The sequence below is a fragment of the Psammomys obesus genome, unplaced genomic scaffold, assembly GCF_907164565.1.
Source record: "Psammomys obesus unplaced genomic scaffold, mPsaObe1.curated_primary_1811, whole genome shotgun sequence".
In the NCBI taxonomy this organism is placed as follows: Eukaryota; Metazoa; Chordata; class Mammalia; order Rodentia; family Muridae; genus Psammomys; species Psammomys obesus.
The window spans coordinates 5328828-5398343 of record NW_026596234.1 but is presented as its reverse complement, the minus strand read 5'-3'; the positions used below and the strand labels follow the sequence as shown (position 1 = coordinate 5398343).

The window sequence follows — 69516 nt, the reverse complement described above, 5'->3', positions numbered from 1 at the left end:
CCGAAATATCTCTCCCTTCTTAAAGTTGCTTTTGGTAATGATGTTTTATCACAGCAACAGAAAGGGAACTAACACAGAGATTCATTCTATTGTACCACACACAACACATTTTTACTGGGTGGCTTCTAACCACCACGTCCTGCTCCACTGTCTAGGTCTCAAGAGGCTTTGAGACCTCCAGGCAACACCTATCCTGGAGTTCAGATTTGGATCCATATTTTCAGAATGAGTGGGTGGATGAACAGATGGATGAGAATGAGAACTTTGTACATATGCCCACCCCCTTGAGGCCACGTCTCACCATGTAGCTGAGGCTGGCCTGGAACTCACTATGTAGCCCAGGCTTCCCCTTGTGTGTGTGAGAGAGAGAGGGAGCGAGAACATGTGTATGCATGTGTGAGTGTTCATGTATGTGTAAGTGTGCATTCATGTATGCTGAAGCCTGAGAACAGTTCCTTGGGCCACAGTACCTTGCCTTTGAGATCCGATCCCTCTTAAGCCTGGAGGCCACTTACTAGGCTAGCCTCACTGGGCAGTGAGCCTCTGGGGTTCACCTGTGTCCCTTCTTTCGTGGGATAACAAATGTACACCACCATGTTTATTTCTGCTTGAGTCCCGGGAATGGGGCCTCGTGTTTGAAAGGCAAGCGCTTTGCCAACTGGGCTATCTACCTAGCCCTGCACAATGCTGGGAATCTACCCTACACTTCTGAGGTAGAAACCAGGAAGTATGTTCTTTTGTTGAGGTAAGAAAAAGGGTCCTTAGAGATGACGACAAAATACTTAAAAATATATATATATTAACACTGGAATAATCTACCTCCATCTAAGACTGCAAAGCCCCAGTTGGGTGGGTTTCAGGGTCATCTGAAACTTTCGAAAACTTTGGAAACTGAGGGAAGCCAGGCATGGTGGTGCATGCTTATAATCCCAGCACTCTAAGTAGCAGAAGCAGGCAGAGTGCTGTGAGTTTGAGGCCAGCCTGGTTTACAAAACCAGTCCAGGACAGCCAAGGCTACACAGAAAAGCCCTGTCTCACGAAACAAACAAGCAAACAAAACAAAAAAAAAAAAAAAAAAAGAAAAGAAAAGAAGCTGAAGGAGCTCTTGAAAATAAAGTGGGTGACAGGTGACGAGGGAGGGACAGATTACACAGGAGCAATCAAATAAAGTAAATGCAGTAAAATGTCATAGCACGCCTCCGTAATGGGATTGGATAAGGGTGTTTGCAGCACACGTCTCCTTATATCTTGGAAACTTCTCATGATCAAAAGAAAAAATTCTGGGGTTGCTTGTGTAACCAATCTCAAGGTGTGGTCACTCCCCAACACATGCCACAACTATCTGTTCACTAGCTAAAACTCTAAAGTGCATAGGAAATAGAGACCACAATCCTGCTTTTGACTGGCAGGTTTTGCCTGCAGCTCCTATCTCCATCTCCAGGTGACTTCTCATCAGACACACCAGCTCTGATGTCACTTCCTTCTCAAAGTCTTTCCTGACTTCCTAGAGGAACTCTTTGGAGGGACCACACTTTGGATTGCCGTGATGCAACTCTGCCATGTTGCTCTGTGTAACTGATCATCACCTGCCCACCAAGTGAGACAGGAACCTCCAGAGCAGACCTGTCCTTGCTGTCCCCAGCACCAAGCCCCATGCTCTCCATAAATGTTCATTAAGAGCCAAAGCATGAAAAGCAGGGTTGCAGGCCTTGATTTTTTTAAACCTACTTTATTTGGGGTTCCTAAATGCCTCTATCTCCCTTCAAACCCCTGACCCCAGGCAGAAGAAAAAGAAGGTTGATAGGGCCAGAGGATGTAGACCTCTTTGGACTTAGTTCCTTGGGACCATTCCAGCAGTCCAGGCAAACAGCAACTAGCAACCAGCAGCAGACGAAAGCATCAGGAGCAGCATCCTCAAAGCGTTCTCCAGAGCATTTTTCTCTAGGAGCATCTTGAAGCGTCCTCTCTTTGTCTCTTTCTGTCTCTGTCTCTTTATCTCTCTGTTTCTCTCTGGGCTCCTGTTTATACCCTCCCAGAGTCTGCACAATGATGTTTCCCAGCTGGCAGAAACCACGCCCCCATCACATGAGGCGCTTTCCAGCTGACGAAGATCACATGCCCTCTCACAAGGCTGTAATCAGCTATTATCAACTAAAAGCATTCCCACATCCCACACTTGGAATTAAAACAAAAACACTTTTACAAAGCATAACTGAGCTTTTAAAGAAACCAAAACTTCTACTGCACAGTGTTGGAGGGGAAACAGGAAATGTGCCTAGAAGACTCAGAGACCAGGTGTCTTGGTTAGAATTTCTATTGCTACGATAAAACTTCTATGACCAAAAAGCAAGTTTGTGAGCATACTGGCTGATTTTGTGTGTTAACTTGACACAAGTTAGAGTCATCAGAGAGAAAGGAGCTTCAGTTGAGGAAATGCCTCCATAATATCCAGCTAGTCCAAGCCAGTAAGCAGCACCCCTCCATGGCCTATGCTTCAGCTCCTGCCTCCAGGTTCTAGCTCTGTTTCAGTTCCTGTCCTGACTTCTTCCAATAATGGACTATGATCTGGAAGTATAAGATGAATAAAACCATTCCTCCCAACTTGCTCTTTAGTCATCGTGTTTCCTCGCAACAATAAAACCCAAAGTAAGGCAGGGAGAAAAGGGTTTATTTGGCTTACACTTCCGTATTGCTGTTCATTATTGAAGGAAGTCAGGGCAGGAACTAAAACAGAACAGGATCCTGGAGGCAGGAGCTGATGCAGAGGCCATGTAGGAGTGTTTATTGTCTTGCTCCTCAAAGCTTGCTCAGCCTGCTTTATTATAGAACTCAAAACTACTAACACAGGGATGGCACCACCCACCATGGGCTGGATGCTCCTCCGCTGATCACTAATTGAGAAAGTGCCTTACAGCTGGATCTCATGGAGGCATGTTCACATCTGAAGCTTCTTCCTCCGTGATGAGTCTAGCCTGTCAAGTTGAACCAAAACCAGCCAGAACACCAGGGTCAAGGTGTCTCTCTGTGGCTGGGAGAAATAGAGGACAGGGCTGGGCAGCATTGCAGGGAACCAGCCTCAGACACTGCAGGGATCAGGGCGGTAAGGACCATGACGTAAGAAAGGATGCTTATGGAGGCGTCTTCAGATTGGCCTGGAAGCTCGGCCATCTAGGTGTGACTGGAAACACGGTATAGCTATGGTTTGATATATCCCTGGGAGGCACCTGTATTAAAGCTGTGTAGATGAGTTATTTTTCTTGTTGCTATAAACAAATACTTGAGAAAAGCAACTGGAGGAAGAGTTTGGTTTGGCTCGCAGTTTGAGCATGCAGCCTATTGTGGTAGAGAAACCATGGCAACAGGAGCATGAAGCAGCTGGTCATTTGGCAACCACAGTCAGGAAGCAGAGAGATATGAACGCTGGTACTTAGCTCACTGTCTCCTTTTTATGCAGTGCAGGGCCCCGGTGACGGAGATGACACGTGCATTCAGGATGGGTCTTACCCCCTCACTTAGCTAATCTAGACAATCCTTTAGAAGCGTGCCCAGAGGCTTTTTTCTAGGACAGTCAAGATCCTACCAAATCCACGGTCTATATTGACTAACAGCACACTTGCCAGCTGACGAGCTGTTTGTTGGGAAGCGTTCGGGGCAGGAGGACTCTTAGCTGAGTAATGAATTCATTATTGACAGATTTGTGATTTGAGAGCTCCACTGGGTAGTGGTGGAAGCGGGAAGGGGAGGCCCAGTTGGAGGCAGTCTCACCCTCTGAGCCTCTGCCCTGCCGAAGTGACTGAATCAGACACAGACACCTGCACTGTCCTGAGGTGGGGGTGGGGAGTGGAGAGTTGGATTAGGGATATCCGCATAACACACTGTCCTGGGGTTTCTCATCTTCTGGAGACTCTTCCTCCCAGTGGAGTTGCTGAGTGCTGGGCATAAGTATGTCCAACGGCCCTCTTTCTTGTGGAGTGGCCCCTGAGAGAGGAAAGGCTGGTTGAATGTCTGGAGACAGGCCTACCTGCAGCTGCTACCTGGGACTTAGGTTACATGCACCGATATTTGCTTTTCCTGTTGAGCTGTTTCACTGGATTGTCTGCCATTTATAACTTTCTGGGAACCAAAGGCAAAACATATGATAGTCACTGTCAGACTTAGCGAGAGGTACATTCTGAGAAACGCATCCTCAGGTGACTTCCTTGTGTGGGTATCAAACGAGGTACTGAACACACCTGGCACAGCCTCTTGATCACCGTCCTGTCACAGAGGAACACGCCTGCATGATGCTATATGACTCGGCTCGCCCATGACCCCCCCCCACGCTCTACTCTTGGTATTGAAATACAGTTGTCCAAGCATCCTTCCTGATAGCCCAGGGTCCCAGGGAAGGCCTTAGCAAGCTGTGGAGGCCACCTCAGCCCACTTCCTGACATATATCCAGCTCTTGCCCCTGGATCCTTCTCTCTATTCATCTTTTTTTTTTTTTTCTCTGTGTTGAATATTGTCTCCTGGCTTTCTGAAAGGGAGAATCCTGGACTAGCTAGCTCAGGCTTAGAGTGTGGAATTCAGAGTCAGGCCTCCCAGCCCATGCAGACCCTAAGCACTGACATCACAGCTATGTGTCCTTTTCATCACATAGGGATATTGATTCCTACTAACTATTGCACACACATACTCTGTCCATGAAAACTTAGTCCTTGTGTTAAACAGAGCCTTCTCACTCCGAGACTTAGCCCACGTCCACTGCCCACACTCTCATGGTGACTTGGAGGACTAATGGCGTCACCAGCCCAGGCCGTCCCCTCTGGGAAGTTGCCTGCAATCTCTTAAATGATGACATGGCTCCTCCAGGAGGCCCACCCCAGCGCCTGCTCGGCCCACCTCTGGGACTGTAACAGCACTATCTGGGAGGTTCAAAGGCAGGCCCAGTAATGATTCCCCTGTGTCCAGAAGTTTTCAGCTTGCTGTGAAGAGACGGGGGAAGAGGGGGAGCTGCCGAAAACAGCCTGGCCTACAAGGTACAGTTCATTTTGGCTTTGGGACTAAGCAGCATGTGGGACTGTATTGGTTGGCTTCTGGATCCCTGGACTCCTTGCTTTTAAAACAAAAACAAGGAACTAGGATGATAGGATGCTTGCCTAGCATGCAAGAGGTCCCAGGTTCAAGTCCCAGCACTGGGGGCAAGAAAGTCTTAAAAGAGAAATGATGCCTACTCCTATGCAGGAACTTCACTGGGGCAAGGCATTTATTTTATTTTATTTTATTTTATTTTATTTTATTTTATTTTATTTTATTTTATTTTATTTTATTTTATTTTAGTTACTTATTTTTTTTTTTAGTTTTTGAAACAGGGTTTCTCTGTGTAGCACTGGCTGGCTTGGACTCTCTTTGTAGACGAGACTGCCTTCAAACTCACAGAGATCTGCCTGCCTCTGCCTCTCAAGAGTGCTGGGATTAAAGGCGTGTGCAACCACCACCCAGCCATGGGTTTTTAAGGCTTCTTAAACCTTGAAACTTTCTACTTGACACCCCGTTTTACCCACAATTTTTTTTTACATCGCCTCAGGTATATAAAATATGTACACTAATCAAATGTTTGTGATAAATAAATTTACTTGGGGACTTCAGAGATGGCTCAGGACCTGTGTTCAGTCCCTAGCATCTCTGTCAGGTGGTTAACAACCTCCTGTCAACCAAGCTCCAAAGATCCAACGCCTCTGGCCTTCTTGAACACACATGTAATTAAAAATAACAAATACAATTTTAAAAAATTTACTTCATATTTTTAACAAATTCTTGCTATACAATTTTACTATTCATTAAAGACAAAAGCAATTTGCATATTGATGACATTATTTATTTTTACCTGAGGAATTAAATTTTTACCTGAGCTGAATATTTAATAGTGAAGGATACAGAGCATCTTCAAGATTTCTCAAAGCTGACTAAAATTTTTATTTCTAATAAAAATAAATACACACGTAGTATAAAGTAACAGAGGCTTTTCCAGGCCACTTAGAAATTGTTGGAAATTCCATGGGGATCCCAAGTCAAAACTCATGTCTTGTTTCTTTTTAAAATTAAACTCCTTCAGAGGACTTGAGTTCAATTCCCAGAAACCATACAGTGAGTCCCAATTATCTGTAATGGGATCTGATTCTGTCTTCTGATGTGCATAAAGACAGCACTCATGTACAAAATACATAAATGAATAAGTCTTTATAAGAAATTAAACTCAAGTTGGCAATGTAAAGAGCAATTTCATTTTTTTTAACTTTATTGTTTTAAAAAATTGCAAAGAGGCGCTGGAGAGATGGCTCAGCAGTTAAGGGTACCTGTTGCTGATGCAGAGGACCTCAGTTTGATTTCCAGGACCCACATGGCAGCTCACAGCCATCTGTAACCCCAGTTCCAGTGGATCTGCTGCCACCATCTGACCTCTAAGAACACAAGACAACCACATGCACATGGCACACACACAGGCAAAACACTCACACACATAAAACAAATAAATCTAAAATCATTTTTAAACTTTTAAATAAAAAAAAAACACACATGAAAGTTAACCAACCACATCTCCTAATTCATTTGTTGTTGTTGTTGTGCATTCAAAATCTTTAACTGGTACCAAATTTCTCACACTGTTTAGTTACAGGAATTCCCTAGATGAGGCCATGATCCAGAATCTAAGACGCTTGGGACTAAAGGCCATTACTAAGGCCCACACTGCACTCAGTTATGAATGAAAAGAGCATGTGCACCCCAGCCCATCACTGGCTTGATACTGCACTGGGATCTGAGTTGCTAGAACTTTCCTATTTATTAGGCTCTCTCTAAACATCTTACTATTTGTATAAAATTTTCCATTTTATACAATGCTATTTCCATAGCACAAGACACTGAGGTGCCAATCCAGCCCACCTGCTTGGGATGCCGAGCTATGACATGGAGTCAGTTTAGCATCACCAGCAGCTGGCATTTGTGCTTCACAGCTTGGCTGCCCATGAGGTGCACTCCTCTCTCACATTAAACTACAATCTGGGACAGCAGGTGCCAGGAGAGCAGGTATAGCTCAAATCCTGGATGTCCCTGGCCCCAAGTGCTTGGTAAGCTCCTGGAGTCTCCTAATCTGCCTGTTGGGAATCCTGGTAACTCCTGCATGGTTAGACTGCAGCCCGCTACAGAGCCCGTGTTCCCCTGGAGTGCTTCATTGCTCTGCTGCATTCACTCTCTGAGTCTGAGCCACATCCCCAATAGCTGGATGCTCTCACCTGCCTTACTTTACAGTCATGGAAACTGACACAGAGGAGTCTGGGGAATTTGAAGGGGGCGGGGGGCAATGACTGGCTCTGGCGGTGGGGAGGCAGGGCTCTTCCTAGACCCACTCCTGCCGGGTTCAACCGTCACAAAGGAAGAAGACAAAGCAAGATGTCTGCCCCAGCTGCCTTAAGCCACTATCACTTGACCATTGTTGGTGTCCTCCACAGCACACAACCATCACACCATGCCCAGCCATTAACATTCAGTAGACAGACTGTACAGTTTCTACCAACCACTGTCTGTGCTCCCACAGCACACAGGGTGCTCTTGCTTCTAGGTGATGGCCATGAAGCAGCACAAAAGAATCACAGCTCTGTCTTCCCAACACTCCCCCTGCAGTGGCTGAGACCCATGCCTGATACAAGCCATGCCACATGTGGGTGGAAGAAAACTAACATGGACCGAGATGGGCTTCCTGGTCACACTCAGGAAGCTGAGGAAGGAAGATTGCAAAATTTAAGCTAGCCTGAGCTGCATGGCAAGACCCTAACTATGGATACATGGCTAGCTAGGTAAATAGGTGAGAGATAGATGATAGGTAGGTAGGTAGATAGAGTAGATGAAATAGAAAATTGTGAACTGGTGATACAGATGATAGAAGACAGATTATTAGATAGATTATAGTAGATGTTACATAGATGATAGATATTAAAAGTAGACCATCAATAAATGAGACATAGATAGATAGATAGATAAATAGATAGATAGATGATACATAGAAATTATGATCAATAGATGACTGATACACATAGCTAGGCAGAGAGGTGACAGAAATAGATGATCAATAAAAGATAAATGATAGGCAGATGCTAGATAAGCAGGTTGACTGATGATAGACAGATGACAAATAGATGATAGACTGATGGTAGGTAGATGATAGAAACCGATAATCAATAGATGACAGGTAGGTGGGTAGATAAATAGACAGACAGGCAGATGATAGACAGAGCAACCAAAGGGAAGGGAGAGATATAGGTCAGGAGCTGAAAGGGTATGCATTCTAAGGTATGCATATATTCTTTTCTTGAGTTAGAGGGGCAATGAAGAAAGCCTCAAACATAACACATTTGTGACCTTGTCATACTTTGTTGCTGCTATACTGCAGTGAAGGTAAGAATTTGGAACCAGCACTGGAAAGAGATGGCTGCTTTGGGGACCCCAGGTTGGGAGGAGACTCCTTTCAAGGCAGCCCAGGCTATGGACAGGGACCCAGCAAACACTGGCCACATGCCTCTCATAGCAGCCTGGGGAGAAACCACATTTGGATTTTGTGTAACATTGAGCCAGAGTCAAAAAGATCAGCATGGCCTCAGACGTGGCACCACTTGCCTGCGACCAGAGTGTGAGAACCTGTACCCTGGGATGGACTTTCCATGGGTCAGGATGCAGGTGCTGATGGGACCCTTGTCTGGACACCGAGCAGGAGCTCAACTGGACAGGCACCATGCACACTGATTGCACATGATTCAGGAGGGTGTAGAGTTGCAGATTCATAGATAAGAAAAGGAAGAAAATGAATCTGGGTGGAGTCATCTTTCGCCCTGAGTCACAAGACTCAGGAGCCCTCAGGAGGTTGTGACTGCAGGCTGCTAGACCATACTGCCAGTCTTGACTGCTGCCTCCAGAAGCCTCCAGGGAGCCTGGTGGTGACTTCATTAGCATCTAGCTCTTTGCTCCAGAGGGAGTCCACTGTGCGTTGGCCAAGTTGAAGCTAGCCAGGGACATCTGGTACGAGCTGGAGGAGAAACCGAAAAGCAAACAGAGCTAGAGGTTCATCTAAGCAGGTGATGTGATAAGGCCAGAGAAGACCACCAGGGTCCTCCTCAGAGTTGGGTCCCACCCCCTTCAATGGCTGATCAGATGAAAAGACTCCTAAAGAGGATGGGGGCCCATCTCAGAACTGAGGTTTCATGAGCCAGCTGCCACTGAGCATGGCTCCGAAGTAGAAAGGACAGGTCAGCAGCATAAGAAGTTCAAGGAGTTGATGTAAACTCTTCCCATGACAATGATCTTGCATGCCTCTCACATACCCCTCTCCATTTACCATGCTCCAAAACCCAAGACACCTCAGTCACCAAAGCTAAGCCTGATTCTCTCTTGCCTCCAGCAGCTGGGTACGTGGCTTTTTTGGCTTGCTTCAAAAGCAATCCTTCCCAACCAGAAGGAACATCCTAATTCTATTAGTGAGGCCACTGAGCCAGGGCGTGGCTCTTCCTGCCTCCCTGGCAGCCTCACTGCTCTGAACACAACATCAAGGACCTGTAAATGCCCAAAAGCCACTCCACCCTGGGGTGGGGTCTGCAGTTTCAACAGAAAATCTTGTTCCCAGGTAAAAGTTGCTGGTGGGGCGTGTGTGTGTGTGTGTGTGTGTGTGTGTGTGTGTCCCTAGAGGATGACAGAAAAGCATTAAAGTTCTGGAGATGAAGTTCTAGAGATAGGTTGGGGTCTTGGCTCCCCTCCTTTCTTTTCTACAGACTTTTGTAAATGCTCCTTAAATTCTCTGAGCCTCAGATTCCCAGCAGATGAAATGATGGTAATGATAGACTGATCTCAGGTGCCCTTTCAAGGTTAACATGGGGCAAGTGTCCTGGGAGGGACTCCAGGTGAGCACAATTTGGGAGCAGCAGTCACCATGCTGTAGAGCATCTGTGTCCCTGGCTAGCATCCATCAATGTCCATAAGCACAATAGGGAGAGAGACCTGCAGAAGACTGCAAACACTATGACCTTGAAGTCTCGTAACAAACCCACAACACAGGAGTCTCCTCATTGCTTCTGTCAGGATGCAGGTAGCAGCAGGGTGCTCATAGGTCACCAGGAACAGGTACACTGAAGGATGAGCGCATGCCATCTTCTGCCGGAAGGGACCTTGGTGTGGACTGTCCAGCTAAGGCTAGACTGTGCAGTCCTCAGGCTTTTCCTGCACCGTCGTGTAACCTAGCTATCCTCTTTGTCACGGAGAGATGTTGTTCCTGCAGTTGGGTTGCACAGATGCCTCTCTAGGCCTTCAGTGCCTCCTTGAGTCTTATGAGATATATACCTGCCCTTGGTCACGTGGAATCTTGATTGTCAGCTTCCGGAAAGGTCTGAGGAGGAGACTTTCCCCCATGGTGGGTGGCACCTGGTCAGGGCTCATGGAACCCCAGCCATCCTTGAGGATTATGCGCAGCTAATACTTGATTGCATAGAGGGAAGAAAGATGTTTTCGTTTGCGGTGCAGCCTGTGGTAGGTAAGGCAGTCATCCTCTTTTAAACAACCCTTATGAAACTCAGTGAGTCACAGGAAGATAAGACATAAAAGTAGAATGGGGTCTAGCTGGGAGAAGGAAGGAAGGGAGGTATCGGGAGTTGGGAGTAGTTTGTTGGTGGGGATGGGGTATGGCTATGCTCTAAATACATTATGCATGTGTATGAAAATGTCATAATTGAACACATGTAACATATGCTAATGAAAACATTCTAAGAGGTCAAGCATGGCAGCTCACCTCTTTAACTCCAGCACTCCCCAGGCACGGGAGTTGAGAGCAATCTGGTTTATTGAGTTCCAGCCAGCCAAGGCTATATACTGTCTCAAACAAAAATAAAAACAAAAAGTCATTAACAGAAAGAGGAGAAGGGAGGGAGAAGGACCACTTAAGAAATCACCCATTGGAGCTGGAGAAATGGCTCAGTGGTTAAGAGCACATACTGTTCTTATAGAGGACATGAGTTTGATCCCCAGAACCCACACCAGGTAGCTCACAATTGCCTGGAACTCCGGATTCAAGAAACCAACACCCCTAAGTGGACAACATACACAGGCACTTATACATACATGTAAATAAATAATAAACATTTAAAAATGAAGTTTAAAAAGGCATGATGCTCAATTAACTTAATCATGTCCTTTAAAAAGTAAAAATCAAAATCAGTGTTTGCCAGGCAGGGTGGACTCCAACTTAGGAAAAAGAAAAGAAAAAGAATCCCCAGGTCGTAGCCCCATTGTTTTCCTCTTGATGTTTGTGGTTTTGTTCGTTGGTTTGGTTGAATTTTTTTTCTTGTAATTTGCTTTACATAGTTCTTTAGTACATCTAGCATTAGGTTTTGAGTCTGATCCATGATAGGAATGTAAGTTTTGTTTGTTTTGACTTTTTAGACAAAGTCTTATTTATCCCAGGCTGACCTGGAACTCCTGGTCCTCTTGCCTTACGAGTGCTAGGATTGCATCTGGCATGTTGGCACACACCTTTAACCACAACACTTGAGAGGGAGAGACAAGAGGATCCCTGTGAGTTTAAGGCCAGCCTGGTCTACAAATTGAGTCTAGGACAGCCAGGGCTCTGTAACAGAGCCTCAAAAAACCAAAAAAAGAGGAGGGGAAGGGTGCTAGAATCTGTACATAATATAAAATATAATTTAAATTTTATGTTTATTTTTTTTATGTGTGCATGGGTACAGACATACCACCATGCATGTGTACAAGTCGCAGGGCAACTTCCAGAAGTCAGTTCTCTCCTTCTGCCAAATGGATGCCAGGGATCAAACTCAGGTGGTCAGATTTGGCAGCAAACTCCTTCACCTACTGAACCATCTTAACAGCCCTCAGTGTGGTTATCTTTATCAAAATACTTATTCCCACACTTCGTTTTGGATGGCCCTTTTGCTCTCATCTTCAAGATCACCCGGAGGCAAATTTCCTCTTTTCATCTGTCCACGTCTCTGTGATGGTGTCTCATTACCCTCTTGGTAACTAGTGTGTGGCGAATGCCCTCTTGCCATCTAGACAGAAGGCTTCCCAACATGTTCTCCCATGCCAGCTAGGATGTCCTTAGTAAGTTGTCTTGCCAAAGACTTGTAGAACTGATCTGCCAGCTTCCGTCTGGAATACAATCTCTACTTGCTGTGGTAACACACACCTGTAATCCCACAATTTGGGAGGCTGGCACTTGATTTTCAGTTTGAGCTAGCCTGGTCTTCAAAGCAAGTTTCAGATTAGCCTGGAACACACAGTAAGACTCTGCTTCAAGACAAAATAAAGCCAAGCCCCAAAAGCAAAATCCAAAACTATTTACTGTTAAGCAATCAGATGCCAGTTACTTACCTTGGGCATGCCCTCATGTTGGTAACACTGGCTCATGTGCCTTGTGTGACACCCATTTCCACCTCTTTTGGTGTCCTCGAACGTCCATGAGGCCTTGGGAGTCTCTGTGTGAAGTTCTGGTTAGTATTTTCTTAGATGTCCCCCCAGAGCACACTGGAGTGGAAAGATCTTGGAGGTCCTGTGACCTGACAGTTTGCTCCCAGGAAAGGGAAGGAACATCAGTCATATGTGGAAGGTTCCACGTGTTGCCACACAGCAGAGCCAATGCATCAGGAGCTGCGGGTCTGAGAGGCAGGGAGGGCCAGGGAGGGCAGAAGAAGAAGGGGGACTCACAAGAGAGGTTGCCCCCAAGAACGGGCAATATGGGTCAAGCCAGGGCCAAGACTGAGCATTCCAGGAGAGCATTAAATGAGCCTCATGTGGACTCTGTTTACATTTTTTCCTATGTCCACTCCCATCAATTTGATCAATAAATCTGTCCTTTTGGGTCAAAAGTGACCTTCAGATGCCATCATGATCCTGGATTTTATGAAAGTGACAGTCAGTTTGAGTGCCTGGAATTTGGGGTTCCTATATATTCCCAATACTCTGCCCACAGCCTGAGGTTTAGAATGAGGTTGTAAAAAGTACCCCTGTATCAATTTGACAAGATCTAGGATCATCTGGGAGGCACACCTCTGGCCATACCTGTGGCAAATTATCTTTAAAGCCTACTTAGTTATTTAAAGTTATTTAGTTATTTTTTTATTACATATGCATGAGTGTATAAAGGAAGTTTTGGTGTTTTTAAAAACTTGGTATGTTATGTAAACATGTTTTTGTTATAATCCTACATGTAAGATTTTAGTTTGGCCACAGCTGATAATTGCCTCATGCAGGGCATGGTCTTTGCCAGTTGGAGTTAGTTGAATTCTGAGGATTTTGAGGGGTATAAATATGATAGCCCCGTGGGAGAAGGAAGGTACAGCGGCCTGGAGGAGGCAGACTGAGGACGGCTTGCTGCGTTACCTGGACTTCAGGATAGCCTAATAACTGAGATTGGTATTGCCCCAAAAATAATCGTATGGACCCTACCCAGTTGGAAGGGAGGTATGGGCTTTAAGGAAGCCCCCAAATGAGAACTGTTTGAAAAACCAGTGCCTACATGAGTGATGTGACTACACGGATGTCTGTGCACCACTTGGGTACCTGGTGCCCACAGGGGCCAGAAGAGGGCATTGAATCCCCTGGAACTAAAGTTATAGATAGTTGTCAGCTGCCACATGGGTGCTGGGAATCAAACCCACTCCTCTGGAAGAGCACACATCTCCAACTCCAGTGGACAATTATTTTGATTAAGTTACTTGACGGGGGAAGGTCCATTTTAATTGGGTAGGACTATTCTCTGGCCAGGGGATCCTAGACTGTAGAATAAAACAAGTTAATCAAGCTGAGGCTCCCCACACACATTTGTCCCTGTTTCCTGATTGTGGATACCATGGGACCAGCTTCTTCATGCTCCTGCTGCCTTAACTTCCTCTCCATGACTGACTATCTTGGACTGCCAGGTAAAATAAGCCCTTTCTCCCTTAAACTGCTCTTGTGGAGGTATTTTATTGTAGCAGCAGGGAGAGAAACTAAGACGTCTTCCTAATGGAGTCTGGAGTCTGGGGAAATGCTCAGAGAACCGGGGATGAAAAGGACTCAGCCCATGAAAAGCAGAGACAGTTAGCCTTTGCCAGAGAGGCTGGCCACAGCTTGCTTGGAGCAGAATGTGTTTTGCTGGGAGGCTGCCTTTGAAGTGCAGGTGCTGTAAACAGCTGCAGCAGGCTCGCAGCGCTGCTTGGCCACCCCTCTCAGGGCCAGGCAGGATGCCTGCAGGGCAGAGGCAGAGCAGAGCCGCAGCTGCTGGCAGAGCACTCCCTCCCCCTCACCTCTGTCATCTAGGTGGCAACCCCTGCCAGGCACCTGAACCTTGAGTCTCTCCCACAGGAACAGCGGGTTTAGGTGTTCATCTGCTGGCTGTCAGCTCCCTGTGGAGTCTGTAGCCAGCTGTGACACAGATCTGTCTCCAATGGACAAAAAAGGGAACTGAGCAAGAGAGGTATTTCCATGATGCTGCCTTGCCCTCCTTCTTCAAGGCCCTTCTGCTGCTAGCTGGCTCCTCTCTGGGGGCAATAGATGGAAGCTTGCCTGCCTGTGGGGATCTCCTCTGGAAGGAAAACTAAAACTAAAACAAAACAACAAAAACACCACCCAGACCAAAGGGCTAATTCTGCCAGGAAGAACCCTATAAAAACGATGATCCACCCTGAGCCAGACCCATGAACGCAACTCAGTTCCTAAAGATTTGACATGAAACCTGGCTTCAAAGTCTCCCTCCTGGTTTGAAAACCTACTGGCAGCCCCTCCTTGCGTGCACCACCCAGCCTTTCTGAGCCCCAGTCTCTCCATCCAGAAAACAATGAGTTTTCCTGTTAGGGATGTTGACTCATTTTAAGTGTACCCATCTTCTGGTCAACTTAACTGAGGGTTCACATGTGTATGCCCAGTCCCTGCCTCTCCGTGGATTGTGAGCTTCCTGAGGACAGAGCCCTGGCTTCCACATCCCCCAGTAACCAGGATGCTTAGCCTAGGAGAGGAACAGGAAGCACTGTGATAATAATGAAGACACAGGTCTTGCACACAGACACATACACACACACACAGAGAGAGAGAGGCAACTGTCAGTGTAGACAACAACAAACTGTTATTTCCACTCAGCAACTAGTTTGTATTAAAAAAAAAAAAAAAACAAGTATCCAGTGGGGCCTATGGTCAGGTGGCTCTTCTGGGATCAATCCCAGCATTCCATTCATGCACCTTAATTCAAGCCACCTTGCTCCAGTGTTTCAGTTCAGCCCAGACTCTAGTCTTTATCAAGGTCCTGAGAGTCAAGGGTCCTTCCCAGGACTTAGGAAATCCTGCCTTCTGCTCTAGAAGCCTCAGAGAGAATAGAGAAGTCTGCGAGAAGAAGCGATATTCACTTAAAGCTTAGGGAAAAGAAATCCCATTTTCAAATAAACCTTTTTTATATTAAAAAATTAATTTCTTTTTAAAAAATATTTGTGTGTGTGTATGTGTGTGTGTACCGCATGCGTGCAGGAACCCACAAAGGCTAGGGGCATGAGGTCCCATGGCACTGGAGTTACAGGCAGTTTTGAGTCGCCCAATGTGGGTTCTAAGAACTGAAGCTAGGCTCTCCGCAAGTCCATTAAGGCTCTTAGCCCTGAGCTTTTTCTCCAGCCCCAAAAACTTCCTAAACAAAAGCAAGTCCCAAACATTATTAGAAAAGCCTTTAATCCCAGCACTCAGGAGGCGGAGGCAGGTGGAAGAACGTGGTACGGAAGTGGGAAGCAAAGCTTCCATGAAACCAGATGAGTGCTTCCACTCACCATGACCGTCCTAGCAAAAAGCTGTAAACATTATTTCCCCCAAATTACCTCACAAAAGGGGTTTGCAAATATTATTTCCACCGAATTATCAGGCCAGGGAAACCTCGACCCCACTGGTCCTCCACACTGGCTAGATCTGCATCTGAGAGCTCCAGGCCCTCCCTGGACAGTGCTGGGCGCCTCAGAGGCCTGTGCGCCTGCGCACTCTGCCTAGAGGTCCGTGGTGTGGCGCGCATGCGCATGGCCAGAACACCGGAAGGTTCGCCGAGCCGGGAGGCTTGAGAACGGCTTGCGGGTGTCGGCCATCATGGCGTTTGCGCCTATGGGGCCTGAGACTTCGTTCTTCGACGCCCTGGATCGTCACAGGGCTTCCCTGTTGGCCATGGTGAAGAGTGGCACAGGGGAGACCCCTGCCGAGGCCACCCAAGTGGCCTCTAGGTACAGCAGCTCCTCAGGGCCATGGGAAGCCCCGGACGGTTCCTCATGGCGCCGAGGTGGCCGCTGTGAGGAGGATGTTGGAGGCCACGACAGAGGCCCGAAATCGGCCCTCCCTAGGACTCCCTGCCCTTAATCCGTATTCTGAACTCAAAAATCCTGGCGACCACTTCCCAAAACCCACCAGGTGTTTTCTAGAACGTTCCAGGCACATCCCTCTAGCCTAGTTCCTCAGTTTCTCAGCATCCTGTATAGACAGGGAGTTTGAGACATGATTTAGCTTTGTTTCATCTTTAAAATTTTGTTGTTTTTGGTTTTCGAAACAGGGTTTCTCTGTGTAGCCTAGGCTGTCCAGGACTCGCTTTATAGACCAGGGCTGGTCTATAAACTCGAACTCGGAAAAAAAAAAAAAAAAAAGTTTTTATGAAAACCGGTCATGGTGGCACATGCCTTGAATCCCAGCACTCAGGAGGCAGAGATTTCTGTGAATTTTGAGGTCAGCCTGGTTTTTAAAGTTGTTCCAGGACAGCCAGGACTGTTAGACAGAGAAACCCAGTGTTAAAAATTAATATATATATATTATATAAAATAATATATTATATATAATATATATTATATTTATAATATGTTATGTATTATAATATTAATACATATTAATATATTATCTTGATATATATTAATATACATTATATATTAATATATATTATAAAAATAATATATATATGTTTGGGGATTTGGGGTGAGGGATGAGAAGAGAGAGAGTGAAAAGGGTTTGCACTCTGAACTGCCGCTGGTTTCTCAGAAATAACAAGGACATTAACGCATTTTAAGTGATTTATAATAAGACACTTTTCTGTAAGGAGCAGATGAACATATTTTAAGTGGCTTATTTAAAAATCAACTACAGACACTCTCCTACCACCAATGATTATAGAACAGGCATTTCTGTGATGCACAGCTGTCCTTCCTTTTCTTTCTCATTTATTACTAATTTGCATCTTAAACACATTACTTTTATTTTAAACCCACACCAGCTACCCAAAACCCCGAAGGCATTTTTTTTTTTTTCCGAGACAGGGTTTTTCTGTGTAGCCTTAGCTGTCCTCAACTCACTTTGTCAACCAGGCTGGCCTCAAACTCGTGGAGAACCACCTGCCTCTGCCTCCCCGAGTGCTGGGAATGCGCCACCACTGTACCCAGCTGGGCAAACAAATTTTACAAGAGGATTTAGTTTGTGGGAGAATTTAGAAGAGAGAAAGGAGATGGCGAGAATTCTGTGAGGACAACAAAAAAGTGGTTTAACTTGATTATATGTTTCCAGTATTTTTCCCAAACTGTTCAAGCGTTGAAAAAAAAAATTAGTCATTAGTCTTTACTGTATTAGGAAATACTAAATGTTTAAAAATCTATTTTTCCCCCAGTGGAAACATCAAAAATTGTGTGGGTGTTAAAACTCAGCATTTTGCCCATCTCCCATGTTTAACTTGGTTTCCCTCCTTAGACAGTATGCTAATGTTACTTAAAATGACATTTTTTTTGAAGCTGATGGTTTGTGATATTAACAGCCAGCTGACAGAAAACTGGGTTTAGTCTTGATATTTTGTGGTAATGTGGCATGATTTTAAGTGGCCAAGTCAACCATTTAGTACAAAACTCACTATTTCTTTCCTGGTAGGGATTAAATTTTTTCCTTTTGAATCACTAAAATTTAAAAATGTTTAATTTTTAAGGCATAAGATCAGTTAGGGCAATATGTTACAAGAAGATGTGTGTGTGTGTGTGTGTGTGTGTGTGTGTGTGTGTGTGTGTGTGTCTATGTTAAGGTTTATACAGTGCATTCTTGAGAAGGAAGTTCAAAGCTAGTCTTACATCATCCTCAGTTAAAACATTTAACAGTAGTATTTTAAGCCAAGTCTGTATTCAAGTTCAGCGACATCGAAGTAAGTTAATGTGAGCAAATAAAAAATGCATTTGTAAGTTATATTACCTTGTCATTAATGGAAAAGGGTTGATTTGAAAGACAAATTTCCAGGTAAATTTAATGTCTTTGTAAGTACCCACTGTGGGCCGTTGTTTGAGAGCATGCTGAGGTCAGAATGTAGTAGGAGAGATGGTTACTGACATGTGTTTCCAAGGCTTAAAAAACACAAACAGAGGGGAGTTGTTGTGGCCAACACCGAGACAAAAGCAGGATTGTGGGTTTGAGGCCATCCTGAACTTCATGGTGAGTTCCAGGCTAGCCTCAGCTACCTTGTGAGACCTTGTCTCCAAAAACAAGAGGAAACAAAAACAAAAATCTAATGAAATAAAGAAGTTGTGCCTGGTGGTGGTGGCGCATGCAATTTAATCCCAGCACTAGGGAAGCAGGGACAGGCAGATCTCTGAGTTCAAGACCAGCCTGGTCTACAGAGTGAGTTCTAGGATGGCCAGTGCTACGCAGAGAAACCCTGTTATTGTAGGTGGTGGTGGTGGTGGGAGCTGTCTTTGTTTTGATCTGGGAATATTACATGCTATTAAATTGAATCATGGTGTGTTTATTGTTTCAGTTCTAAGGTCCTTACAGCTATAGAAAATATTATCCAAGACATAATCAAAAGCTTGGCAAGAAATGAAGTACCTGCCTTCACCATAGACAACAGATCAAGCTGGGAAAATATAATGTGGGCATTTTGTAATTTTATTTCTACATTTTAAAAAGGTTTTGTGTGCGTGCGTGCGTGCGTGCGTGTGTGTGTGTGTGTGTACCTGGAAGTGCATGGGCATGTGGGTGCCACTGGAAAGAGAAAGGGTGTCAGATCCCCTGGAGCTGGAATTACAGGCATTTGGGAAGCCACGTGGTGTAGGTGCTAGGAACTGAACTTCAGTCCTCTGTAAGAACAGCAAGCACTCTTAATTGCCCAGCCAGCTCTCCAGCCCCTGAAGTTTTATTTGAGACAGGGCTCACTATAGTACCCAGCTTGCCTAGAACTCACAAGATAGACCAGGTTGGCCTTAAATTCACAAAAATCTGCTTGCCTCTGCTTCCCTAGTGCTGGAATTAAAGGCGTGTGCCACCATGCCTGGCCCCTGCAGTTTTATTTTAAGATGAACTACCTATGTTGTTATTTCAATTTGTTTGAATTAGTGTTATAGTCGCACGTTATTCTTTTTTTTTTTTTTTACATTCTTTTTATCTTCTTTGCTTACCTCCATAAACATTAGCAAATTTACAAAATCCATGCCCCACAGGAGGGCTGTATAAACTAGAAGTCAGTGTGAAAGATAAGGCAAAGACAAGCAGGCTGGTGACTAGAACTGCACTGTTCAAAGTCTGTTTGCCCTTGCTCAAAACAGCCACACTGGGGAAACCACCTGGGGTGAGCTTGTCCTCTGCTCAGGCAGCTGCAGCCAGTGATGACACGTGACAGTGTGAGCATCCTGAACTCGGGACCCCCTGCCTACCACTGCTTGGTCCGGGAGTTTTATCCAAATTCTCCAGCCTAGCTTTGTCTTTCTCTAGCCTGTATAGCCTTCTCTACCAAATGACAAATGCCTCTCAGGCTTTGTAAAAGTTACAGAAATAGAGGGATGGGGTAGGGAGACCCTTCGTAAATATTCTTTTAAGATCAGTATAATTAGCATTAACCGTACACCTAGACAATGTTTTTGAAAGATGGATTTTACGTAGCTTCAAAGCAGCTGCCGTGGGAATGTTTGCCTGGTGCCTTCTGCCACCTTTAGGAGAGCCTGGGAGGTTCAGTTTAGTAAATTGATGTCAGCAGTTCACATGATGTCACTGTGGGTAAATTGAAATAAAATATTTCTAAAATATTATTAAATTTAGCCAAATTATTAACTGAGGATGAATAATGGCAAAATGAGTAAAATACATAATGGTAAAGTATGTATAAGTACTTAACACACTGTCTCCCCAACAAACAACTACACACACACACTCCATACTGAAAGATGTTTAGTGTGCCTAAACTTTAGCTAATCTAGAAACTACCTGCAACCACTTAAACCCAAGGGTGTTCCTGAGCTCCAACGCCTACACAGGGAGGAAATGTGGGAGATGGCCGGGTGGTTGAAGAGCTTGCTGTCCGCACAAGCGGGAGCAGCTTTGTTAGGCTACCCAGCGCCCCTATAAAAGCAAACTCTAGCATATGCCTGTAATCCCAGGGCTGGGGAGGTGGAGACAGGCGTCTCCTGGGGCTCAGCGACCACCCAGTCTGCGGTAACTGGTGAGCTTCAGGACAAGGAGACAGAGATTGTCTCATAAAACAAGATGGGTGGTGCCTGCAGAGCAATCGTCAGGGTCGGCCTCTGGCCTCTGCACATGTGCACATGATATGCAGAAGGTCACACCGAGTGTGTGTTCCGATACGCAGGAATTAAGCCCTTCTCATTTTGTTCCTTTGATTTGAATAAAACTACAGGTTTGAAGATTCTGTTGGCCTTCAGATGATCCCTCAGTGTACCACAAAAAAAGTTAAAAGTGATTCACTAAAATCAGTTAAAAAATTTGGTAAGTAGCCCGGCATGGTGGCGCATGCCTTTAATCGTAGCCTTCAGGAGGTAGAGGTGGGCGGATCTCTGTGAGTTTAAGGCCAGCCTGGTCTACAAAGTGAGTCTAGGACAGCCAGGGCTTGTTGCACAGAGAAATCCTGTCTTGAAAAACCAAAATAAATAAATTATTAAATTAATCTTTCATGGAATTGAGTAATCAAGAATAAATGAGTTATTTCTAAAATTTAGCTGTTCCTAATTGGATGGCTTTGAGCATCCTGACCTGAAAATAAATTTCTAGAGCCTGTCATTGTTAGTAACATGTGAGCATGCTGCCACTCAAAGTAAGCCTGACGTTCTAGGCCCATGTTCAGGAGGACATGAGTCTGGTTTGCTACCCAGAAAGCGCTTGATTTTACCTGATTCATTGGACAATTAATCTTCACCTAAACTTTTCTTTTAGAAAGATAATTTGTAAAGCATTAAAGACAATGGAGACAGTTAAAATTATTTTTGATAACAGTACCTTTCAAGTTAGTAAAGACACAGAGAGAAGTAAATTGTTCTTTATGTCTTATTTTTCAGCTCTAATTCTGAAAATATTGTCCATGATTTATAAATTAATACAGAGCAACACTTATGCGACCAAGAGGTAAATAAATATATTGTTCTTGCAAATTCATCTTCAAAAAAATGCAGTGTGAGATTTAGTGAAATTAACTTTTCTAGTTTTAAATTTACTGTGTATGGGTGTTTTTTCCTGCATGTCTGTCTGTGTACCACATGCATTCCTGGTGTCTGCAGAAGCCAGAAAATGGTGTTAGTTCCCTTGTGAGCCACCATGTGGGAGCTGGGGATTGAACCCAGGTTCTCTGGGAAAGCAGCCAATGCTCTTAACCACTGAGCCATCCAGCCAGCCCCCACTAACTTTTCAAATATGCTGTAAAAAGCCACGAAGCCTGGACCCCAGGGAGTAAGTAGCTCTCCTTGCATGCTGTGTTTCTTGCAGTAATAGCTCTCCACATAGTGCTCTACATATGGCTTCTTCACAATGTCGACCTTGCATTTTCCTAGAGACATATACTACACTGACAGCCAGCTCTTTGGGAACCAGGCTACAGTGGACAACATTATAGATGACATTTCCTGTATGCTGAAAGTGCCCAGGAGGAGCCTGCATGTGGTGAGGACTCTGAGTACAAAGCACTGCCACAAAACAAAATGGTAGCTACCCTTTGTCGCAGACAGAGTCTTGCAGAGGCAGGCAGGCCAGCCAGAGCCGCACAGTGAAATCTTGTCTGGGGGAAGAAGTGTCTCTGTCCTTTTTACATGTCATTTGATACTACATTTTCTCACCACAACCTTAATCTGTTTCCAGTGTGCTCCTTTAGTCGAATAGACCAAAACTGGGGCCTTATTAAATATTTTTATTTTCTAAATACATAAATGTTTTCTCCTTCATTTCTACCTAGATTCTCATCTAAGCTAAAACACAAATATCTTGAAACCAGGAGTGGTGGTGCATACCTGTAATTTCAGCACTCATGGGGGCAGAGGCAGGTGCATCTCTGTGAGTTCAAGGCCAGCCTGGTCTACAAAGTGAGTCCAGGACAGCCAAGGCCACACAGAGAAACTCTGTCTGAAAAAAAAAAAAAAAAAAAACAATAAACAAATAAAAATAGATAAATAAATAAATACAAACATTGTAACAGGTAAGCCTGAGGAGAAGCTTGTTGCAGCAAATCCATTAGTGGGATGGTTTCAAATGTGTTATTTTTCTTTCCAGCTATCCACATCCAAGGGACTGATTGCTGGCAACCTGAGATACACGGAGGACGATGGTACCCCAGTGCAGTGCGCCTGTACTACCGTGGTGAGCATTCTTCCTCTTCACCTGCTCAGCGCTGCTTAGCCCTCCATTTTGAACTGGCTCTCCTCCTCATTTTACTGTGTAATTTCACGATAAGGTAAAAAAAACATTATTATCATGTGAATGCAAACATGGTATGTGCGTGGGTGCCACGGCGCAAGTGCGGAGGTCAGAGGACCCCTTTCAAAAATTGTTCTCTCCTTCCACTGTGGCTCCTGGGATCCAACTCGGGCCATCAGGCAAGTACCACTGAGCCGTCTTGCTTGCCCCAGAGACATTAAAATAAAACCGATGAATGAACAGGCGTGTGCTTTATGGGAGTTCTGCATTAAGCACAGAGTCTTCTTATGCGGATTGTCATATTGAAATAAATAGACTCACTCTCTCTTTTGAAATATGCCGCTCTTTTCAAGTAGCCTGTGGCACGGCCTTTTTGGCACGGCTATTTACAGAATCTGTGTGACCCTGAAGTGAACACATTTCCTCCCTGAGCCCTTGCCGATACATCGCACTAAAGCAGCAGTGTGGATGTGGGACGCTCCAACAGGGCAGGGTGGAGCAATGCTGCTGAGGCCTGAACCACGACCCTCTCCTCCGGCTTGTCTGCTTAAACCAGACAACTCGAGATACGTGGAGAAAGACGGTACCCAAGGAGAAGCGCAAAGCTTCCGCAACCATCCCAGACTGAGATGCCAGGACCATGTGCCTGCTCTTATGAGGGCTGGGCTGATTCTCCCCGAGTAACAGTCTCTAGACTACCCACCAAAGAAGACCGAAACCATGGATTGTTGGCATGAATTATAAGTATAGCTACTCCTACCTTTTATGTTTTTTGACTTACAAACTGTTTTTTTTTTTTTTTTTTTTTAACTTAGGCTACTGCTGTGCCGTCTAACATCGAAGGAATGCAGAGTATCCTTTAGTGGTAAAACTGTTTAAACCGGCATGTTTCTTCAGTGAGCTCTGCCTTCCTGCTGGGTAACAATTTAGGCTACAGAGACAAACAGCTGCAGACCCCTTGTCAGGGCTCCCAACAGCTCACTGTAGAGTAAGGGCAGGCGTCTGTACACCTGGGTGAATATAGATCCCAGAGGGCAAAAAGAAAACCTTTTCCCTGCTGTGGCCCTTGAGCCGGGGTGTGCAGTGTTGTGATGTAGTGGGGTCTAAGCTCGGGTGCGGTGCTGATGGTTTCCCAGCCTTAGCGCCACAGATCTGATCACAGATGCGAAGTTTCTGTTAATAGTAGAGAAGGATGCAACATTTCAACGACTCCTGGATGACAACTTCTGCAGCAGGATGTCCCCGTGCATCATGGTCACGGTAGGATATCTGCCTCGCTTCACCACCGTGGTGCCTGGAAAAAGGGTCCAACAACATCTGTGCATCATGTCCCTGTCCAATACAATGCATCACCTAGCATCACAGAGCAGAAGTGCCCAAGGTGCCTACTTCAATGTCCTCAAACCCAACTCAGGTTCAGACTACAGTCTTTATTCTTAAACACCGGCAGTTTTCCAAAACAGGCTCTGCTTTCATGCTCCTGTGTCTCCCTCACACGGTTCCTGCTGCAGTGGGTTCCTCCAGGGCTGTGGGGAGCCGACAGGATCTCTGCCTGCTCTCCTTCACTCGCGCCTGTATCCCAGGTGATTCATTGGTTCAGTCTAAAGGAGCTTGCTCTTTCCAAACATACATGTGCAAGAATAGTCAAGACTCCAGCAGAAAGACAGGGTAGCTCAGCAAAAGGCAGTATCTCAGCCAGTGACAGAGCTAGCCCAGACATGCAGCAGGCAGCATGACTGAAACAGCATGTCTGCTTCTCAAGGTTCTCCAGCCTGGGGTCATGGTCAATGTGTTAGCAGATTCTGTCTGCTAAGGGTCCACTTCCTGGTCTCTAAGAAGCTGTCTTCTCATTGAGTGTTCACATGGCTAGACAATGTAAGAGACGGAGACAGGGAGAAAGCCTTTCCCTTACATAAGAGCTTCCACCCAGTCAGGGGATCCCAAAGCCCTATCTCCTGACTCATCACATTGAAGGGTAGGGGTCTGACATGAGTTTAGGAGGGACAGAAGTATTAGTCCATTGTGGGCAGTTAGATCTCTTCCCAGCCTGCCTTTACATAGCTGTAGAAAACCTGCTCCTTGGAGAAGAAAGCTGTTTACAGTGCTCTAGTTTGTTAGGTTGACCAGAAGTGCAGCCTCAGCAGAGCAAGGAGAGTCTATGAGGAGGTGTCAGACAGCTAGTAGAGCCTTGCAAGGCCTGGCCGGTCCCCTAGCATCCTGAGCAAAAAGATAGTCTCACAGAAGGCTTTGCACGCTCCGGGCTATGTGGCCGCCTGTGGGTCAGATGGCAGCCGTGAGAGTCAGGTGGCTTCTTGGGAGGTTCAGGCTTATCTCAGTATGAGGATGCAAGAGGGTGACTGAGGGGGAGGACTGAATGGAGGGCATTTCAGAAGGAGTAGGTGACTGCTGCTTCTGAGGAGAGAGTCTACATGGGTCTGATCTTTGGCACCTTGTTGTCATGCCACAGGACAGACAAAAGCAGTCTTTATGGGAGAAGTTTCAAGTGTGGTTTTGGCATGGACACTTGGGGTGACAAAAGGAAATCCTAGTGATATCTGCTTAGGTGAAAGAGCCAAGAAGCAATAGAGAATGTGGACAATTGCCAAGTATCTGGTTGATCTTTCCTTGGATCATTTGGGTCCCAGTGTTTGAACTCAGGTCATCAGGTTTTACCTGCTTAGCCATCTCACTGCCATCTCACTGACCCTCCCTTTGCCATTTTAAATAACACCACAGTGAGCACCTTTAGGTACGAGGGCCTTTATTATTTCTGTTCCTAATGAAATGTTTCCTTGGGATGGGGTCCTCAAACATGCATACCCAAAGCAAAAGTGGGAGCATGTGGCGCCTTCTCCTTGTTGCACACTGCACATTTTCCTCACTATCATCACCTGACACCCCACCCGGAAGTCAAGTTGGGGTCTTACTTGTCAGTATTGATGAAATATGGTTCCTCTTCTGAGATCACAATGCCTGATTCTGTCTGCTTTCAGGGAAAGGGTGTTCCAGATCTGAACACAAGGCTCTTGGTGAAGAAGCTATGGGACACATTTCATATTCCTATTTTCACACTGGTAGATGCTGATCCACATGGTAATCTCTCCTGGGCTACTTGGGACAACAGTGGTGACTAAGTCATGCTTGTGATTGTATTGCTGCTCTTAGAACATTTGCGTACTATATTGTACCGGCCAAGGGGATAGCTTGGTGGTAGCACACTTTCCTAGTATGCAAGTTCAATCTAAGTTCAATCCTAGGTTCAATCTCCGGTGTGGTAATCAGTAAGTAAATAAGTTTAAGGGACTAGTAATACAGACAGGTTAAAGGCTGTAATCATTTGAGGCAATGTTTACCGTATGAAACTGAGAACATATTTTTTCATTGGTAATGTTCACAGAAATAAAAATTTTAGATGTTTTTAGCAATTTGAGAGTGCAGATTCTATAGCTGTGATCTGAATCTAATCTTAAAGCTCGCTCTCAACAGGCATCGAGATAATGTGCATCTATAAGTATGGATCCATGGTGAGTACAGAAAGCACATCTGCCCTTCTGCACACCAAACACACTTACATTCATCGGGGTGGTTTACCTCCTAGTAAGCCAAGGCTCTCCAGATATCCTAGGGGAAATGGTGATCTCTTCAAGAGCCAACCTGAGCTTCAGTGGTGTAGGCCCAGCTCACAGCATCAAACAGCTTACCCACAGGTAACAGAGGGACAAGTTATGTGCAAGACGAATAACCATCTGCCGGTTCTGCTCCCAAAGAGCATCAGATGGACCATAAATGTCATGGGCAGGTTCCAGTTTTGACTTCTCCACTGTGGATGCTACAGTGAGAAAAGGGAAGACATCATCAAGCCCACACTGGAGCCCACAGTCACCAAATTCACCACCTCTTGAAAACATGTAGAGTTACAAATCCTGGTTCCCTCCGAACCTGCTGAGCCTGCATCTTCAAATGAACTTGTAGCCCAGCCAACTTCATAGCAGAAGTGTGGCAGAGCAGAGAGGGAAGAAGTGAGTGCAGGCCAGAGAAATTAAGAAAGAAATGGTCCAGAGCACCTCATCCTGCTGTCAGAACAGAAAGCCAGTGCCCTCATCAGCTCACCTGACACAGCTCTGCTCTATTTCAGTCCATGTCTTTCGAAGCCCACAATCTCACCGTCCCAACAATCAGATGGCTTGGTCTCCTCCCTTCTGATATTAAAAGGTAAGATGATTCATTGCTGTGTATGATATGCCTGATGTTGCTAGAAAAAGCACTGGCTGTCTACAATTATGAATTCAGTTTCTTGGGGTTTCTGTTATTTAAACAGTTAATGAAGGCCAGGCATGGTGGTACATGCCTTTAATCCCAGCACTTGGGAGACAAAGACAGGCAAGTCTCTATGAGTTCAAGGCCAGTCTTGTCTGCATGGTGAATTCGAGAACAGCCAGAGCTACTAAAAAAGGCCCTGTCTCAAAAAAAAAAACAGAACAAAACAAAACAAAACTTAATGAATTTAGTTAATTTCACTTTCAGCCAGCTACAATTATTTTTACAACTATGGTCAAAACCTTGTACACTCTTTTTTTTTTTTTTTTTTTTTTAAGGAATAATGCATAGAGAGGCATGGTAACATACTTATAATCCTAAGCTCAGGGGACTGAATTGGGGGCCAGCCTGAGCTCCAGAGTGAGACCCTGTCTCATAAACACAGATATCAAGTGTGAGGCTTGGAATGGAATTAAATCACAGTCCTGATCTCAAGCATCCCAGCTTCGTACAGTGATCACGTCTTAGTGTCAGAGTTTGGGAACTTCCGCCACTTAAAGTTGAGGGTCATCCGAGGAACGGCAGTCCTGGTGGCTGGTGATTTTCTGCCTATAGCCGTGACCTTTCCCCAAAAACATCAAGGTCTTCAACTGTTTCTTTGTCCCCTGGTTTTTGTGTACAACACAGTGTGATTGATTATAATTTTTATTATTATTATTGTTATTTTTTACCAGTAAGTACTTTTCCTCATGGAAACAGCTCTTACTTCTGAATTTCAGCTCTTCCTGGGCCAGCATTTGTTTAGGCTATCCCTCACAGCTGCTCTGCCAAGACTGTTGGTCCTATGGAAATTAAACCTTTACCTGAATCTTTATGTAGTCTCTGAGGATTCCCAGAGTCTTGGTGGGTCAAAGTGTGTGTGTCCAGTTTTGAGGCTTCCTCTGCCTTCAATAGGTTTGTTGATTTAGTCTCGCTGGAGAGTGAGCCACCTGACCCTCACCATGGGGATACACTGCTTTCCAAATACTTTAAAAATATGTATTTAATTATGTGCAGGTCCTGGGGGTGTGTATGTGAATGCAGGTACTCATAGAGGCCTAAAGCCTTGGAACCCCCAAAGTTAGAGTTACAGGCAGTTATGAGCTACTCAACACAGATGCTATAATCAAACTTGAGTCCTTTGCAAGAATAGCATACACTCTTAATCACTGAGCCATCCCATCCCACCAGCCCTTAAGCAACCTCTTGCTGTTCTTCTTTCCCAGTGAGAGGAACCTGAGTATGTGTGGTATTTCCTGAGGGAGTGGGCTGTCTTTGTAGATGCTTATTTCCTGAACATGGAGACCATAAAGCTACAGAGCATGAAGGAAACATTCCCCTTGGAGTGCTGAATGTTTCCATCAAAGGAAGAAACAGAGTTCCAACCAGTGCAGTGTGCTTATCATGGCCACCATCCCTTGGAGTGACCAATTTGCATGAAGGCCATTTCAAAAACAGATTTGGGACATGTGGCCCAGTGACTTTTAAGGCAGAGGTCTTGGAGGAACTCCAGCGGCAGCTTATAAACCCTCCAGTGCCCTCAGAGCTACTCCAGTTAGATACGTGATCAAAGGAAAGAGGCCGCAAAGAGCAGCATTAGGCTCCCTTCCATCAGCCAGACAGGAACTGCCACTGGCAAGGGCTTCTAATTGTGGGGAAACTGAGGAAGGCTGAAATTAGAGCCTACCTGGAAACCTCAGACTCGGAGCTTCAAAAGCAGGATTATGCTGTAAACCATGATCGCTCTACTGTTTTCAGCCTCTAAACCAGGTAAGTGGGCTTCCTGCATAAGAAGATAATAGACATGTGTCCTCCATGCCGAGATTCTAGTGCTCAGTGGGCTGCCACTTCCTGACTTCTGAGTGTCAGCCGCTAGCCACTCCTGCCAGAGCTCAGGGCTACAGGAACAGAAAAGTCTGGCTCATCCAAAGTCTGGCTCATACACAGGCTTGGCTCAGTGTATCTGACATTCAGTGCTTTTGTTCAATAGCTGGTGTCTGCCTATCTGTTGTCATCTCACAAAGGTGAGAGAGGGAGAAAGGAATGAATCTGTTTCTCTGATAACACAAATTCTAGGTTGAACTTGGAAACTCCCTGGTTTATGTCACAAAGCCCCCAGATGCTGGGCTTAAGAGGGAGCAACGGACTGATTTTTCTCATTTGTTTTCCTTAGTTTGTTGATATAACATCATAAATGCAGGAAAAGCAGATGTGTTACAGGAACACCCTTTTTTCACTGATCACTCCAATCCAATTTTTCTAGGTTAAATATACCTAAGAAGAGTTTGATCCCACTGACAAAGTGTGACCAGATGAAACTGGACAGTATCCTGAGGAGGCCTTACATTACCTACCAGCCCTTCTGGAGAAAAGAGGTAGGTGGTGTGTTTTATAAAATGCAAATGTCGTGTGCTTTTTCTCTTTTCACTGTAGTGGTAGCCGTTCACATGATACTTTCAGCACATCCTTGAACTTCTGTTTTGTTTTTTATCACTGTCACTGATTTTTAATTAATATTCTCAGTTAGTGTACAAGATAACTGGTTTATTATGGCATTTCATGCATATACATCATGGTACTCAGCTCATCTTCCCCCGCACACACACACCTCTGCAGGTCATGCCTGAAGACAGGTCCAATTTTTCTCCCAACATGGTCCCCCTTCTGCTTTCACACATACTTACATGTTAAACCTAGAGTCCATGTGTAAGAAGAGACTTACAGCCTTTGCTTTTCCCTCCTCCATCACCTGCTTTTGTTCCCCTGTTAAAGCCTCCCCAACATATCACTTCTTCTATATTGATGCCCTACATGCATATATTTAACTCTAGACTCTGTACATGAAAGGAAATGTGCACTATTTGCCCTTCTGAATCTGACTTATTTTCTTGAAGTTCTATGTGACCAACAAACTGATACCAGCGTAGTTTGACAATAATAGTTTGTTGAAATTACATTACATGAATAGCTCTAATGAAGGAGATCAGCAGATAAGGTGTCTGTCCTTCACAGTTATGTCACTTTATCAGTGATGGAGTAATGCTGTAACAGTTTATGGGTAAGAAAAGAATCAAAAGGCTGAAGAGATGGTTCAGAGGTTAAGAGCACTGCGTGCTCTTTCAGAGGTCCTGAGTTCAATTCCTATCAACCATATGGTGGCTCACAACCATCTATAATATGATCTGATGCCCTCTTCTGGCATGCAGGTATACATGCAGATAGGGTACTCATATATATTAAATAAATTAATTAAAAATAAAATAAAAAGCCACACAATAAAGTTGCTGACTTTATAAGAAATAAAGAACAGAAAAAAAAAAAAACCTCATAAAAGTCACAGAACAAAAGCACTGTAGTCATGAGGCCCACACCTTACCATCTTGACCAATAGCCACTCTAGGTGCTCTAGTGGGTCTGAAGATGTCTAGCCTTCAATTCCCGAGACATACTGGTAACACTGTGGTTCCTTATGGCAGATGGAAATGATGGCAGACTCTAAGATGAAGGCAGAGATCCAAGCCTTGACCTGCCTGTCCTCAGACTATCTTTCCAGAGTGTACCTACCCAACAAGCTGAGGTTTGGAGGATGGATATAAAATCACAGCTGAGTACATGTACCACCAAGAGAATTCCAACAGCTTGTTTGAACTGCAAACACTGGGCGAAGAAGTATCTAGTCTTAATTCTGCAATGGTAAAAAATAATTTTACATTAATATATTTTGTCAAAGCAAACTTCATAGTGCTCTTTAGAAGGTTTGATCTTCTGTAAAGACAGATTCTTAATCTATGTTCTAGAGTGATTATAAAATAATTTGTTAAATTTTAAATTTTTATTAGAAAAACTGTTGCACATCATAAAAGTCTATCAAAATATTTAGACAGCTAGTGTAAGACATCTCGCTAGCAACAAACTCAGGAATCAAAACCTGAGAGTTTGCAAAGGAATTACAAGGTATTTTTCTAGTACTTTCTTTTGCCTCATGGTATAGAGACTTTGCCCTGCTGATGTACCTGTGAAACTAGTAAAGTTTATTATGAACAAGTATTTGAGTTGGTATGTGTTCCATGTCTTGCTCTATGCATTTCCAGTGTGCTTCTCTACCCAAACACTGTGCCAGAACCACAGTAGGCATCTGGATTCCTCTTTGTTCTCTGAGTGCTCAGATTTACTGCATGAGGGCTTCTCCTACAGCAGGCTGTGCTCTCGCCTCCTCTAGCTCTACCGTGATTTTATTGGAGGTAACCTTTATGGTCTTGGTGCATCCCTAAGGGGGCAGAAGCTTCAACTGTCAGCAAGGATGGGAATGTTGCTTAGTCTTTAAGGCTCAGCAGCAGCTGGTAAAATAGGACCAATTCTGCAAGCCTGTATGTGCTGCCACTGTGGACACATGATCTCTTCTCATCCTCCCCATAAAGACTCTGTAGTTTACAGGGGAGAGCTTTGACGGTGTTGCTTGCCCAAAGCCACATAGCATAGGAGACAATAATGCCACCTACTTTGGTGGACAAATGACAGATTATGCAGGGGCCACAGAGAAAAAGAGAAGGCAGCCCTTGTTCAGAGTTAAGAATTCCAAGACATCAGCAGCAGAGAATTCAACCGAGCTGGCTCCTGTGTGACTGCACACAGGTCACATAGCCATGACACTGGTCCTGCCCAAGAGCGTGTAGTAAAAATTAAATAAGGCAATATGACAATCAAAGAAGAGACCCAATACGTATCACGTGGTAGATATTTTTCTAGGGGCTTCGCAAATGCTAACACATCTCATCCTGTAAGTTAAGTACCTTCCTCAGCACCCCACTTTGTGGATGAGGGAATGGAGGTACAGGGAGGTTTAATAACTAACTGTCCCATGTCCACAAACCAATAAGCACTGGAGCCTGGACTTTACCCTGAGGGTCTGGAGACTGTTGCATAGGGCACATAGAATGTGCTTCCCATGTGGCCTGCATGTACACTGCCAAGGGAAGCTCTCAGCCATGTGCTAAATCAAGGCCCCTGATGTTATACCTACTGCGTTAGGATGGCGTCTGCATGCACGGGACACTGAAAATTTTGCTTTGAGCACTTACTTTTTTAGACAGTGTTTCTCTGTGTTGCCTTGGCTATCCTAGACTCACTTTGAAGACCAGGCTGGCCTTGAACTCACAGACATCCACCTGCCTCTGTCTCCCCAAGTACTGGGATTAAAAACATGCACCACCACCCGTTTTTTGTTTTGTTTTGTTTTGTTTTTTGAGAACATTTTAATATGCTGTTTATTTGACATCCTTGTGAGACATAAAAAAGTTTAAACTTTTTGTAAATTAAATTTTTTCTTTAAATTTATACACAGTAAAAACATGAAATAATGTCACTGAATTTTGACAAGGTACAAAAGAAAATATCAAGTTGGAAATATATTTAACCCAAAGAACATCTGAGTTAGGCTATATTGTCAAAAATGGGAGAAAAACACGAGTTTACAGTAGTCATGAAAATTTGGAAATAAACTTTAAAATGGCTTACAGATTTGTTCAGTTCATCTAATTAAATTATCTAGAGTTTATGACTGGAAATTTTCTTAAAATAATTTCCCATTATTTGGGAAATGAAAATGGAAGATCAGCCGCACTAAAATTGGCTTTGCTGCCCACCTTTATTGGATGCAGATGAGAAACTGGTATGAACGTTTTGGGAACCATCTAGGACTTTAACTCACAAGACTTGCTTTCTGAAAGGATTACTGCACAACAGCTCTTTCAAATGGCAGCTGGCAACAGACATCCCCTCAAGGTACCCTGGACCCATGCGGGAGAACAGAGGACTAGAATCTGTTTATAGTTAGGGTAAGGAGGAATGAGTACCACAAAAGATGTTCAGAGCCTCTTTGTTTTTCCTTAAGGGCTCATAATGACCCTCATTAAAAAAAAAAAAAAAAAAAAAAAAAATTAAAAAGCTTCATGCAACATCCCATTTTCTGGGAAATTGAACTGTCATTATTGGTGATGCTAAATGATTTCAGAAGTCATGATTTCATGAGGGTAAGGGGGGACAAGCAGTGCAGATTTTACAAAAAATAGGGCAAGTCCGCTTGGCTGTCCCTCACGTCTTCTTTTAGGCCTCCTGGCTGTCTGTTAGCATGAGACAGCTGTCAGGTGCTGCTAGAACAGGTGCTCTGAGAACTGTGGCACATGTGCACATCAACACTGACACTGGGGTGTCTTCAGAAGGTAGTGTGGAGTAACACTGCCTTGTGTCACCAAGTGGACTGTCTGGGGAGGCACACCCCGCAGTCACAGCTCCGTAAGACAAGACAGGGCTGCCCTCTGCTGGCCAAAGCTTGCTGGGCACTCAAAACCTTCCACTCTTGAATGGGAATTTCCTTAAAATTATTTCTTCTCAAAGAACTAGATGGGGAAGTGTGGAACTCACAAAAAGAAGATGCGGGGAGCCATGTCCTCTAGTACGTACTTCTGAGGCCTCATGAGCTAATCTGCTCTGGGCGCCCCCACTACCAAGAGTCCATACTTGGCTACCAAACTGCTTTCAAACCTGAAAGCAGCCTATGGGAACTTTCCAATAAAAATGTCAAAATTAAAGCTGAAAAATTAGCTGAAACAAAAATCATCCAGCCCCCCAAAAGAGGACTATAAATAGGAACACATCCTAAGTTTTCTCTGAGACTTCACCAAGGTGGGTGATAGTCACAGCCAAACTTTAAGTGTTTTGATTTTTATGTGACTTTTTACCCATACAGAGTACATAGATGATTGTGTTCTCTGTGGTGTTTAGGTGTGGGGAAGAGGCAATACAGCCTGGCCTCTTGTGTCATCCGGGCTTTGAGGTTACCCTCACCTAACTGCCTCTGTGGTGGGGAATAAACTATAATCTGGTTTCCATCTCACAGCCGTGATGATAATGAAGCTGTGATAGCAATAACAAAGACCCTAAAGGACCATTGTGAGGATGAGGTGGGATTATTCACTTAAAGTGTGTGTCTGCACAACACAGGGTAGAAATTGTCACAGGAGGTGAGCCGCTGTGTTTGGCACGCCTCTTCTGATGGTGGGCTGACCAGACGTGCAGTAGCAGCCAGGCTATTACACTCCTCTGAACAGCAGGGATCTTGGCTGTACCTTAGAGGAGATTTAAGAGAATCATTTCCCGAGTTCCCCAAGACTGTACAGCGTCTTGTGAGTGCAGTCTAGGCATGAGAGGGGTTTTGTTTTGTTTTGTTTTGTTTTGTTTTTCTTTAAGTTCCCAGTGGTTCTAACAGCCTGATTGGACTCCTCTGTAGGGTCTGGGGTCCAAGCACCTTAGATGACAAAGTAGTAGAAATATGAGTCCTCAGGCCTGCTCTAAACCTATTGGATCTACATTGTACAAAATTGCATGAATCCAAAGCTCTCTGAGAAGGTCACGAAGCAAGAGGATCCAGGACACCTACTAGAGCCTCAAAGTGCTAAGGAGCGTCTTGGTGACTAGCAGGCTTCAGGAACACTGGGGCCAGACCCACGCTTCATAGTCATCAGGGCTGGAGGGGGCCAGATGCTAAAGAATGTTAAGGTTGGGGAAGAAGATGATCTCTTTCCCCAAAGTGATCCCCCAAGTTGACTGAGAGATTGTTTATAACTATTTGAAGCTGGCTCAAGAGGCTGCGAAGCCCCGTGTCTTGGCCAGCGTTACTGTTGCTGTGATGAAACACCAGAAACAGAGCAAATTGGGGAGGAAAGGTTTTATTCAGCTTGTGCTTCCTCTCCACAGTTCATCATCAAAGGAGATCAGGCAGGAACCTGGATGCAGGAGCTTTCGCAGAGGCCATGGCGGGGTGCTGCTTGCTGGCTTGATCCTCATAGCTTACTCAGCCTGCTTTCTTACAGAACCCAGGACTACCAGCCCAGGGATGGCCCCTCCTATAATGAGCTGGTCTACAGCTGGCACGTATGGAAGCATTTTCTTTCTTTTTTTTTTCTTTCTGAGACAGGGTTTCTCTGTGTAGCCTTGTCTGTCCTAGACTCGCGTTGTAGACCAGGCTGGCCTCAAACGCACAGAGATCCCCCTGTCTCTGCCCCTCAGAGTGCTGGGAATAAAGGCATGTTTCACCATGCCTGGCTTGAAACATTTTTTTTAATTGAGGCTCCCTACACACAGATGACTTTAGCTTGCGCCAAGATGACGTAAAACTATCCAGCACACCCCATAAGACTGCCCTGCAAGGATCATGGCCCTAAAGAAAGGTGTGCTGTTGTTTGATGGTTGTAGAAGTTAGTGAAAGGCAAGTTTGGCCACTGTGAGCTGCCCTCATAGAGAATATACTATGCTTGCTAGTTAATGAATTCCTCAGACAGAAATCACAAAGGCTGGAGAGACAGAGGACTCTGATCACCACTGCCTCACACATATGGTGTCTGCAGTGGTCCTGGGAAAGTCACGGTATCACAGTCCTCTATGATATACAAACTAGAGGAGCCCACTACTTTGGATTTCCACACTGGACCCCAACAGGAACGGACAAGACTAAACCAAATTCCATGTAACCAAACTGAAACTTATAATTGGACTTTTCAGGGTTGGGGTGGGGGAGTGAACAGATAATCACCAAGGCTCCTAGACAGGCCAGTTTTGAGTATGTTATTCTGAAGTTCCTAAAAATAGGCATGTTAGTTTTTACTCTATTGTTCTGTGACCCTGTTCCTGCCTTAAACTTTCTTTAATTTAAAAAAAAAAAATGTTTGTTTTGGAGACAGAGCCTTACTATATAGCTCTGACTGGCCTGGAACTCACAGAAATCTGCCTGCCTCTGCCTCTACTACTGAGTGCAGGAACTGCTGGCATGCCACCTTTTGTCCAACAAGAAAAGTAATTTGTAGCACTCAATCACACTTTTTTCTTCCCTATTGGCATTCTGCTTTCCTCTGCTTCTAAAACTACCTTTCCCTGATTGGTTCGTTGAAACCCTCATTCTGGAGTCTAGATAACTGTGTTGTCATTTTGTCTTGACACCTTTAACGTTCTATATGGAATGTACCTTAATGCTGGTGGTTCTGGCCAGCTTAATACAGACCAGTATTATTATGGGGCTCAGTAGTTAAGACTACTTGTTACTCTTGAAGAGGGCTTTGGTTCGGTTTCCAACATCCGAATGCTGCCTCAACTGTCTGTAATTCCAGTTCCTGGGGAACTGGCCTCTCTGCACGCATGTGGTACATATACACACATGCAGGCAAAGATGTATGCATGAGAATAAATCTAAATCAAACACCCCAGGAAGTAGGCATTATTCTTCTCATTCTCTTTGGGCTGTGCAAGCAGGTCGGCAGCCTCTTAGGAGGATGGCTTTGGACATAAGTTGATGAATTCATTTTTATTTTATGCCTATTTATATTTTGCCACATGCATGTCTGTGCACCAAGTGCGTGCAGTGCTCACAGAGACCAGAGGAGGGCGTCAGTTCTCTTGCAACTGGAGTTGGTTCTCTTGGAACTGTGAGCCGTTCAGTGGGTGCCGGGAATCGAGCCTAGGCCCTCACAAGAGCCCGCTGCTCTTTACCGTTGAACCATCTCGTCTTTAGACGTTTAAACAATATGATAATACACAAATGAGAACAACACCCTTTCTCAACTAGTTGCCTGGCAACTGCCTACTAACTTCCCACTAACCCACAAACTGCTGGCACAACGACTTCCTTGTGACTTCAGTAGGGCTTTTGCGCCTGTGCGCGCCCTTGCGACCGGAAAAACGTCATACTCCGACGATTTCCGGGAAGTCCCGGAAGTGGTTTGTGGCGCGTGCGCGGTGCTTCTGTGGTAACGGGGCAGTTTCCACCGGCTTGAGGCGTCTCCGAGCTCTGGGGTCTCCTGACCGCTCCCCCTCTGCCCCCTACCAGAGCAGGTTCGTGGCTTCGGTCCCCGCCGCATGCGCAACCCCCAGCCGGCCGCGCGCCGCGTCCCTGTCCCCGCCGGCCGCGCTCCGTCAAGAAGCCTGGCCCGCGCGCGTCTTGGTCCGCGTGGGGAAACAGCCTGGGAGGCTGCGCCCCTCTCTTGAGGCCGGTCCGTAAGCGGAGCCCTCGGCCGGCCCTTCTCGCGTGTGCGCGCCGCCCAGGCCACGGAGGTGGGGAGAGGGCGAGGGAGACGCGGCGGGTGACGCGTGTGCCCGTGGCGTGCTCCGACGGGAGGGGCGCGGCCGACCCGGCGGGCGTGGGTGCGCGCCTGGGAGGTGGAGGTTCAGGAGTTCGAGACCAGCCCGAGCTAACAGTGGGTCCCCAGACAGCCTGGGCTTCAGGAGTCCTCATTTCAAAAAGCCCAACCAAACAGCCCTCAGAGGTGTTTGGGCTGGAGAGATGATTGCGCCGTTTCTTCCAGAGTCCGGCAGCTCCCAGCGGCCGCCCACCCTCTTCTGGCCTCCTTGGACGTAGCATTCACGTGTACATACCCACTCAAGGACTTGAGGAAACAAGACAAATCGTTAAGTAAACTCTACTGTAGAGTTTACGGTTTTAAGCCCTGTGACTGAGGGTCATTTAGTTCCTTTAACTCCAGGAAGGAGGGATTAGCGTTTCCGGCTTAAAGGTAGGGAAATCAAGGATAATTCACGTTCCGAAGACCCGCAGCTGTGCAGAAGCCCTGCCTTAACTTTGCTGGCTCGGGCTGGCAGGAGAGCTGCAAGTTGGTGCATCTCCACGTGTGCAGGCCGGTCCCGAAGTTATCAACACCTGACTTCTTGTCTCACGGGTCCTTTTCTGAGATGTGAATGTACTCCTGACTCAGGCTCTGACCCGATATGTCTATTTTGAAGCCAGGGGGACTCTAATGCGTTCTCAAAATTTCCTTGGGTTTCCCCTTCCTATGTTAAGGAAGCGACCCTCAGCAAGCGGATTGCTCTGCTGTTAGCCTCCCTTTGGAGAGGTGGCTGTCTTGTTTATTAAGTAACACTTTGAGGTGTGACAAAAGTATAGTGAGTCTTGAATTATACTGCACAGATGGTTTCCTTGAAAACGGTGCAGTTGTTTATTGCATTCAGCATGTGCTAGACCATAAAATTTTTTTTCTTTTTTCTTCCTTGAAACAGGTTCTCTTGTAGGCTGTCCTCAGACTTCTGTACAGGCAGGCATGATCTGATCCTCCTAACACTACCTCCCAAGTGCAGAGATGATAAGTGCCATCTCACCTGACTAACCCTTAACTTTCTCTGCATTTTGTCATTGTTATGTGTGTGGATATGCATGTCACAGTCCACATGTGATCAGAGGACGACTTTGAGATGTCAGTTCTTTCCTAACTTTACCTTGATTCTGAGGATCAAACTCAAGTTTCCCAGGCTTGTGTATGAAGTGTCTTTACTACCTGAACCATCCTGTTGACCACTTCTGTATGATTTAGTGTGGGTCTCAGAGCAGCTCTGGAGCATGTGCAGCAGGAAGGTGAGGCATGGCAGGTGACCACATGGGCCTGCTAGACTGCTGTGTCAAGAAAAATCCCAGTGGTGAGGATGCTTGCTGGCTCCAGGTCTGCACTCACACACCTGACCTTTCAGTGCTCAGTAGCCAAAGTGCTTTGCTTTCTTTTGTTCATGCGTTCATGCGTTGGTTCATTTTTTCAAGTCAGGATTTCACTGTGTAGCCCTGGCTGGCAGTCCTGGAACTCACTCTGTAGACCAGGCTGGACTCAACCTCTCAGAGCTCCCCCTGCCTCTGCCTCCCAAGTGCTGGGATCAGAGTTGTGTGCCACCAGCGCCCAGTGTGGATTGCTTTTTTTAAAGCCTTCAGGAGGAATTGTTGGGCTTCTCCCAGGACTGGTTCTTCTTTCTAGGTAGCTTCATGAAGACACTGACATAAAATAGAGAACAGAAGAGGAAAGGGAGCTCCCAGGAAGGGACCCTTGGCACGGGAGACCCTCCTGCCTGCTGCTGGGTGCCTAGTGTACAGTTCTGTCTCTGGAGAGTGATACCTCTTTTCTAACTGCTGACTGAGGTACTGTAACATGTCAGTGTGGGCGCCTTAGTGCCAGCAAGGACATCCTTTCAATAGAGTAGAGCAAACTGGATGTGGAGTGTGGGAGTCTCCTTTCATATCTTTAAAACAAGGACATCCTTTCAATAGTGTAGAGGAAACTGGATATGGAATGTGGGAATCTCTCCCTTCATAGCTTCCAGAGGCTAAACTCTACTCTAAAAACAGGGGAGGACCCAGGTTCTGTGTAGCCCTGTCTGACCTGGAACTCACTGTGCAGGCCAGGCTGGCCTCATACCCAGAGATCCATCCTCCTCTGCTTGAGTGTTGGAATTATACTATGCTGACAGAAAAAAAAAAAAAAACCCTTTTATAAGGCATTCTGTTTGTTGCTTACTTAAATCTCTTCAGAAGAGCAAGGCCTGGCTTAGCATCACAGTGCTAGCCTCTCTGCAGTGTACTTTGTGTCACCTACGGGGCCTGTTCTTAATGTTTCCCACCTTGTGTTTTACAGCCAACATGAGTCTGTTTGGATCAACGTCTGGTTTTGGGACTGGTGGGACTAGCATGTTTGGAAGCACAACCACAGATAATCACAACCCAATGAAGGTATCACCCAGACCCTCACAGGGCATGCAGAAAGACTTAGGTCAGGTGTCCTGTAGTACTGACAGCTGGAGAGGCAAAGAGTCTAAGAGCCTTCTGTGGGGTAAAAGGGAAGCGAGGTGGGGGGGGTCTCTGGCTGGCTTAGGAGTCACCTGGGGTGAAGCACAAAGCTCATCCTCTGCAGGACTAGTGTCCTGTCCTCGCTTCTAGCTACCACAACTACCCCAGCCATCTGGGAGAGTCAAAGCTTCCCAGGAAGAGCTGGGAGCCACAGCAGACATTGACCTAAACCTGAGCCACCTTGAGGTCACTTTTGGATAACATAGTGTGGATTTCAGAGCTATCTTAGAGAATGTGCACTGTTCTGTGTTTGCACATCAGAGTGAAGACTGGGTGGGGATGGGGCAGCTTGGCCACACACTTGGAGCAGGTGGTGGCCACTGCATGTCCATGATGCCTTGGTGCATTTCATTCAGCACATTTCTAAGCAGCAGCTCTACTATTTTCCCTGTCCTGTGTATTACTCCTTTGTTTTGATCAAAGTAAGGAAAGCTTAGCTCTCAAGGTAAGGAGAGACAAGCTCCTTATCAAGGTGATGATATGTACATTTTAACCCTGTCCTTGCCTCCCCAGGATATCGAAGTAACATCTTCTCCCGATGATAGCATCGGTTGTCTGTCTTTCAGTCCACCAACCTTACCAGGAAACTTCCTTATTGCAGGATCATGGGCTAATGATGTAAGTGCTTCTCAGGCTGTAGGCAAGGCTAGCTTGCCCTTTAAGCGCCGTTCTATCTGAGTGAAACGGGGCTAAAGCTTATGCGTGTCCCTTCCTAAGACACAGTATAGACACTGTCCTTCTGCCCAGCAGCCAGCCAGGCACTTCCCAAAGGTTCCATGTTCCCAACTCAGCTGCACTGTTTATACTGCTTGTTAACCTTTCTTGTATCCAGAAAATGTCCTTCAGATGGCAGACTTTAAATAACAGGGCAGATTCTTAATAACTGTTAATTAGCCACTTTCTACGTCAAGCTCAGTGAGTGCACAGAGGGAAGTGTGATGGGCATGGATGTCAGAAGACTCCACTCAGCCTGGCATCCCTAGACCATTCTACATTCATGATCAGAAAGAAATGTGTGTGCTAAACTCATTTTACTCCTATCAAGTTAGCAAAAATAAGCAGCTTTGATGAGTCATAGTATGAGGGAGACAGGGTGGAGCCTTCCGGTACTACTGGTAGGCAGGCCAGTTGCAGCAGCTCTTCAGAATCTTTCCTTTTAAGCCCTGAGTTCTATTGACTCTACATGTAGAACTTGGGGGAGACACCTAATGCTGCCCTTTGCATCCCCAGAGTTAAGGACTGTGCTCATGTCTGTGTTTCAAGACAATGGCTTCACGTGGATGTGTGTGAAACCGAGACACAGATCTGCGCAGCTAATTTTGATGTTCCCAGGTCCAGGGCTGCGGCTCTAGAGGCAGAGCACTCACCTGGAATGAGTGAGGCCCTGGGTTCCATTCCCAATACCACAGAAAGCCCAAGCTTAAGGCCATACGTAGCTATTGCCTGACTTTGCTATACAGGACCAGGCTTGTTTGCTATACAGACAGGCCCTGTCTCCAGAAGTGTTTAGGAAAAGATTCTAAACTGGCCTGCAACACTGAGGACACAGGGAGTGTTGGGGAGGGAAGATAGGAAGATTGAACAAGCTTGTTTTCTTTTTACTCATCTGACTTGCTGCTTTAGTGTTAGATGAAAACCAGGTTTGGTGGTGCACACCTGTTATCCCAGCCTAGAAGATGAAGCAGGAGGATCACAAGTTCAAGGTCATCCTCAGCTTCATAGTGAGTTCAAAGCCACTCTGGGCTATGTGAAACCCCGTCTCAAAAATAAACCAAGTTAGAGTACATTCAAAGATGGACAGGGTGAGAATGCAGTTGGAGGAAAGCTGCCACTACAAAGGTGAAAGGCATAGAGGCTGCCCATGTGTTTCAGACTGTTTTCCTGATTGTTTGTTTTTAAGATGTATGTGCATTGAAGGAATCCTGAATGTACAGAGAAATAGTTCTCTCTGGTAGAATTTGGTGATTTTTTTTTTTTTTTTTTTTTTTTACTGTCATAGTTACAAAATCTGAAAAATGCATAACTTTAACAGGAAAATGATACAGGAAGCATTATAGTAGAAAGGCAAATTTCCTCTTCAGGTTTGAGTGATTGCTGAGCCAGCAACTTGGCTAGGTGTGAGTGGTACAGTTTGTGTGTTTCTGTTGCTCAGCAGTAGAAAAGCCACTGCTTGTACATTTCACTAGATTTGCTTTTGAAGTTAGATAATTGGATTGATGGAAGAAGTGTGCAGTAAACTGTACTAAGTGTGCACATCAGAGACCAGGAACCACCCTGTTCTCATTAATCTGTCTTGTTCTTACAGGTTCGCTGCTGGGAGGTGCAAGACAGCGGGCAGACCATTCCAAAAGCCCAGCAGATGCACACCGGACCAGTGCTCGATGTCTGCTGGAGTGATGTATGTCTTGTTTCCTTTTTATTGCTTTTTTTTTTTTTTAAAGACAGGGTCTGTATTAGTTACATTCCTATTTCTATTGCTGTGACAAAACCATGACCAAAGCTACTCATAAAAATTAAGTGTTGGTTGACCTTATGGTTTTAGAGGGTTAGGGTCCCAGCTGCTGTGCCACCGCTGCTGAGAGCCTCTGAGGTAAAAGAAATCCTTTTATTGGAATGTTTCGGTCAGGTTTGGTGAGGCAGTACTGAAAAATTAGTCTGTTGTCTCTTGATGTGCATGAGCTAAGTCAATTTTGTTTTATGTTTGTTTTTGTAATGTATTTTGGGGTGTGGTGTGTTATTTGTGTGGTGGTGTTGGTGTCTTCCTCTGTTCTCTGCCCCTACCATGAGGGTTATGTAATTGGTCAGTTAGGCTTGGCAGTGACCTTTACTCACTGGCCATTTCACCAGTTGACATTTGATTTCATTCTGTAACTTTCAAAGCCCTGTTTTTCCTTTCTTTTTTTTCCTTTTGGTTTTGACACAGGGTTTCTTTGGGTAGCCCTAGTTGTCCTGGAACTTGCTCTGTAGACAAGGTTGGCCTCGAACTCAAGAGATCTGCCTGCTTCTGCCTCCCCAAGTGTAGGATTAAAAGCGTGCACCACCACTGTCCCACAAGACCCTGTCTCTGTGAGCTCTGAGTGTCAGCTTCCAGCTGTGTAAGTGTGTATGAGACAGTGTGCGGTGTGCTGGCTCCTAACTAATAGGCAAACACAGTGCAGAGCAGTGCAGAGCAGACCCTGTCTTTGGGCGTCATGGAGACTTACTTTTGCTCAGCCAACAGACTGTCTGCTTTATTTTAGGATGGGAGCAAAGTGTTCACAGCATCATGTGATAAGACAGCCAAGATGTGGGACCTGAACAGCAACCAGGCCATTCAGATAGCACAGGTGAGAGACCTTTGTGGGTGGGCTGATGAGACAGCACTAACCAGTTTGGTTGAATGGTACTACAAAACTCTTCAGCATGTACATAGCGTGTTTTGTAAGCACTCTTGCTTATGCTAGTATTTCGCAGAACACTTTGCCATATGTCTTCCAGTTACATATAGGTGGTGATGAGAGTAGTGATGGCAAACTCTGTAAAAAGACAAGTAGGTGGTCCTTGACACATTTGGCATTTTGGCACCTGTGTGTGGTTTGCCTCTGTTAGTTACATGTGTTCGATTGTCATTCAGCAAGTGTTAGCTGAGTTCCTGCCAGTAACACACCACCTCCACCGAGGCCACACCTCCCAATAGTGCCACTGCCTGTGAGCCTATGAGGCCATTTTCATTCAAACCACCGCATCACCTGAGAGGCGGCAGGCTGGTTTTCCGCATAAAGACTATAAGAGTAGTGGTAAAGGTACTGTCAGAGGCCACTCTGGTTGAAGTATGGGGAAGGCTCCTGACAGGCTTTCCTCAGCAGCACCTATACTGAAAGCATCTCTCCCGCCTCCTGAGTGATGCATCCTAGGAAACAAATCAGCAGCACTAGTAAGTAGCATTCCCCAGATGGTTTCCTGTGAGGGAAGGGTAGGCTTGGGTTAGAAAGGAACATGGGTGCAAGACCTTGGGGGTCAAGGGAAGGTACTAAAATGCCCTTTGATTTTGTTATTAATTCCTGTAAATTTCCAGAATTAGTTATTGCACTAGTTATTCAAGTGTCTTTTTTGTCTTGTTGAAAGCATGATGCTCCTGTTAAGACCATACATTGGATAAAAGCCCCAAACTACAGCTGTGTGATGACTGGGAGCTGGGATAAGACTCTGAAGGTATGCTGTGTGGCTGAGGGGTTGTGCACCCTTGAAGATGGGTCCTCATCAATTTCTTAGTGCTGCTCCTTTTTGCTTTCAGTTTTGGGATACCCGCTCATCAAATCCTATGATGGTCTTACAACTCCCTGAGCGTTGTTACTGTGCAGATGTGGTAAGGAATCTCACTTGCTTTTCAAAAGCTGAATAAGGACAGCTCTTCTTTGCATCCCGATTTGTAGGTGATCTAAATCTTTCAATGTTGACAGACTCAGCCCCTCTATTACATTTGGTGCTCCATTTGTCCTAGAAGTGCCATGTGCTGAGTTTTGAGCATTCTTCTTTTGTTTTCTTTGGGGCAGGAGTTGGAAGCACTGGACTTTGGTTCACTTGTTTGAGCATGTGTCACCTGTCCTCCCTTTTGTGGGGAGATAGCGTATGTGATGGTAGATGAGTGCAGACAGAAGAGATCTTGTGTGTGGTTCTGATCTCAGAACTGCCTTGGTGAAATGGAGACTGAAGTGCTTTCTCTATGCCTTTAGTTAGGTCTTAAGGCTTTGTAGCAACTGCCCTGGTAATCCCACGGAAAATCCATCCTCATGACAGTGCATGGTGGGTGCTGATGCTCACATGTGTGTTTGTGGAAACATACCTGGCAGAGCACGGTTTCCCATGCCTGTAACTCCAGGTTGAAGGGCACAGGCATGACAATCTCTGTGAGTTCTAGCCTGGTTTATAGTGCTAGTTCCAGCCTAGCAAGACCCTGTCTCAACAAAGAAAAGAAAGAAGTGTATGGTACTCAAAGACAGGAGAGAAACACTGAAATACCAGGGCTCCAGAGACCAATCTAGGCTGTGTAGGGGGGAAAAACCACTCAGAATAAAATGCCCTAAATGTGTATGGGTATTCTGCTTACAGGTGTCTGGGTTTTCACAAACACATTGATACCACTGAATTACTTGGTTTTTGTTTGTTTTTCTAGACAGGATTTCTGTGTACCCAGGCTGTCCTGGAACTTGCTCTGTAGACCAGGCTGGCCTCAAACTCAGATTTGCCTGCCTCTGCCTCCTGAGTACTAGGATTAAAGGCAAGCACTACTACCACCCAGCAACACCAGTGAATTATTAAACTTTTTTATGTATTAGAATTTTTTGACTAAAATGTTGATTGAACACTTTGGTGTAAAAGCCTTTGTTAAGTGTGTATCTTCTTTTGTCTATTCCCTAGATATACCCAATGGCAGTGGTGGCTACTGCAGAGAGAGGCCTGATTGTCTATCAGTTAGAGAATCAGCCCTCTGAGTTCAGGAGGATAGAGTCTCCACTGAAACACCAGGTGGGTCATAGGCCATTGAGAAGCATACATTGAGCCTGCTGCATTCAAGATGGTGCACATGTGTGGGCACAGGTGCACAGTACTGATTTGAAAAGCTTGCTGCTATGTTCACAAGAGGCGAATTTAAGGAGGCAACAACATAGTTTGTCATGGCTGAGCTAGACCTCCTTCTCCCCCAAACAGCCCCCCGAGTGTTCTAGTACTGTTGAGTGCTCCCAGCTCATCTTGGTGGACTGGGTCTGTCCTCCATCTCAGGTCTATCCTAGTCAAAGAACTGTGAAGCCTTTCTGTTTCCCTGGTCTAGGTCTCCTTAGTCTAGCCTACGTCATAGCAAATAGGATGAGTTCCTGTCAAAACACAGGAAGAGAGGGTTTACAGGAAGGAGCAACCAGCAATGAAAAATCTACAGGGAACAGACACTAGTGAGGAACCTGTAGGTGCTAAGGGTATAAAGAAAAACTAATGACCCAATTAGAAACCTGTCCAAAGGTAATGAATGACCTGGCCAGCAGGTGTGAGTGCAGTCAGTGTTTCTAGTTATCCCGAGAGAGTCCCCAGCACTTCACACATGTTTTTAGACAGAACATAGGGCTTTAAGGAACACTTAAAGTGGTGGGAACACTTGCTGCACAGTGACAAGGGCCTGAATTCAGATTCCAGCGCTCATGACAAGATGAGCCTGACTATGTGTGCCTGTAACCCCAGTACTGTGGGAACTGGAGATGAGAGTATCCTTGGGCAACTGCCTTAAGAAAATACATAGGAGGTGACAGGACAGTTGACACCTGTGCATTTGCTCACATGCCTGCACATATATACCACTCACGTGTATGCACACACAGGAAATACAAATAAAAATTAAAATAAGAAAGTTTGCAAGTGTTGGCAAGAGTGTAGTGAAAGCTCCTTCTGTACCACGGAAGTGGCCTAAAGTGCCTGAGGTTCCCAGACACAGTCCAGTAGAACTGTTGTCAGGTTAGCAGTTCCGAAAAAGAATGAAATCAGGATGTTGAAGAGATGCTCATTTTAATAAATAGTAGGCTCGTGATAGCCAAGTGAGTGGCTGTTAGCCCTAAAATGAAGTAAGCTTGTTACTATACCATGGATGAACTTAGTGCTGATATACTAGGACAGAGCCTAGTTGGATCTCCCTGTCCATGATAGCCAAAATACTGGCTTTGTGTAGCTTGTCCAGAGTTCTCTGTAAGAGAGCTGTCTAACCTGAAAGGTGCTTACTGATCAAAGTGAGACCTTACTGTGTGTAGCTGAGCAGGGCTGGGACCTTGGGCTTGAGAACTGTGCTAAATAGGGACACCATGTTTTTGCACAGATGGCTTCTGGGGTCCTGGAGCTGTAGGAATGTTGGTAGCATTTGCTGAGGAGACAAAAAAACCTCATATTTGAGTCATGGTTTTAGTTCTTCTAAAACCTAAAAATAAGATGTGTTAACTAATCTTTACGTGGTGATAATGATCCCTCCCCTTTTATTTTAACCATAGCATCGATGTGTGGCTATTTTTAAAGACAAACAGAACAAGCCAACTGGTTTTGCCCTGGGGAGTATTGAGGGGAGAGTTGCTATTCACTACATCAACCCTCCAAATCCGTAAGTGACACTCACTGCCTGGGATGCTCTTTCCAACTGGTTCTGAAAGGAAGCTGAGATGCCCTTTTCTTTTCAGAGCCAAAGATAACTTCACTTTCAAGTGCCATCGATCCAACGGCACCAACACTTCGGCTCCTCAAGACATCTATGCAGTACGTTCCAACAGCACTCCATCTTGACAAGAAACCCCCCTGGAACCAGACTTGGAGCTGGCTCTCCAAGTGTACTGGGACCAGGAGTCATAGGAGAGCCTGTGTTTGTGCTTGTAGACTTCAGTGTTCTTTATAGACCTGTTGACTGACTCGGTTCATGATGTACATGGATGTGAGCTTGCAACTTGTCTCATAGTGATGGTAAAGATGTTCTGCTAAAAGAAGTCCTCAGCTTCTTCCTGAGGTTGCTGCTTGGTGTGGCCAGTGGGTGCAAAAGTGACTTTCTGTTCGGAGCTGTCAGTTGCCTCATGCAGCATGGCTAGGGAGTGAAATGTACCTGTGCGTTTGGTTTCCTGATTTTAGCAGAGAGCTACATTGGCAGAAAACTGCTTCTGCTTCTCATTGTGCATATTCACCTTTGCAGGTGAACGGAATTGCCTTCCATCCTGTGCATGGCACCCTTGCCACTGTAGGGTCTGACGGTAGGTTCAGCTTCTGGGACAAAGATGCCAGGACAAAACTAAAGACCTCGGAGCAGTTAGATCAACCTATAGCAGCCTGCTGCTTCAACCACAACGGAAACATCTTCGCCTACGCGTCCAGCTACGACTGGTCCAAGGTGAGGACTCCAGCCAGCTCTGTTCCTCCCTCTCAGGATATGTGTGCTCTTAGCCAGGCTATTGCTAATAGTCCTCTATTATAGAGGACTATTATAGAGGCTAGTCCTCTCTATAGAGGGCTAGTAGGAGCCTGAATTGGTGTGGGGTTTAGTGTCATCTTGAGTCAGAGTTTTGCACAAGGGATTGCCATGTCAGGGAGAGCCAGGATGAGCTCCTTGTTCTTGGATACAAAACAAGCATGCTGGGAGAAGCGGGGGAGGGCCAAGCGTTTAAGGTGTTACCGCAGTGGCATCAGTTGGTTTGGGCAGGGAAAGTTAGGAGCTGGCAGGGTTCTGGCTGAATCTTGAGGCATTGCAGGCAGTGGAATGTGAGCTCGGGACCATAATTCAGAACTCCTTGTGGAGTGTTGGTTGGAAGAAATGCCTCCAATTCTTTCCTTATGTTTTCATTTCTCTTCCCTTCGCTATACAGTGGATTTTCCCACCCACCCGTGCTTCTCATGGGCTTCCCAAACTCATGGTGGCTTTTCCATCTGTCTCAGCGTTTGCTGCTTCCTTCCTCCCCCACACAAGTTCCTACTCCATTTCTGTACACCGTTTTCTTGGTGCCATTGACATACATAAGAGAGAACATACATGCCAGTCTTGGAGAGCCTGCTCAGAGTCCTCTAGATATCACCTTCTCATGTGCAGACACACTTACTGTAGCTGCAGTACTGAGATACACTCAGTCTCCACACTGTCCCTGTCTAGTCCGCAAGCCTCCTTTCTGTTTCATTGAAGCTTTAGTTCCCATAGCTGTTTAAACGTCCTTGGGAGGCAGTTTCTGTCAGTTAGGACAGCCTTGGGGTTCTTCAAGATTGTTGTATGGCTGAGGCACCAGTCCTCATGCACAGCTGCTGCCTCCTGGCTCCCCTATTCACTTCTCTTTAGTGTGTTTCCAGCCTTAGGCAGAGTAGCACCCTCATGGTAGCTAAAATTTGTCTGCAGCTTCAGTTCTAGGGGATCTGATGGCCTCTTCTTACCACCTTGGGCATGGCACGCATATGTATACTCAGATACACACAGGCACATACATAAACAGATTTTAAAACAAAAAAGCTTGAAATGGCTGCTCACATTATAGTCTGAGCACTCAGGAGGCTGAGACTGGGGCAGAAGGATCACAGAGCCTAAACGGCTTGGCGAGACCTTCCTCAAACTTGAAGCAGGCTGTGTGTGTAGCTAGTACTTGGTTAGCATGGTGGCAAGGCCCTTGCTTCAGTCCCCAGCACCACCAAAGAAAAGGAATGTTTTGAAAACAAGAAAAAACTTGCATTCTAATGGGAGCCACAGAGCACAATGAAGTGGAAGAGAAAGCTTATTCAAGTGGTGCTGAGAGATTGAAGTCAGAGCTGAGCATACTGGGAAAGCAGAGGCAGGTGAACTCTGTTGAGTTTGAGACCAGGGTGGTCTACATAGTGACACCCTGTCTCAAAAAACCAAAAATTAAAAAAATTGGAGTTGAAATTTGTGGAAGCATGCAGGATCACAGTGGGTGTTGTGTGAACAAGTCAAAAACAGGCTCAGCGATCCTCTGCTCAGGGATAGAGAACATGGCTCCAGTGTGCAACCCTGGTTGCATATATGAGCGTACAGTCTGAACATTCAGAAAAGCTAAACTTCCCATATTGTGATATTTCATCCTTGACTACTAAAACTCTTGAACTTAATATGCCTGCTGCGGTGAGAGTAAAAGTGCGTGTGTGCTGCAGCTCTGCAGCTTCCTACATCTCACCTCACCTGTTTGGCCATGGTGCTGCATTCCCTCTTCACACTGGGCTCCATTCAAGGGCTGCATTCACAGCCTCTGCAGGCTGCTATGTCCTCTTGGTACAGAGCCCCTCTCTGCCCCACCCACTGATGAACCTAGACTTATGCTGTCCTGGGAGCTGTTCCTTCCCACAGAGCATGGGAGAGCTTAGCTGTCTGTGATACCACTGGTCAGGGCTAAGACTAAGCCTGAGACTCTGAGCAGTTGTCTTGGCAGTGAAGTCACAGTCCAGACTAGTGCCTGGAAGACTACAGAAAAGCCCACCCTAGCAGAACACCATTGAGAGCCAGGCCCCGTGCTCTAAGGGTAGAAGTCATGCATAACATGACTGTTAACTTCTCTCCATCCTTACTTTGCCTTCTCGGGTGGCTTTAAGTTCTCAGAGCAGGACTTGTGTGGTACGAGTGTAGCTGTTGCCTTTAGTACTAACATCATTGGTCTTTTGTTTTGCGTGTGTTTTTTTCTTCTTCTTCAGGGACATGAATTTTATAATCCCCAAAAGAAAAATTACATTTTTCTTCGTAACGCAGCTGAAGAGCTAAAGCCAAGGAATAAGAAATAGTGACCTGAAGCTGGGGGCTGTTGGAACTTCATCTCCACTTCACCTCATCTCTGCCCAAACTTGGGCCCCAGCTATGGGTGGTCCACAGTCCTGGATGTGGGTCTCCACCCTTGGAGGGACTTATGTTCAGCGGTCAGCTCAGCATCCTGGCCACTTGCCTTCTCTCCATTCCACTCCCTGCTGCAGTTTTCCTGTAAGGGAACTGAGATTCGAACTGAAGTGAGAATCTTGAGGGCATTGTGTTGTCCAGCAGTGTGTATTTGACAGTGTTGGTTGGGAACTGTTGATGAGCCCTGTGTTGTGTTTTCTAATAAAATATTTTGAAGATGCCCTGTCCCTTCATCCCTTTCTCCACCCTCAGGAAGTAGCCATCTCATCAATGCTGGGTTCCAAGAATATTCAGGATTTTTGTCAGCCCCTGAAAAGCCATGTGAGGAAGGTGTGATGTCCCAAGAGATCGGTCACCTTTCCCAGAACTGTGGGTCTTCCTTCCACAGCTCTCATTTAACCCATAGAAATGGGAGACAGTGGATCTCAGGTGACTGGTCCTGCCTAAGGATCTAGGATGTTCTTGGAATCCACTAGGCAACTCAGTTGAGACCCCGTTTCAAAGTACAAATCAGAGAGGGCTGGGGATGGGCTAACATGCCACATGAGCCCTGGTTTTCACCCTCAGCAAACACTTCGCCACAAGATCATCATGACAGTGTCTGCCCTGGGTTTCTCATATAATCAACAAAGATGTGTTTGACATGCAAATGTGTTTAAAGTATGCAGTGACCTGTTTGGAGGCAAATATATGCCCATCTGCAGGTGTTGGCCATGGAGAGAGATGGAGCTTATTCCTGGTGGAAAGCCTTCCCTTGCTGGTGTAAGGGGTTGGGCTAGGCCCCCCTGGACAGCCAGGAGCTTTGGAGAGAGGTAGATGGGATGGCTGCTGTTGGGACCCCGTGACCCTGCCTGGCCAGAGGAACTGGCAAGAGGGACATTATTCAACTCATGGGACTGAGAGACCAAGTACCTTAGTTTCATTTCCTGTTGCTGTGATGAAATACCCTGGCAAAAGCAACGTAAGGGAGGAAAGAGTTATTTTAGCTCAGAGTTCCAAATTATAGTCCATCAGAGCAGGGACCTGAGGAAGTCAGCAGCAGGAGCTTAAAGGAGTTAGTCATATCACATCCATAATCAGAAGCCAATGGGTATGTGCATGACCCACTACCTAGGGAATGAAACCACCCCTCTAGACAGTTCTTCTCACATAGTTCCCCATAGATGCACCCACCCACCAACTTAATCTAAGTCCCCACTGAGACTTCCTTTCCAGGTGAGTTTAGATGTGTCAGGGGCAGGTTTAGCCATCTAGCTGCCTGAGTCCATTAATTTTCAGCCCCTGTGCCTTAGCACACTGAAGATCCAAAGGGTGAAAAACCCTCAGCAGTGCTGATGAGATAGAACAGCTGTTCTTCACCCCCCCAACACACAGGAGAGTATCCACAACTAAAGGGGCCAGGAGGAGCCTGGGTAACCTAGAGGCCCACTAGGGTCCAGGATTCTTAAGTGGGAGGGAAGCAGATCAGAAGCAACAGAGCCCATGAGAAGCCATGAACCCAGAAGAGAATGATGGTCTGGAGCCTGTGAGGCATGTGGATGGCACTCACTGGTCAGAGAACACAGGCTTTGTCTGGAGGTGCCACAGCCCTTCTCACAGAGACTCTTGGCCTCCGTGATGGTAAGAGGTAATGGTTTAAGATCCTGGGTGTGTGCCAGTTGGTAACAGCGGCCACAGGAGACATATACAGGAACTTCTTACGTATGCTCAGACCCATGGACCAAGTGGCAGAAGGGCCTTGCCTTCCCCAGCCAGAACTCAAGGGACCCAGGATTCTCAGCTGCACCTGTGCCTTGGAGGCCATAAGAAGCAAGAGGCTGAATGCCACTGTGCAGCTGTCCCCAAGAGCTGGACTTGCTGATTGCCCCAGCATGCCTCCACCAGTTAGCCCCATTATAATGCACCAGTGTGAAAGTAGATACATGACTATATCACACCCGTGTAATGAAATTAATATTCATGTTAATGTGAAAAAGGGATATTAAATTAACATGAAATATAATGTGAGATTAATATTAGTATAACACAGGCTCTTACATAGTCCAGGCTAGTCTTGAACTTGCTATGTTGTAAGCCCAGGCAGTGGTGGCACACACACCTTTAATTCCAGTACTCAGGAGGCAGAAGCAGGTAGATCTGTGTGAGTTCGAGGCCAGCCTGGTCTACAGAGAGAATTCCAGTCTCTGCAAATGGTCACAGGCTCCAGGAGCATCTGAGAGGGGACACTAGTTGGCAGAGGCTGTGTGTGTGTGTGTGTGTGTGTGTGAGGGAGAGAGAGTATAGGCCAAAGGACTATGGAGTCAGTTCTCTCCTTTGACCTTTACCAGTGTTCTGGGGATTGAACTGGGGTCTCTAGGCATTCAGTTCAAAGCACCTTTGATTCCCTGAATCACCTTGCTGACCCTTGGCTTGCTCCATGATGCTGCCTCCCAATTCCTTGTGGTATTGTCTCTGGTCACTTGGTCCCCTAGCTGGGTCTCTGGCATTTATCTAACCTTTGCTGCCTCCCAGGACAGGATTTCCCCCTCTGAAATGGGGATCCTCCACAGCATGGAAGCCAGCAATGACAGCATCAGGGGGTGGCAAGAGCTGCTGGTGGTTTCAGGCTTTTGCCAAGGGCTTTGCCTCCAGAGCTGCTGACCATGTGAGAGTTATAATTATCCCCCGGTGGCAGGAGGGTGACAGGGACTAGCCAGTCCCAGCTCCGCCCCTTGCCCTTCTTAGGGCCAGCTGGGCAGCCTGTCTATGCCCACACCATCAAGGCTTCTGACAGCTGGCCTTGCCATCTGGGTAATGGGGCAGCCCAAGCCTGAAGCCGGATCAGTTCTGAGCTTGAGTCTCTTCTTTGCCAGGTGCTATTGGCCCATCACAGACACAGGTTTAGACAAATTGTAATCAGCTGGTGGTCAGACCAGCTGGGTTATGGCCAACAGCACCCCACTCCAGCCCAGAGAATAAGGGTGTTAACACCCCCACCCTTGAGTTCTAATCCTGACTCTGCTCAATCTGGCTGTATTGTCCTGGATATCTGGGATTCCACCTTTGCATCACACCAGGGGACCAGGGCAGCTTCTGAATGGGCCTGGGAGAGTAGAGATGAGGTTCTGGAGTTGGAATGGCTCAGGAGCCTCTGTGAGCAAGCTTCAGGCACTTCACCTGAAAACCAGGCTCATGGGTAATGGTGTAGGGCTGCTTCTGGGTTAAGTCACCTAATCTAGGGAAATCCCCAGTGAGGACACCACACAGCCCAAATGAACTTCATCATTAATGGTGCGTGAGGCAATTCCCAGCACTCAAAACATATCCCTGAACCAAGAATGGAGGCACAATGCTTGTGATGCCAGCACGTGGGAGGCTCAGGCAGGAGGATCGAAAGAAAGAGGTTGGCCTGGGCTGCATAGTGAGACCCTGTGTGAGAGGTGACAGGCAGGGGAGGATTCATTAATCGCCAGTAGCTGCAGCTGTCACTTCTGAGTCTTTGCATCCACCATTCCCTACTCCCCAGGAGGGGCCCCTGCCCGCACTTACTCTTTCCTGCCCTCTTTGTCCCCCACTAAGTGCCCACCTGGGCAACTGTGTCTGGTAGACATGTTTTCTATGTAGACCCATACACTTGCGGCAGCTGTACACTTCGGGAATGGAGGCTTGGCGGATGTCTGCTTCCCATTCATGGCATCCCTGGCCCAGAGTCGCGGCCGTTAGAGCAAGTGTGTTCAGAGCGAGGCGAATGGACGGGCAGCGGGTGGTGACACGTGGGAGGTGGAGACCCTGAACAGGTGCAAAAGTGGATGATACAGAAACCCAAAGAGGCAGGGGGAGCTACGAGCAGGAACCGTCCCCCCGACAGCCATAGTATCAGACTGGGAGACTCAGCCAGCCCCCAGGGCTCACGCCCGCGCGGCGCTCTCACAGGTTCTGCGATTCCCCTCCCCCCTCCTCCCGCCCGGCCGGCAGCACGTGCCTGCAGCGTCCGCCTAGCCAGCTCCTTGGGGCGGGGCCCTTGGGAAGCGGAGGGGCGGGGCTGGGCCGCGGCAGGGGCGGCGCTGGGACTTGTAGGCGACCAGCCCTGAAGCCAACAGTTCTTCCCACCAGCCACAGCGTGACACCTAGGAAACTGAGGCCCCGAGAAGGCACCCAGGTGGCTCAAGATTTCAGTCATGGCCATCTAGGAATAAGTCAAGAACACACTTTAAACAGTTTTCAAAAGGCACTTCTAAAGGGGTCTTTGGTCTGGAGGCCTCCTCTTTACATTCCATCTTTACGGAATCTTTACGGATTCACTCAACAGACATTTCCTGGAGGTGCCTCTTTTGCCAAGCCCTACAGCTTGAGCAAAACCTGCTAGAGCCCAGTTGTCAGGGAGCTCATTCAACAACAGGACACCCTTAGACCAGGAGGAGGCCCAGCTGGGTAGTGTCTGAAAAACGAGCCCTACAACAGAGCAAAGGTGAAGCAAAGAGGGCAAAGGTGAGAACATGAGGCTGTGCAGGGGATACCCCCAGCAGGCTTTCAGGCATGAGGTTCTGCTCTGGGCCAAGGAGCCTAGGCAGAAGCGTGCTTCACTGGCAAGGAGCAGACTGAGTGGAGCTGAGCCTACACGGAGGCTGCCTGCCTCACTGTCCCTCTTGACCAGTGCGCCAGGCCTGTTTTTAATCCCACTGAAAGCTGCAGGTCCTCAGGTCTCAGTGTGATAGCCAGAGATGGGGATTTAGGGGACGATGGATCAGGGCTGCTTCCTGGCCCAGCAGCTAAGGCATCCTGCCTACTTCTGTACTGAAATTCCCATTTTCTTTTTTAGATGTGGGTTTCATGTCATACAGACCGGCTTCTGACTTTATGTAGCAGGAGGTGAACCCATAATCCCCTCAACTCCTCAGTATTAGGATCACAGGTATCGAAATGCATGCCTCTTTCACAAGGGGCCCCACGTTTGCATTTGCACTGGGCCAGAAGAGTTCTGCAGACTGTCATCCTGCCCCAGTCTTGAACCTCTTTCTACGTGGCATGCTGTTCTTTCTGCTTGTTTTCCTAAAAATAGCCCCACAGGAGTTCCTATGCCAGTGACAAGGGAACCCAGACGTGTCTACCCTCTCCCATGATCTCATGGCTCTTAGCTCCTTTCAAGACAGTAGAATACGTATTCATTATTGATTAGCCCTCGTTTCCACAGAAACCATAGGGTCTGGGAGTATGCTTTTGCTGAAGCCCCAGCATAGAGTGCCCAGGACCCCAAAAGTACTTACGACTGGAATTATTTATCTTCTCTATACATGGCAAATCCACTTTGCCTTTACTTTTTTCTGAAATAGGATCTCATTTAGCCCAGCTGATGGCCTCGAGTTCCTGATCCTTTTCCCTGCCCTACCTGAGTGCTGGGTTTACAGGTGTGTGCTACCAGCCAGGTTCATGTGATGTTGAGATCAAACACAAGGTTTCGCGCAGGAGCCACATCTTCGGACCTTTTAACAAGTCGCTCCGGCGTAAACCACTGATCCAAGTAGCTGACTCAAGCAGCGCATGGAATGTACCGGACCGTGCGCCCCCGGGAAACCAGCTGATACAGGCGAACACGCAGGGGCTAAGACGACTCACTAGCCAGGCGTTCAGACACAGCGGTCGTGCTTAGAACTACATTTCCCGGCAACCTCCGTTTAATGGGGGCGTGTCCGAATGGGGGCGTGGCCTCGGGGCCACGCTACAAAGGCGGCCGGCAGCTCGCGGGGCGCGGAGTAGGCGCTTGGCGGCGGAGTGAGGAGCGGTGTGGGACGGCGTGGGGGTACTCGGATTCGGCCTTCGACACCCCCGCATGCGCCGGCCGGCTCGGTAGCGGCGGCCCTGATGCTGCTGCAGCCCTCGTGCGCCCCGAGCGTGTTCCCGCGGCCGCCCGCCGTCCCCAGCGCCATGCACGGCTCGCAGAAGGACACCACGTTCACCAAGATCTTCGTGGGCGGCCTGCCCTACCACACAACCGACGCATCGCTCAGAAAGTACTTCGAGGGCTTCGGAGACATCGAGGAGGCCGTGGTCATCACCGACCGCCAGACCGGCAAGTCCCGCGGCTACGGCTTCGTGAGTGCCCGCGGCGCGCGCACCTGCCGCCGCCCCTCCCCCACCACCTCCCAGACCCGCCGCGCGCAGCCGGGACTCCGGGGCTTCCCGGGGCTGTCGGCCCTTCCCCCACACTTTCTAGTCTCCCCAAATAAGCGTAACCTTTAGCACCAGCGACCTGAAGACGGTTTCCCACTTCCTTCCACTCTAGTGTCCCCAAACTTCTCCTCTGAGAAAGTTAACGGTATTTACTGCTCGCCAAGAACAGCCTGGGGCCTCCCCTTGGGGTTCACTTTACTACACCTCCCAGGGGATTGTCGCTGTCCTTGAAGGCTGGATTTCTCAGCACTTGAACTTAGGGGAAAGAGCTGTAATAGGCGAGGCAGAGAATACAGTGCCCCAGGGGTCCTGAATACCAGATACCCTCCGGAGAGAAAAGACCCAGAGATGGCCTGATGCCAAGGCAGAGCCCTCTTCCTTTCTTCTGTGTCCTGCTTCCCTCAGCCAGCCACCGAAGCCCCTGACCCTCTGTGTTCCTGCAGGTGACCATGGCAGATCGGGCAGCAGCTGATAGGGCTTGCAAAGACCCTAACCCTATTATCGATGGCCGCAAGGCCAATGTGAACCTGGCCTACCTGGGTGCCAAGCCTAGGAGCCTGCAGACTGGTGAGAACTTGAGTTTTCTTTCCAGCCCTTCTGGTTTCTATATTCAGCTTTGGTATCTGTCTGATGGAAAACGCTGCCCCCGCTCCCCCTTTGTCCCAGAGTGGCAGCCAGCAATCATGTGCCTGCAGAGCCAGCCTAGAGCAGCCACCCCCAGCTTGGGAGGTTGATCCTCTTCCGCAGCAGTGTATGGTCCCATCAATACCAAATCTCAAATGTCTGTCCTCCAAGGGAGGGAAGAAGTCAGTTGCCAACGACTTCTGGAGATTGGGGGACACCCAGAGAAGCTGCTACTAACTGTGGGCTTCTCTGATGTGACTGGGTGTTGAGAGTTCACTAGCAGAGCCAGGGAGGGTGGCTGGGGTGGGAGAGGAAGCTAACTATCCCTTGTGACTAAGACAGTGTGGCATGCGTTACTCTGCCTGTCTGTGTGTGGCCTCGGGACCTTGCCCATGCAGTATGCTGTCCCTAACTGTCCTCTTGTTTTAGGCTTTGCTGTTGGTGTGCAGCAGCTACACCCCACCTTGATCCAGCGCACCTATGGGTGAGTGGATATAGCTGGTGCAGGTGGGAGGGCCTTGAGGTGAGACAGCTGTGGGGGTTCTCAGACTCAGATCTGAAAGGCTGGGGAAATGGCTGTTTGAGAAACTGTATTGAGTTTGGGGGGTGTGGAGGAAGAGATAAGACCAACAGCATTTCTCTAACCCAAAGGAGAGTACACGCCTTCAGGCTGCTACATACCTTGTCCCCACTTACGTGACACCTTCTCTGCCAGGTGTCACATGGCCATCTGTGGGGACAGCTGTTCTGACCAAGTGGGGGTGATAGGTACACACCTAGTGCGGGCAATTCTCCCTGGGCCCTTCCTGGGGTGTGCTCCAATGTGGGCAAGTGCCATGAAGATAGCTACTGTGGGTCTGCACCAGCTGGGGTTTGATGTTTGTGAATGGCATAGTAGGCGGCTGTCACTGGTGGTTGGCTTTTTGTGTAGTCACTTGCTGTGTCCCACCTCCTTCCGTCCCGAGAAGAGTGATAGGCCTGCGTGCTGCTTAGGAGAGGACTCACACACAAGGAAACACAAAAGTTGGACCCTGCTGCTTGTCTGTTTCTCCAGTGCAGACCAGCTGTGAGTGGGCACTCTTGACACCGACCCCACCTTTTGCCGTGGCAAGCTTGCCAAGTCCTGGCTGTCAGATTTTGTGTTTGAAGTTTGTGGGTGGAGTAGAGTAGGGTGTCTGTTGGGGCTGGAGCTGAGCTTGGCCAGCACAGTGGGTCAGATGACTGGAGAGGGTGCTGCTTATGTCCTCTAAGCGTGCTTGTCCTGTGGGGAGGTGCTGGGATTCTCCACAACCGTGCTTGGGGTTGGTGCGAGCTGAGCAGGAGTATATATTATATATGGGGGGTTGTGGTCTGGGCCCTAGCCTGTTTCCTGTCATAGTGTGACTGTTCTCCTGGGGTACTTGGGGTACTACTGTGGCAGGGGGTAACATCACTTTTTTGGCCTGGTATCTGTTCCCTATGTGTTGTAGGCTGTCTGGAAGAAGTTTGGGGACTACTCAGCCTTGGTATATCCATCTTTCTTGTATTCTCCCCTGCGAGCTGTGTGAGGAGAGTGCCTGCTCTCCAGTAGCTTGCTGTGTTCCTCGGCTGGGTTTCAGGCTTTTAGTGGGCTGAGTTGAGATGTGCACACAGAGCCTCTATCTGCTGCTTACACTGGGACATGCCTCCCCACTGGCTCTGACACATAGCAACTGCCTTGGAGCCACTAGTGCTTGGCCTCTGTGGTCCTGAGATCTAGGTTCACATCCTGTCTGTTGCTCTGACTATGCCCCTTTTAGTTGCCTTTTCTCGTCTGGAAAATGGGGACACCACTCTTTAAGATGATCTGGTCTCCTGGAAAAGGTTTTCTGTTCTCAGGTGGCTAGTGACTTACCCAGGGGTTGAGGTTTGAACTCAGGGTCTTTGGGGGTGGGTGGGTTCCAGGAATCCTGGTACTCGGGGGCACTTTTGACATCAGGCCACAGTGACTGGTAACTAGATTAATGGTCAGGTCATCTAACACTGTGTCTACAAAGTGGCCTCACAACGTTTGTTGGTTGCCGAGGAGTGTAGACCCAAATGGACAGGTGGACACGGGGCAGTGGTGGGTCTACATTGCCAGTAGTCCTTGGCACATCCTCTGAGGCACATCCCACCCTGCCCTTGCCAAATTCTGGGCAGCCTGGGTGGTGGTGGCAGCGTGGCCAGGCCTTGCTGCCTGGGTCAGTTGCTGTGAGCACCCAGCTGGGAGGTAGAATTGGCCTGTCAGCAAGCCCCCTTTGTTTTTGCAAACAATCTGGCCGGCCTAACTGGGCCTGACTCAGCGGTTGCCCTGGCTGAGGGCCTGGTGGGAGCTGGAACGTGGCAGCTCAGAGCCTGCGGGCACCTAGCTGTACTTTTTTTTCCCCTAGGCCCTTGACACTCTGAAGACCACACAGCCCACCTGTAGGCCAAACCACTTGGGGCCTCCCTGTCTAGTTCAAATACCCCTCAGCTCAGAAAGATTCTTGACGGACTGTCAGGTTTTGTTGTTTGCGTGGGTGCTCATTTGCTTGCTCCATGCCTGCTTGTTGAATAGGCCTTGCTGGCTGCACAGCCTGTGCTTGTCCATCATGTAACTGTATATGGACCCAAGACTCGGTATTTGGTGAAGACTTCTCAGCTACTGCAATAGCTTTTGCCAGCCTCCTGGCCTGTGTAGTAATCCCTGGTGGGGATAAGTGACCCAGGGCCTTCCAGCATGGGGGTCTCTACCAGCCCTGGGCACAGTCAGTAATTCAGGTAGGAAGGGAGGGCTGAATAGTTGGAGATTACCCCACCCTGGTAATGTGTTGATCTGACTTGTCAGGGCCCCCTAGAGTGAAGGGTGTCTGTACGAATTCAGCCTAAGGCTCATGGGTTGCTGAGGTGTTCCCTCACCCACCCCAGCCTGGCAGCCCTTGGAGCTTCCTGTGCTATATTTGAAGGGCCTGTTGCTCTAGGAGGCTGCCCTCTCTGTTCTTAGGGGAACCTTGCAAGATGCCTGCTCACTCAGATCACATTTTCTCCCCAACCTGGAGCCAGGCCCTAAGGGCTGAGGTCAGGCCAGGGTCCCAAGGTGCTAGGTGTCAGGTTGCACTTCTATTCAGTAGCCATGGCAACAGGGCCATGGTAAGGACTGATTGATTGTGGTGTATGGGACCTGTTGATCCCAAGGCCATGGAACCTGTAGGGTTTTTGCTGGGTGGTCCTTCAGCAAGCCCAGCAGCAAGCTTTGCTGGCCTAAGCTTGGAGCTCATAGGTGAGTGTCCTGCCCTCTGTCGGGCTACTCAGGCCCATCCCACCTTTCCTAGCATCTCTCTGCCCTTATAACAGTTCTTGGATGGATGTTCTGTCCCCGAGACAAACAGGATCCAGGAACCTTTTCCCTATCTAGGGCTTTCCCACAGTCATCATTGTACAGACTTCGGTTTTCTGTGGGACGGACCCGGTACACGCTTAGAGATGTCTGTCCTGATGCCATGTCACTAGGCCTATGCATGAGGTGATAGGGAGGAGACTGTCTCCGCCAAGAATGGGGGAGGGGTGGTAAGCTCGTGCATGTCATACTGTTGACTCAGATGCTCTGAGTGAGGCATGTCCCCAACCCAGGACCCAGTGCACAAGGCTACCTACAGTTAAACAGTGTGCTGCTGGGGTGCTCCGGAATGAGCAGTGTTATGTGTCAAGTCTGACTGGCTAGTTGAGCCACATACTGGTACTGGTGTAAATGAGTGCCATAGGGTCCCACACTATGTCAGACATTTCCTGCACAGACAGTACACCTAGTGAGAGGAGACTGGGGGAAGGGACATTGTTCGTGCACCTTCAGAGGGGTTTGTCCTAGTTCCACTGAGCACAGTGAAAAGTGAGGCCAGGGTGAGGATGCAGTAGGGGCAGGTGTCTGTCATTCTCTGGCTCAGGAGGTCTGTCTAGGGGAGCGGCAGGGAGGATTTAGAAGTGCAAGCATGAAGCCAGGCCCAGAGCAGCAGGTGCAAGCGTGCTCACCCCACCACCTGTGGGGTGTCTTGGGGGTGCCCAGCTTGCTTCCCCCATCATCACTTCCTGTTTGGCAGCCTGTCTGGAGGCAGGCGTGGGCTGTGTCTTGTCTGACCCTCCCAGAGGGCGTATAGCCTGTGCTGCTGCACCTGTTGTTTGTCCCTGATGTGACAAGCCAGCCTCAAGTGCTCTTAGTTCCTCTCAGAGTTCAGTTATTGCCAGGTGCCTGAGGGACCTCTTCTGAAGCCTCAGGCTGAGGGTCCACCAGGTGGCCCACTGGCCCCTTGATCTTGGCCCAGGAGTTAGGCATCCCTCGGAATGATGGCTTTGCTCCTTTGCCCAGCCCTCCTTCAGTCTCAGTGTCGGTTGGGAACCTGCAGTGATTCTGACCTTCCTTTGTGTCAGGCCAGAGACTCTAACTGCTGGTGTGATCACAGTGCCTCCTGCTAGGAGGCTTGCAACAATGTGAGACAGGTCCACACGGGACAGTGCAAGAGCTGTGAAGGGAAGGGACTATAGGTTGATATAAGAGCGGAGCCCAGAGCCCAGTGTGTGAGTCTCCAGTGACAGAGACAGCCAAACCACCCCACTGAGGAGAAAATGGGTCATGTTTGACTTTTTTTTTTTTTTGATACAAGGTCTTGTTATGCAGCCCAGGTTGCTCTTGAACCTGCAGTGAGCTTCCTTTGGCCTCTTCAGTACTGAGATCAAAGGTATGCACTATCAGGTCTTATATAGCCCAGCAGACCTTGACCTCCTGATTCTCCTGCCTCTACCTCTCTTGCTTTCTGGAGCTGGTTCTTGAACCCAGCCATATTCGTGGTAGACAAGCTCTCTACCCCTGGGCTACTCAGCAATCCCCCTGCTTCCGGAGGGCTAGGATTTGGGTTTGTTTTGAAGGCATCCCTCTAGTGCAGGGTTGAGCCAGGTCTTCCCTCAGGACAGCAGCCATCCAGCCTGAGGCAGTGGAATCACCTGGACCCCTAGCATGGGGAGAAGGGCTAAGATGCCAGAGTGGAAAGTAGAAGTCCTTGGCCTTGGAGTCAGAGGCCGTCATAGCGTACAACTTTGAAAGTAGCAGGTGGAATTTGGACAGGCTCAGATGGACCTGCTGTTCCAGTTGGCTCCCACAATAGTGTGTCTCCTATCTGCATTCACCTGCCCCAACACTCAGCCAGCTGTCTGTGAACCCCAGAGAACCTGGTGTCCCCATCACAGAGGATTCCCAGGAGGCCTGCCAGGCTGCCACACACAAGCTACCACCCCACCCCAAGGCTGGGTCTGCTGGTAAGCTGCCAGGTTGCCTCCAGCACCATGGCATAAGGCCCTAGGGAGAGAGAAAAAAAAAAGTGAAATGGGCTCATTTGCCTTTTTCGCTTTTATTTTCAGTGGTTGCTTCATTTTCGGGAAATGAGCCCTCCTGAGCTGCAGGCACTGTTTTTTCTGAGAGTTGGGCTATTCAAGGCCTTTACTCACACTGCCCACCCTCTGCTCTGGTTGGTAGCCGTGGTAGCTGTGCTCAAGACGTGGTAGCTGTGCTCAAGACGGGGAGACAGATGTCTCGTATGTCACTGCAGAGTTCCCACCCCTTTTCTGGGGTCAACCAGGAGCCCAAGGGATGCGCTTGTGGCATCTTGTGTACTAGTTGGGAAACTGAGACCAGGGAAAGGGCAAACAGGTCATGGGATCTGGACCCTTATGCTCCTCTAGGCTGAGTCAGAAGACTCAGCTGTTTGTTACCCTGACTCTGGACTTGGTGTAAGGAGAGGCCACCTCTTCCACTCTTAGTGGTCAGGTTCTCATGGCTCCACCCTTCAGACTCAGCTGTCAGTCCTGTCATCTAGCACCCAGAGCAGCCCACTCTGGGTACATCCCTTCAGCCTCTGGTGGCTTGGTAACTCAGTGCTACCCAGAACCAAATACCAGTGGGAAGTGCTGGAACCCGCTGCCGGAGTCGAGCAGTTCTTGTCTGGGAGTGAGGATTGAAAGAAAAATTAATAAACCAACACACTGCACATGGGATCTTTTCTTGAGGGCTCTTGTAGAAACTAGTCACCTCACTTTATTCCAGTAATCCCTTTTTTAAGTTAGAGCAAAAGCACCTCAGTGCAATGAAAGAATTCACAGGGAAGTCAAAACTTCTTTACCTTGACCACCTGTCTGTGTGACTCTCACACAAACAAAAGGTGTGAACTTGACAAGATATCCCACCTGCTGTCGCAAACAGAAGGAGAGAGACTTGGCAGTTTATCACTGACTCCAGTGAAGGCCAGGGTGAAAACATGTCTTTCCTCGGAAATCAGAGCAGCCTGGCTAACCAGCAGCTCCCCACAGGGAAGCTGAATAGTCATCCTTGCTCTAGCATCACATGGATCTCCCTGGCAGGAGGAGGGTCTCCAGAGCTCTAGGCTTTAGACTTTAGTGGTCTCTGGCCTAGGAACTCTTTTCTTCCGCTGCTACTCAAGGGTGAGATTAATTGTCCTGGGCCACCCTGTCTTGAGGAAGGGCAAAAGATTCCCTGAAGAGAGTAAGTAAAGGGAATCCTTGGTGTGAGGAGATGATGGCATCTGCTCTCAATTGAGGCCTGGGTGGGCAGAGCTTGAGAAAGTTGGTGGCAGAGCACTCTAAGCTGGGCGTGGGAGCCACTGGAGAGTGGGTCTCCTGACCTTTAGCTTTTAGCCCCCAAGACCTGGGTATGAAAAGTGTCTGTTTACTTGGCCTCTCCCCAGTCCCTGATACGCCAAAGGTATGGGGTTCCCACAAGGGTGGAGATCCAGCAGCATTCTTACCTCTTGGAGTCTGAACAAGCAGCACTGGGGAAGGCTCTGAACACACATGGCACTTCCAGGCTTTAAGCAGGGAAGTAGGGCTGGGGCCTGTAGCAGAGTGCAGCCTGGGATCAGGGCGGCCCTTGAACAGGGCTCGGAGCTAGAACCAGGAGGGTTTTAAAATACAGAATGTGACTGTGCAAGAATGTTCTGTGTTGTGTAGGCCCCTCTATCACAGCCATCGCCACCATTGGCCTGGGTAGTGTCCCACTGCAGTGAGCTTGCCTGGCACTGTAGTGCACGTGGCACTTGAAGCTGGGTAATTCTGTGTTCCAGGAACTGCCCCAGGTGTTTAGATGCTAGCTGTGCTCCTGGTCTCTATCCCTGAGGTAACAGTAGCATCCTGCAGTGATGGTTTAGAGCGCAGTTCCGATGGAACATGGCCTAGGTGGGCGACTTGGCAGACCTCTGAGCCTCTTTACCTCCCCTATGTCTAAGACAGGTGTGGTGCCACACAGCACAGTGCTAACTGGCTGAGAACTCAAGGAAAGTATAGGTGAATAGGCAGAGATGTGGATGTTCTGGAGCATTCAGGCCATACAGGATTGGGCAGATCCTCCGGGTAGGCAAAGTAGGAACCAGCCCCTGATGTAAGCACGTGTCCTTGACCTGTGAGTTGGCTTTGCAAGGAGCCTAGGTGTTAGTGAGCCTCTGTTAGCAAGCGCCACCCCTAGAGGGTAAGGGCTCCCACCCATATTTAGGGAAGTTCAGAGCGTGGCACTCCAAAAGCCCAAACCGATGAGAGTGCTTCTGAGTCTTAGGGTAGGTGGGGGCCACAAAGATAGGGAAATTCCCCGCTATTTATAACACCCATTATAGGGGGTCTCCTCCCTCTTACAGGTAGAGGGGCTCTCAACACACACCAGGTAGGGGCACCAAGATAGGCTGTGCTTCTCTGGGAAGGCCTCAGTCCCAATTAGGACCCTCCTATAGTCTCCATGGCAGGCATCACAGCACCCTCTACCAGAGCTCTGATTTCAGGAGGGTCAGGCCTGTGGAGCAGTGCAGGGAGTGGCCCTGGATCCCAGGCTAAGGCAGGGGGATGCTCAAGTGCAGGAGTCTTAGGTGCTGTGGGGTCTGCTGCTGTGTAAGTTTTGGTCTTAGCACAAGGGCTTGGGGGTCTGGTAGGCCAGCTGGGTGGTGATGGGAGCAGTCCATGATAGGCAGTCCTATCATGCTTACTCCTGCCTGGCCTTCCTCCCTGCTGTGGCCTAGACCCTGCCCTCAAGCCCCACTTTCTAGCAGTACCCCTGAGCTATGGTTTCTGTCTCTACCTCATCCTGCAGAGTTCAGCCCAGTGTTCTGCTCATGGCTAAGTGCTAGCAGGAATGTGAGAAGGTATCATGCAGCTCACGGTATTGTTTGAATCCACTTCAGTGCTATTCCAATCAAGGAAATAGGACAGCCAGCAGAGGAGGGTAGACACCTGCCTGGGACTCCTGCATAGGCTGTTTGGCCCTACAACTGCAGCCAGTTGCCTGTGCAGCATACAGGCTGCTGCTCACTGCTAGTGCGTGGTGTCCTGGCAATGTCTGGTTAGCTTCCCCAGCACTCTGAAAATGAGAGGGCAGCTGTGAGGGTGATGGGTGCAGAGATTCCCAGACAGTGTGCGGGCTCACACCTGTGTCGGGTATGCCTCCTTGCGTGTACCCCAGTGATTCTCCTAGCTCCACCCCAGCCTTGCCTGTGTCGCTTTAGTAAATGTGCTCTCAGATGCTGCTGTGGGGCTGGAGAGATGGCTCGGTAGATAAGGTGAGTGGTGTACAAGTGTGAGGACCACAGTTCACATTGCCAGAACCTAGCAAGAGTCGGGTGGGTCTGCAGCTCACCTGTAATACCAGCATGTAGAAGACAAGGGTTCCCAGAGCCAGACCATAGAATCTGTGAGCTCTGGGCTCAAGTGAGAGACCCTACTTCAATATACACAATGCAGAGAGTAATCCAGGAAGTCTCTTCCTGCACATGCACACCACTCCAGTGGATCTGTGTGATGTTCCCTTCTCTGCCACCCACTCTATGGCCAGCCAGTTCTCCACACACTGAGGCTACGTGTCACTTTTCCATTTGTGACTGGTGGGTACTCGGATGCTGCTGTCACTGGTGACTGTGGCTCTTGTTTTTAATCATGCACATGTGCTCCTTGGCCTTTGGACCTCACCAGTGCTGCCTCTTCCCACTGTCTCTGCTGGGCATTCTCTGCACCATACCTCTCTGGGGTGGCTGTGGGAAGCCCTGTTGTCGTTAGGTGTACTCGGCCTGCAGTCTGTGCACCTACCTCATCCTTCACGGTTTTCTCCCTCAAAGTTTTTACTGTGGGTGGTGGCCTGGCCTGTGGTGGGGGCACCTTCACCCTAGAGGGGTGTTGGAAGTCAGTCCACTGGTCCCCTGGCTGTCCTTGATTATTCATGATCACACACAAGTTGCTGGGACTCAACCTAGCCATGTCTCTCTGGGAGTGACCTCTCCATAGAGATGAGCACATCCTGCTGCAGATGAGAGGCCTGGGGGAACAGAAAGACAGCTCTGGGGAGAAGTTAAGCATTTTCTTAGAGCAAAGCTCTCGAGTTATGACAGACTCCAGGCCTATAAAGATAGGAAGTGAGGCTCCCCACAGCCCAGAGGCACTTGGACACACCATGAGAGAGCTGCATGCTGACACCCTTGGTGGCATCTTGCTATAACCACAGCCTCTGCTGTTCATAAGTACCATCTGCAGGTGTCTGCTACAGAGAGACAGCCCTTCACCCAGTCCTGCCCAGTATGAGGCTGGCTGTCCAAGCAGACCCAGCAGCAGGTCCAGTTCCCTCTACTTCATTTTCCTGCTGCCTAGCCTGTATCTTCTTGTGGTATGCTATACTTTCTGGGGGAGACTACAGTCAAGGGCAGTAAGTGACACCGAGTGTATTTCCATAGTGGCTGGGGCATGCGGTAGGAGCTTAGGTGCCCTCCAGCTATAAGCTGCAGGACCTATGCAGTCACCTGGCACGGAGCACTCAGCTTTCCTGACTTTAAAATGGGCATGTTGGTAGGGCATCAGATAAGGCCTCTTGAGCATCTTGTTTCCCAGCAGAGTACAAGCACACTAGCAGTCCTGTGCCCTCTGTTCTGCAGTGGGTGTACCGGAACCCTTGCTGACAGGGAAGTAGTGGGTGGCTAGGGAGCAGGTGTCACCAGGATTTGGAGGTACCTGGCACGAGAGCTGCACTATTCCCCAAATGTTTTCACAGGCCTTCATTCAGCTCTGTCCTCAGTCTTGAGTTCTCAGTTTAAACAAAGGCCGTGTGTTTATACATTGTACAGTGGGTTCCATCCTGCAGGAGATGTGTGGGGAGTGGGGCTCTAGTCTGAGGAGAGGGTACTGTGAGAACTGGCATTCAGTGGCCTGTGGGGTTGGAGTACACCTGACGTGTTTCTGCATCTATGTTGTAGATGGGTACACAGACTAAGACAGGGTACAGATCTGCTCTTTGCTCTCCGCTCCCCTGGCCTCCCCACTCTGCCTACAGCTCCTGACACTCTGCTTGGCCCACAGGCTGACTCCCCACTACATCTACCCACCAGCCATTGTGCAGCCCAGCGTGGTGATCCCTGCCACCCCTGTCCCGTCACTGTCCTCGCCCTACCTTGAATATACACCAGCCAGCCCAGCCTACGCCCAGTACCCTCCAGCCACCTACGACCAGTACCCGTACGCCGCCTCGCCTGCTACAGCCACCAGCTTCCTGGGCTATGGCTACCCCGCTGCCATGCCCCCAGCCTTGTCTGCCGCTGCACCTGCAGGCACCACCTTCGTGCAGTACCAGGCGCCTCAGCTACAGCCCGACAGGATGCAGTGAGGCGCGTCCTGCCCAGGGTCACAGCCACCAGCCTGCCAGCCTCGGGAGCCACCAGCACTTGGGTCCCCTCAGGCCCCTGGGCCCACCTGCCCTGAAGGTACCAGCAAGCATCTTGTGCAGCCCTGCTGTGCTTGAAGGGGCTTGAGAAGGAAGGGCACACTCTTTGGAACCTCTACAGCCACTCCATGCCAGGTGCCTTACTCTGGGACGTGTGCAGACGTCCTCCCTCCTCTTTGGGAACTGTCCTCTGGGTGGAGCCGGCCTCCCGGAACCCTGCCCAGCTGCCCTTCAGTCGAAGCACTGTGCCATGTCCTGTTGGGAATATTCTGCTCTGAAGGCAAGACTGTCATCACTAAGAATCCCAAACCTATTTTTTACTTAGAGACTGGCTTTGGTCGATAGTTCCCTGTGGAAACAATGACAGTATTTCTCTGTGACAGTGTCACTGATGGGCTCCCTGGAGCTCCCCCTCCCCCACAGGGTGGCCATCATCAGACAGCAGGCCTGCAGGGCTCTGAGCTCCTGTCTGATGCTGTCCACCTCACCTGCAGAGATGCCTGTCAGGGCGAATTCTCAGGTGTCTGTTGCTGTGCCATTGAGGCCTTCTTCCTGGCCTGTCCCCTAAGGCAGGCCTTGTGCCCACCCAGCCTCCCATTGTCACCTGTGTGCCAGTTTGGGAGCATGACCTAGCTGCACAGGGAGACGTTCCAGCCCACATCTGGGAGGGTTGAAGTGGGCATCTCTGGCAGCATGGGCTGCCCGCAGGCTGGGCAGTGGGTCCCTCCACACCTACCTCAGGGAGCCAGTGTGTAGACACTCCACAGCATGCCTGATAGTCAGGGCCTGGAGGACAGAGGGAGTAATGTTATAATAATATTTTTATTAGAATGTTCTGATTATAAAAAATAAAACTTGTTTTCTTTAAAGAAGAAGTTGGTCTCAAGTTTTTCTCTCAATGGCCATGGTGGTCCTGTGTCCTGGGTTTCTGACAGCTGGCCATCAAACCCTCACTCTGCTTCAGCCTCTGCTGGTCACACGCTTCAGTGACAAGCAGGGCCTGCCCCAGTACGACCCAGAGGGCTCCAGCCACCACAAGGTAGGTATCTGCAGCTGTAGGACTGGGCAGGGTCTACTGTTGACTTGATGCTCGGGCCTTTAGAAGTGGACCTGGGACTGCTTTCTTGCACAGTCCCTTGGGTCCTTCGGAGACTTGTTCTGTTTTCCACTTGATTTGAGATGTGTCTTCCCACTTCTGTGGCTCAAGCTCTGCCGAACTGTCAGTACTGGGTTTGCTTTCATCCTGGACCTCTACCTCCAAGTGTCAGTTTGCAAACACTGAAGAGTTAGGAGGTCAGTGTGGGGCTCTCAACCCACAGCTGACATTTGCTGCTGCTGATAAAAGTGTGGGGCCAGAGAGGGGTGGCAGGCACTGCCAGGGTTATCAGGAAGGCCACTTAAAGCCAGTATATTTCCTGTCTCTATCAGCTGGTGGCAGCCACAAACACAGGACCTCAGGAAGGCCTCTTGGTCTGGAAAAAATGCCCTTCTAGGTTCTACAATTGAGGGCTCTAGACAGGGCAGACCCGGGAGAATTGAGAGGCACCGTTTTGAGCAGCAGGCTGAGTGCTGGTGGCACAGTCACACACAGTCATATCAGTAAGGGCCATGATGCCTGCTGTTACAGCATAGTCGCTGTGGATTGTCCCCAGATAGGGATGGAGGCTGCAGAGTCTTCCTTGTCTCTGTGCAGCATGGTGGAAGGTCTGCTGTAGGAGAAGCCACACTCCCAGGACAGGGGTTTTCCCTGCTTCACCTCCCAAGAACAGGATTTCTGTTGTCAGTGTTCCCAGCTGCCAGCACAGACCTGGTGCCCAGTGTGACCCAGAAGACGCACAGGTTCCATCCAGCCCTGGGGCCAGGCACACCTCGGTGCAAGCAATGCTTACAGACTACACACAAATTAGTGTGCTCGCCCTGCAGGTAACACGTTCAGATGGACGCTTGCATTTGCGTCCTTCCTGTGGACGTTCATACAGGGAAGGATACGAACAAAAACTCCACACACGGGTGTGTGGATACACTTTCATAATCACGAAT

General features: G+C 47.9%; 3 protein-coding genes across 7 annotated transcripts; all 3 read left to right on the top strand.

Moving 5' to 3' along the window:
• The first annotated feature begins 16119 nt into the window (after window positions 1-16119).
• On the top strand, window positions 16120-30557 carry Spo11 (SPO11 initiator of meiotic double stranded breaks). 2 transcript variants are annotated; one of them, XM_055596257.1, is made up of 13 exons: window positions 16120-16250; window positions 18794-18907; window positions 20666-20754; window positions 21321-21387; window positions 21810-21918; window positions 22522-22608; window positions 23481-23517; window positions 23816-23925; window positions 25659-25758; window positions 26152-26189; window positions 26801-26877; window positions 29225-29336; window positions 30438-30557. In XM_055596257.1, the coding sequence occupies exons 1-13, from the start codon at window positions 16120-16122 to the stop codon at window positions 30555-30557; spliced, it is 1191 nt and encodes a 396-aa protein (XP_055452232.1). The 2 variants fall into 2 exon arrangements, with proteins under 2 accessions (XP_055452232.1, XP_055452233.1); XM_055596258.1 differs by lacking the exon at window positions 18794-18907.
• A 6172-nt stretch (window positions 30558-36729) lies between these two features.
• Window positions 36730-50208, top strand: Rae1 (ribonucleic acid export 1). 3 transcript variants are annotated; one of them, XM_055596114.1, is made up of 13 exons: window positions 36730-36840; window positions 38761-38917; window positions 39411-39505; window positions 40136-40240; window positions 41928-42020; window positions 42862-42948; window positions 43727-43813; window positions 43896-43967; window positions 45020-45127; window positions 46627-46733; window positions 46810-46885; window positions 47310-47504; window positions 49793-50208. In XM_055596114.1, the coding sequence occupies exons 3-13, from the start codon at window positions 39416-39418 to the stop codon at window positions 49877-49879; spliced, it is 1107 nt and encodes a 368-aa protein (XP_055452089.1). In that variant the 5' UTR covers window positions 36730-36840; window positions 38761-38917; window positions 39411-39415; the 3' UTR covers window positions 49880-50208. The 3 variants fall into 3 exon arrangements, with proteins under 3 accessions (XP_055452089.1, XP_055452088.1, XP_055452087.1); XM_055596113.1 differs by having other exon boundaries at window positions 38757-38917; XM_055596112.1 differs by lacking the exon at window positions 38761-38917.
• A 5489-nt stretch (window positions 50209-55697) lies between these two features.
• Rbm38 (RNA binding motif protein 38) lies at window positions 55698-68323 on the top strand. Of its 2 annotated transcripts, none has more exons than XM_055596178.1 (4): window positions 55698-56057; window positions 56579-56702; window positions 57189-57243; window positions 67116-68323. In XM_055596178.1, the coding sequence occupies exons 1-4, from the start codon at window positions 55827-55829 to the stop codon at window positions 67417-67419; spliced, it is 714 nt and encodes a 237-aa protein (XP_055452153.1). In that variant the 5' UTR covers window positions 55698-55826; the 3' UTR covers window positions 67420-68323. The 2 variants fall into 2 exon arrangements, with proteins under 2 accessions (XP_055452153.1, XP_055452154.1); XM_055596179.1 differs by having other exon boundaries at window positions 61394-67191.
• Window positions 68324-69516: the final 1193 nt, after the last annotated feature.

Coding starts and splice junctions, on each gene's coding strand:
- Spo11 (XM_055596257.1), top strand. CDS start 16,120: ATGGCGTTTGCGCCTATGGGGCCTGAGACTTCGTTCTTCGACGCCCTG. Junction 21,388..21,809: donor AACACTTATGCGACCAAGAG/GTAAATAAATAT, acceptor GCATTTTCCTAG/AGACATATACTACACTGACA. Junction 23,926..25,658: donor CCCCGTGCATCATGGTCACG/GTAGGATATCTG, acceptor GTCTGCTTTCAG/GGAAAGGGTGTTCCAGATCT.
- Rae1 (XM_055596112.1), top strand. CDS start 39,416: ATGAGTCTGTTTGGATCAACGTCTGGTTTTGGGACTGGTGGGACTAGC. Junction 42,021..42,861: donor TCGATGTCTGCTGGAGTGAT/GTATGTCTTGTT, acceptor GCTTTATTTTAG/GATGGGAGCAAAGTGTTCAC. Junction 43,968..45,019: donor GTTGTTACTGTGCAGATGTG/GTAAGGAATCTC, acceptor TCTATTCCCTAG/ATATACCCAATGGCAGTGGT.
- Rbm38 (XM_055596178.1), top strand. CDS start 55,827: ATGCTGCTGCAGCCCTCGTGCGCCCCGAGCGTGTTCCCGCGGCCGCCC. Junction 56,058..56,578: donor AGTCCCGCGGCTACGGCTTC/GTGAGTGCCCGC, acceptor GTGTTCCTGCAG/GTGACCATGGCAGATCGGGC. Junction 56,703..57,188: donor GCCTAGGAGCCTGCAGACTG/GTGAGAACTTGA, acceptor CTCTTGTTTTAG/GCTTTGCTGTTGGTGTGCAG.